General features: G+C 43.1%; 1 protein-coding gene and 1 pseudogene across 1 annotated transcript; both read left to right on the plus strand.

Annotated features, from left to right (window-relative positions):
* The first annotated feature begins 4,026 nt into the window (after positions 1–4,026).
* Positions 4,027–4,126, plus strand: LOC115897131 (annotated as a pseudogene).
* A 4,885-nt stretch (positions 4,127–9,011) lies between these two features.
* GCM1 (glial cells missing transcription factor 1) lies at positions 9,012–31,913 on the plus strand. The gene is made up of 6 exons (XM_010364016.2): positions 9,012–9,099; positions 12,002–12,212; positions 24,313–24,565; positions 26,823–26,935; positions 27,986–28,114; positions 29,944–31,913. Exons 2-6 carry the CDS (start codon positions 12,138–12,140, stop codon positions 30,682–30,684), a joined length of 1,311 nt encoding a protein of 436 aa, XP_010362318.1. The 5' UTR covers positions 9,012–9,099; positions 12,002–12,137; the 3' UTR covers positions 30,685–31,913.
* Positions 31,914–52,516: the final 20,603 nt, after the last annotated feature.

The raw sequence follows: 52,516 nt of genomic DNA on the forward strand, positions 1-52,516 counted from the left end.
GCAAAGTTCTTCAAGGCTCTCAAAGCCTTTTAAGAGTGTAAACTGATCTTAAGACCAAAAAAATTAAACACTGCTGCTATAAGGTACCATATAAATAGTACATATTTTTACTTCATACCGTTGATTTTTTTAAAAGTATCACATTATTAAAAAGAGTGCATGCTTCTTACAGAAAATTTAGAAAATTATAGAGAAATATAAAAAAGGAAATAAACATTATCTGTAATCTCATCATGCAAATAACAAGATACTTTTGTTTTTTTTTTAGATGGAGTCTTACTCTGTTGCCCAGGCTGGAGTGCAGTGGCGTAATCTCGGTTCACTGCAACCTCCGCCTCCTGGGTTCAAGCAATTCTCTTGCCTCAGCCTCCCAAGTAGCTGGGATTACAGGTGCATGCCACCACGCCCAGCTAATTTTTGTATTTTTAGTAGAGACAGGGTTTTGCCATGTTGGCCAGGCTGGTCTCGAACTCCTGATCTCAAGTGATCTGCCCACCTTGGCCTCCCAAAGTGCTGAGATTATAGGCATGAGCCACCATGCCTGGCCAAGATGCCATTTTTAAAGCATTTTTCTTAATATTCTTTAATTGTAAACACCTAACCTGTAATTTAACCAGGCTTCAGAGTTTAAATTGGGGTAGGAGTTTTAGACTGTATTTTGCTGGCTCTAGGATCCACCGTCAGGACCTCATCTCTGTTCCAGGTATTTTAAATTTTGTCTTCAGTGAATATCTCCTATGTGCTCATAAATGAGTCTTTTCAGTTACACGTGGCATCCACCCTTTTATTCTCCTACTGTTGTAGCCCTCTTTGGTGATGTTGGTTGCTAAGGTCTCAATGGCCTGGCAAAGGAGATACCTCGGTTGCCCTTGGTGATGCCATCTCCTATGGGCTGTGCTGGGCACCTCCACTGATGATCGGTAGGAGCTTGGACTATGGGAATGGTGGGGTGCTATGTCTGTTGGAATGAGTCCTGGGTGTCCCAAAGCCTTGCTGTGGTCAGGGCCTCCCTCCCATTGATAGAAATTTTGTCATATAGGTATTGATAGTGTGCAGTTTCGCTGAAAACATCTCTTTTTCCTTGTCTTCCTCCCTTTGATTCTTGTGTCTTTCTAGTCCGGAGATAGGAGCCTATGGAAGGCAGGAAATGGGGCAGTTTGCACTCAGAACACTGAATATCATCAGAAACAGCCCTCTTCTTTGATGATCAAGACTTAATATTTTGGTACTTAGAGCTGGGCACAGTGGCTCACGCCTGTAATCCTGGCACTTTGGGCAGCTGACATGTGTGGATCACTTGAGGTCAGGAGTTTGAAACCAGCCTGGCCAACATGGTGAAACCTTGTCTCTACTAAAAATACAAAAAAATTAGCTGGACGTGGTGGCGGGTGCCTGTGATCCCAACTACTTGGGAAGCTGAGGCAGGAGAATTGCTTGAACCCAGGAGGTAGAGGTTGCAGTGAGCCAAGATCTCACCACTGTACTCCAGCCTGGGCAACAGAGTGAGATTCTATCTCAAAATATATATATATATTAGTACTTAGTACTTGATAGCACCAGTTCTCAAACTTTTTCTTTTTTGGTCTCAGGACCAGTTTGTACTATTAAAAATTCATGAGGACCTCAAAAAGCTTTTACTTATATGGCTATCTCTATGTTTAGCATGTTAGAAATAAGAAAAAAAATTTTGAAGTATTAATTTATCTCAAGTAACAGTAACAACCCATTATATATATGTATATATGTATATATATGTATATTGTTTTTGTTTTGTTTTGTTTTTTGAGATGGAGTTTTGCTCTTATTGCCCAGGCTGGAGTGCAATGGCATGATCTCGGCTCACTGAAACTCTGCCCCCTGGGCTCAAGTGATTCTCCTGCCTCAACTTCCCGAGTAGCTGGTATTACAGGCACGTGCCACCATGCTCGGTTAATTTTGTATTTTTAGTAGAGATGGGGCTTCTCCATGTTGGTCAGGCTGGTCTTGAACTGCCAACCTCAGGTGATCCACCCACCTTGGCTTCCCAAAGTGCTGGGATTACAGGAGTGAGACACTGTGCCTGGCTCAACCCGTTATATTTTAGCATAAATAATATTTGTATGAAAAATAGCCAGGAATGGGTAGCTTACTGCCTCATGGAAATGGCAGGATCATATTCCAGCTTTGTTTGGTCATGGTTTTTAAGTTTTAAAAAGTTGGTGTTGATTTCCCAGTTTGTAAAAATATTTAAGAAATGGAATCAATTCTGATTTTAGCTGCATTTTTATTAACTTATAGGACACCCCATTTTTTGCCTTTTAGCACAAAACAAAAGGACAGCAAAGTATTTACAGGAAATTAGAAATCTACCACTATGAGTTTGGGAGCTTGTTTTTTATGTTTTCCTTTTTTGGGGTTGACTCTTGGGTTCATGGTTCATGATTTTGATGTTGCATATACGTATGTTAGTCATAGTTTCTATTGGTAAAACAGTTCTTAAGTCTTTTTTTTTTTTTTTTTTTTTTTTTTTTTTTTTTTTTTTTTTTGAGGCGGAGTCTCGCTCTGTCGCCCAGACTGGAGTGCAGTGGTGCAATCTCGGCTCACTGCAAGCTCCGCCTCCCGGGTTCACGCCATTCTCCTGCCTCAGCCTCCTGAGTAGCTGGGACTACAGGCGCCCGCCACCTCGCCCGGCTAGTTTTTTGTATTTTTAGAAGAGACGGGGTTTCACCATGTTAGCCAGGATGGTCTCGATCTCCTGACCTTGTGATCCGCCCGTCTCGGCCTCCCAAAGTGCTGGGATTACAGGCTTGAGCCACCGCGCCCGGCTTAAGTCTTATAATTACATATTTTAAAGTTTCACAATATTTTCCAAAGAGGACCATGACATCCAGGAACATTCCCACAATCATCTAGGGATTTTCACAGTCAACCAGGCTTGTCTTGTCTGCCCAGAGATTTAGAAAGAGAACACTTCTTGTTTCTCAGAACAGATACAGCTCAGAATCCAATTTAAGATGATACAATTGGGTCTTGAGCACTGAAGTAAATTATATAGAACTTGTGGAAACTCCACATGAGAGCCACGAATGTCTTCCAAATTGAGAAACCCTAAAGGAAAAATCCAAAGTTCAGTTTTACACAACACAGAAAAGTGATCTCTGAGTGGTACCTTGATTACCTGCTTTAGCAACTGTGCGTGCTGGGTAGGTGTAAACTGAGGCCTACAATGACTATTCCTTGTGTCCTGCACATTGATTCCAGTGAGACACTACAAGAGTTTTCCAATTTTAAGCAGTGTCAGAGAAGTCACTTTTGATGCCCACTTCACTTTCATTGAAGCATCAGTGAAAAGGAGAGTGAAATTTGAAATCTGGGTGAGATGCAGGCTTACCTAGATTAGGAGGGTGGGAAGTGTGTTAGCAGATCTCTCATAGGGGTAAGTTGAAGATACCCAATTCCAAGGAATGAAAGCATAAAAGATATTTGTTGGGTCACATAACTGGAAGAGAGAGGATTGGAGCTGGCCTCGGGCTTGGCTGTGTTCAGTGCTCCCTCCTTCCTTCCTTTTTCCATCACTCATCTCTTGTTGTCTCCATTCTCTCAGATTCTGCCATGTGCAGCAGAGATGACCATCACAAGACTGAGGTCAGGCTTACAATTTGGCATCTGAGATGAAAGAGCAATTCCTCCACCTCTAATTTGGAAAATTCCAGGGAAAGACTGAATAGGTCAGGCTCTATGTCAGAAGGGACAGAACGTTCTAATGGACAGCCTTGGGGGAAAGGCAATTTCCTAAAAAATGGTGAGGTAAGGAGGCAGGGGAATGTTGACACCAGAAGGGATCAGAATGTTAGATAGACATACTCTCCCACGAAGGAAATGACTTTTAACATCATTCTTCTCCAGTTCATATTTTTCCTTTGACTTATGTCAGTTTGCTGATGCCAAAAGTTTGGTTACACCACCTTGTAAACATCAAGCTACTTTACCTCTCTGTGCCTCAGTTTCCTTATGCTATTTTGATACTTATATAGCTTAATAATACCAGTACTCCCTTCAACACATATGCTAATTGGAATGATAGAGAAGGTTAGCATGGCTTCTGTACAAGGATGGCATGCAAGTCAGTGAAACATTCCATGTATTTCTTAATATATTCAGTAGCAGACTATGCTGACTATGGTTAATAACAATGTATTGTATGTTGCAAAATAGCTAGAAGAGAGGACTTGAAATACTCTCCAACACGTGAAACAGTAAATACTCAAGGTGAGGGACACCCCAAATATTCTGACTTGATCATTACACATACTATGCGTGTAGCCAGAATATCATATGTACCAACAAATATGTACAACAACTACAAATTTATAGTACATTTCATGAAGAGGTTGTGAGAACTTAATGTTTCGAAAGATGCCGGATACACAATAAGAGATAAATGAAAGTCCACAGTAGAACAGCTGGGCACAGTGGCTCACGCTTGTAATCTCAGCACTTTGGGAGGCTGAGGTGGGTGGATCACTTGAGGTCAGGAGTTCGAGACCAGCTTGGACAACATGGCAAAGTCCCGTCTCTATTAAACATACAAAAATTAGCTGGGCATGGTGACATACGCCTGTAGCCCCAGCTACTCAGGAGGCTGAGGCACAAGAATCGCTTGAACCGGGGAAGTGGAGGTTGCAGTGAGCCGAGATTGCGCCACTGCACTCCAGCCTGAGCGACAGAGCAAGACTCTGTCTCAAAAAAAAAAAAAAAAAAAAAAGTCCACAGTAGAAGAACTGGGCAAATGGATGAAACTAGATAGGGTAGATACCAGAAGGATAGAACTGTAGGTGTAGAAGTTCATCCATTAGGTAGAACAAGGTATCTCGTAGGCTATGAATTGGAAACCATAGGCAATAGTCTAGGCAAACTTGTCAGCCCTGAGAGTCTGGCATGGTCACCCCAAACCAAAGGCAGCACAATAATGCTCCCTCCCTGGTTCCCAAACATGTAGAAATATGAAGGTGTGGGTTATGGTTGATATTGTGACTGGGATGTGGCTGGCATCTTGCGTCTGGGAATTCTGTGCATGGGACAGTCTGACCCAAATAATTATCCTGCTTAAAATGCCTAAAGCACCACTATTGATGAAAACAACAACAACAAAAAAAAAAAACCAGAATGATCTCAATAGGCAGGCCTCAGAGTATCAGGGAATGCAAGAGTAGAGATACTGAGAAATCCAATCATTAGTGGTTGAGGTCAGTTCCCAAGTAATAGGGCCTCTAGCCACCTGGCTTAAGGCAGGATTCCTGTCTCTAGGGGAGGAGGCACAGGGTGGAAAGAGTGATGTAGAACTCAGATTTTATAGGAGTGGAGACAAAGACTCCAGATGCTGAACACGTAGGGCTCTTCATGCAGTATTGTGGTCAACAGGCATGTCTCTGAGTTCTACCCCAGCTCTGCTACTACTTACATTTCTGTGTGATATCATTTGTCTGAGTCTTGATCTCCTTCTCCACAAAAGAGGTATAAGAAGAATAGTACCTATTTGATAGGGATGCTGTATGGATCAAGGGTGATAATATAGACAGGTGCTTAAGCGTGGCGCCTGATTCATTCTAAGTGTGCAATCAAGGGAAGCTACTAAGATTATTATTATTAATAACAATGACAGTGATCCAATTAGGGAATGTGGCTAGGCAAGGTGGCTCATGCCTATAATCTCAGCACTTTGGAAGGCCGAGGCAGTGGATCACTGCATCCCAGGAGTTCGAGCCCAGCCTGGGCAACACAGTGAGACCCTGTCTCTACAAAAAGTTTTTAAAATTAGCTGGGCGTGGTAGCATGTGCCTGTGGTCCCAGCTACTTGGGAGGCTGAGGTGGGAGGATAGGTTGAGCCTGGGAGGAGGAGGCTGCAGTGAGCTGAGATTGCGCCACTGCACTCCAGTCTGGGTGACAGAGCAAGACTCTGTGTCAAACAACAAAACAAAACAAAAACAATTAGGAGAATTTGGGTAATAAGTTGGGACCTTGGCCTTAAGAAAGCAAAAATATCCTTACTAGACTGGGACATCATGTTCACAGCTCTATCAGAGTGTGGAGCCAGAGCTTCTCAGCGCCCTCCTGTGTCCAAGCAGGGTTGGTGCTTGGAACAAGGATGGCTGTGATGCTGCAGCTGGAAACCCAGTAGGTCTTTCTATGAGAAGAGGGAAAGTGGAATATCCCAACTTGGCCGTGAAGGAACTAGCAGCCTCGCTGGGGAGCCAGAATCAACACTCATCAACAATGAAAAGCATAGCCCGATGTGGTGGCGGGCACCTGGAGTCCCAGCTGCTTGGGAGGCTGAGAGGGGAAAATGACTTGAACCCAGGAGTTTGAGTCTACCCTGGGCCACGCAGGGAAATCCTATCTCCAAAAAAAGCAAAACAAAACCAATCAACCGAACAAATAAAACAAAACAACTAAAAGCAATAGCATGTAAAATAGGATTGCAAATAAAAATAATATCTTTTTGTTCTATATGGGAACAAAAAGATATGGGAAAACAAAAGTCTGAAAGGACATGCCCAATATGTTAACAGTGGAACCCTATGGAGATGAAAATATGAGTTTTTTAAAAATTTATTTTGTAAATTTTTATTTTGTAACTTAAAAACACTGTTAGTTCCAAGTGATACAAGACAGCATATAATTCAGAGTTAAGAGTTCAACATGGCCGGGCACCGTGGCTCATACCTGTAGTTCCAGTACTTGGGAGGCCAAGGCAGGCGATTTCTTGAGCCTAGGAGTTCAAGACCAGCCTAGGAAACATGGTGAAACCCCATCTCTACAAAAAATACAAAAATTAGCAGGATAGCGGGATGTGGTCGTGTGCACCTGTAGTACCAGCTACTTGGGAGACTGAGGTGGGAGGATCGCTTGAGCCCAGGAAAGCAAGACGATAGTGAGCCATAATCACACCACTGTACTCCAGCCTGGGTGGCAGAGTGAGATCCCGTCTCAAAGAAGAAACAAAAGATTTCTACAGCATCACAGAAATAAGAAATCATGTGTTCTAGAATAGTGTGGGAAGCTCTCATAAGGAGCTCCCATGAGGATTTATTGCCTGTTGACACTAAATCTACTCTTTCCTCTGCTTTGTGATTCTGGTGCTAGACCCTGTAGACATCCTCTTTCACCAGCTGGCATAATTTTAGGTTTTGTCCTCATACAATGTATCTGAGGGATGGAGAAATGTCCTCCTGACCAACAAAGGGATTACAGAAAGGAGACCAAGACTGGCCAGATAAAGTACAATAAGATCAAGCAGTATTGGCCAGGCGTGGTGGCTAACGCCTGTAATCCCAGCACTTTGGGAGGCCGAGGCGGGTGGATCACCTGAGGTCGGGAGTTCAAGACCAGCCTGACCAACATGGAGAAACCCTATCTCTACTAAAAATACAAAATTAGCCAAACTTGGTGGTGCATGCCTGTAATCCCAGCTACTCGGGAGGCTGAGGCAGGAGAATCACCTGAACTCGGGAGGCAGAGGTTGTGGTAAGCCAAGATAGCACAATTGCATTCCAGCCTAGGCAACAAGATAGAAAATTCGTTTGAAAAAAAAAAAAAAATGAAGCAGGGTCTTAAACTTCAGGCAGGAAAGGAATTTGTTCATGAACTGAAAGACGAATGGGAACTCTATTAGGGGCCGCTGAATGCAACTATGAGGCTTTCCAAGCCTTTTGCCTTCTGGTCTTCTCATCTCTGCCTCCTAATCCTCATCCTTGAGAGTCTGGACCTTCCTGACAGGTACTGATCCCTCATCATGTTGTTCAAGATATTGTCACTCCCCTAAACACCCTCTTCCAGTCCTTCGTGCCTTAATAAATATCTGTTTGTCCTTCAAAAGGCTCATCGAGCATCATTTTGGTGGGTTTCTCTGGTTCTCCTCCCTCCAGCTTAATAGCCTTCTCATTTATATTACTTCTATTCTATACATCAATTTTAAATGGCCTTATTTAGTAGCTTTGTTCATCTTTTCTAGTAGAATGAACTTCTTAATGGCTTTCATTCTCTCTTGTGTTGCCAAGGCCTAACAGACTACCTAGAGCAAAACAGATGAACTGAACTGATTTAGGCTCTACTGCGGATGTCTCTGAAAGGAAGAATAGCACTGAGGATATCTCTAGAAGAAAGAATTGGTTTTTTGTTTGTTTGTTTGTTTGTTTGTTTGTTTGTTTGAGATGGAGCCTTACTCTGTCATCCAGGCTGGAGTGCAGTGACGCGATCTCAGCTCACTGCAACCTCCGCTTCCTGGGTACAAGCAGTTCTCTGCCTCAGTCTCCCAGGTAGCTGGGATTACAGGCGTGTGCCACCACACCCGGCGAATTTTTGTATTTCTAGTAGAGACGGGGTTTCACCATCTTGGCCAGGCCGGTATTGAACTCCTAATCTCATGATTCGCCGACATCAGTCTCCCAAAGTGCTAGGACTACAGGCGTGAGTCACCACACCCGGCCAAGAATTGTGTATTTTTAGGGGATCAGAACACTCAGAATTAGTGGGACATTATTGCTAGGGTTAAGATAGCATTTCAGTATTTCTGGTAGAGAGGATGTTGGCTGTCCACTGCCTATTCCAGTAAATTTCCTCACCATAATATCTCTCTCTCTGTGTCTGTCTGTCTTCTCTCTCTTGCACACACGAGACAGAACTATTACCTGCCGGGTAAACAGTGGGAGAATTAGGACCTACTGTGAATCGTCTGCCTGGGGCCCAACCTGTAACATCACGATAAGAAAAACATCTGTGCTTCCTCATGAGGTTCTTTCCAATGTCCATTTTAGTTCGAATGTCCTCCTAACATAAAGGGAGGGGGAAGTTCAGAGATACATCATAGAATATTCATCACATTGCTGGCATTCTGAGAAGAATCAGGCTGGTTAAGTGACTCCCAGGCTGCTCTTACCTATCCAAAGCCCAGAACATCTAGATTTTGATTGGACCATCGCCAGAACTCATTAGCATAGTGTACCCTGACCTGGAGTAGGGAACAGCGTCTGCTCAGAAAATGACCAGAGCCTGCTGGGACTTGAACCAGCAGTAAGATTTTCACGACACAGTTCTGTCTGCTTCTCCGTAAGAAGTTAGAAGGTAAGGAAGCCAGAAATCCCATGGAGAGGCAAATATAAGGGATGCGGTAACGACCACTCCATTCCTACAGGGTTTCATTTGTTCTAGTTCATTTTTCTGTAGAAATGATGAAAATTGAATATAGTTTGCGCAAGTTGCTTTTAAAAAAGTAGTCTTGACAAGTGTAGTTTTTCAGTCCTAGAAGAGGAAAACAGAGTTTACTTAAGGGCTGTAAAATGGTTTTTTCTTCTTTCCTATGTTTTGTTCTTAACTTTTAGGAAATATTAAATTAATGCTCATTCGCTTAGCAAATGTTAATATCGGGAGAAAATCCAAAAAATAACATAGTTGTTCTGTAATAAAATTTGCTGTATTATTCTCCCCTTAATTTAAAAACAAAAGAATTATGTCTATATTGCCTAGGCTTTATAACAATGTTTTTGATTTTTGAAAATATGAATCTTATTTCCCAAGGTTTTTAAAAAGTAGATCTATTCCAATTAGTTATAACAAAATTTGCAGCATCAGAGACGATATCGTTACTGTTCGGGGTAAGTACATGGAACTGCTGCTTAATATCTGCTTCTTCTATACCTGTTATTTAAGTCCTTTGAATTAGAATCAGTTTGCGGCAGCATTTCTTCAGTAACACAATGTTTGTTTCCTAAACATAGAATTTTACTTAAAATCCATGAGGATTTAGTCTTGAAAATCAACAGTCAGTTGGGGAACAGAAACTTCATGCTCTGCAACCACTAGGTTGTAGCTCAGTTTGGGTATGTGGAACAGACAGGAAGAGACTCTGATTAGTTTGTCATTTAATGGTCAAGAATTTCATTTATAAAGACTACACTTTCAAGGATCATTTCTATAGCTTGTTACTAGAGAAATTTCTCTGGACATCTAGAGCACACACATAAAAGAAAAAAAAAAGAACTTCATTTTCATGTTCAGGTCAACAGTCTTCTATTTACACACACTTTCCCTTGGTAGAGTTCAGTGATTGACAAGTACTAGGATCATATAACGCTAAATAACTAAAGAACAGGCCAGGCACGGTGGCTCATGCCTGTAATCCCAGCACATTGGGAGACAGAGACGGGTGGATCACCTGAGGAAAGGAGTTCAAGACCAGCGTGGTCGACATGGTGAAACCCTGTCTCTACTAAAAATACAAAAATTAGCTGGGTGTGGTGGTGCTCGCCTGTAATCCCAGCTACTTGGGAGGCTGAGGTAAGAGAATCGCTGGAACCCCAGAGGTGGAGGCTGCAGTGAGCTGAGATCGTGCCACTGTACTCCAGCCTGGGTGATAAGAATGAGACTCCATTTCAAAAACAAAAACAATAAAAACTAAAGAACAGAGTTCATGGATCTTGCCAAAGCTTAGGCTATTAATCTACCTTGCAGTTTGAGTTCACTATTAAATAGTTCTACATAGCATCATTATGTCTCTTGTTTTTATAAGAGTACCAATAAATGAAATGTTACACATGTGAACATGTTTCACTTCATATCCTACTAACAAGTACCTTTCATCTGCAAAATTATTCATTTTTTTCCTCAGGGTAGAACATTTCAAATTTTCTTTCTTTCTTCTTTTTTTTCTTTGTAAATCTCCTTTAACCAATTATAGTTAGAAATTAGAGCAGTATTTCTCATGAGGGAAGAAATGCAATTTGAACAAACTTTTACTTATTCATTCATTTATTTACTTATTTTTTGAGACAAGGTCTCACTCTGTCACCCAGGCTGGCTTGCAGTGACACAATCTTGACTCACTGTAGCCTCAACCTCCTGGGCTCAGGTAATCCTCCCACCTCAGCCTCCCAAAGTAACTAGGACTACAGTCACGCACCACCATGCCCAGCTAGTGTTTTGTACTTCTTGTACAAACAGGGTTTCTCCATGTTTCCCAGGCTGGTCTTGAACTCCTAGACTTAAGTGATCCATCTGTGTTGGCCTCCCAAAGTGTTGGGATTACAAGTTGCTAGCACCTAATGGGTAGAGAACAGGGATGCTGCCAAACAGTTTACAACATGCAAAAAGCTCCCAACAACAAAGAATTATCTGGTCCAAAATGTCAATAGTGCCAAGGTTAAGTAACCCTGTTTCAGATGAATCAGATATAAGCATATTAGTTGATAATATTTGAAGATATATAGTGCACACAGGATTTATTGCAGAGACCAAAACTAATCTTTATGGTGATTTGGATTTTCAAATATATTTTTTTCTGGCCAGGTGCGGGGGCTCATGCCTGTAATCCCAACACTTTGGGAGGCTGAGGTGGGTGGATCACTTGAGGTCAGGAGTTCGAGATCAGGCTGGCCAAGAGGGTGAAACCCCGTCTCTACTAAAAATACAAAAATCAGCTGTGTGTGGTGGCACATGCCTGTAATCCCAGCTACTGGGGAGGATGAGGCAGGAGAGTTGCTTGAATCCATGAGGCGGAGGTTGCAGTGAGCCGAGATCACACCATTGCACTCCAGCCTGGGTGAATAAGTGAGATTCTGTCTCAAAATGATAAATTCTATATGATGTTCCCCTCTTGCAGCTTCAACCACGCATTAGCTAATTTATGAAGGCATTTCTGTGGAAACAACTCCAAGCTAGTATCCTCCTGCGCTAGCAGGAGAAGGTCCTAGCCATTGTTTACAGATGACAACTGTCTCTGCTAAGGCCTTCACAACCTGGATCTTGCAATGAGAAGGCAAGCCCAAACCCAAGGGTGAAAGCAATGATCACATGCTTGTAATTCCCGATGGCCAAGTTTTAAGTAAAATCACTAATGGCTCCTATGTTTTGTTTTTTATTAGTATGTTGGTACTTGCAAAAATATCAGTGAAACAGGTTTTTCTGGCAGAGGAGCACTGATTTTTTTAAATCTCTTTAATGGCCAATACTAATATAATTTATTTTTTAGCCCTAGAAAACAATCTCCTGGTCTAAGGTGCTTGAGTGGGCCGATCCAGCTATATCAAGAATCTTTGAGAACAAAATTCTCAAGCACTTCTGAGGGGAGTCGAATAGGTGAAAACCTTGGCTGGCCTGACCTTATCATGGAACCTGATGACTTTGATTCTGAAGACAAAGAGATATTAAGCTGGGATATTAATGATGTGAAACTGCCACAGGTACGTACTTGCTATAAAAATCTGCCTTCAACATTGGGCTATGAAGTCTTGACTATTAACATGCGGAGACCTGGAAGGCAATTGGTGAGGGTTCGCTGGGTAAATTCCTCTCCCCCAGAGCTTCAGCTGGACAGCTGACTGAGGGATTTTAAGAAGAGACGGCAAGACCTATGATTTGAGTGGGTCTTTACTTACCAGACACCCATACTTAGAGACTGATGCAAAGAAATTTCTACTTCCATTCTCTTTAAAAGTTGGCTTGACTCAGGTTGCCCTCGCTCTGGCTAGATGGTATGATAAAATCCATGATAATTTATTTGGCCATAAATTGACTCTTTTTATATACAAGTCCTCATACAACCTTATTTGCTGTAGTGATAGTTTTAACTCAGATTCATGTCTAACTGGAATGTACTGGAATCCAGATGATATTGTTCTCTTATGGAATGCAGCATGCTCTTCTTCCTTTTTTCTTTTTCCTCTTCTTTCTTTCTTCCCTTTCCTTTGCCTTGCCTTGCCTTCTTGTCTTCTTCCTTTTCTTTCCTCTTTCTTTCTTTCTTTCTTTCTTTCTTTCTTTCTTTCTTTCTTTCTTTCTTTCTTTCTTTCTTCTTTCTTTTCTTTTCTTTTCTTTCTTTCTCCACTTTTTCTTTTCTTTTTTTTTTGAGGCAGGGTCTGGCTCTGTCAACTAGGTTGGAGTGCAGTAATGCGATCTCAGCTCACTACAGCCTCAGCCTCCCGAGTTCAAGTGATTGTCCCACCTCAACCTCCCAAGTAGCTGGGACCACAGGCGCATGCCAACACACCTGGCTAATTTTTGTATTTTTTGTAGAGATGGGGTTTTGCCGTGTTGCCCAGGCTGGTCTTGAACTCCTGGGCTCAAGTGATCCCCCTGCCTACCTGGGACCACAAGCACACCAAGCTAATTTTTGTATTTGTGTGTGTGTGTGTGTGTGTGTATGTAGAGACAGGGCTTCGCTGTGTTGCCCAGGCTGGTCCCGAACTCCTGGGCTCAAGCAATCCACTCGCTTCTGCCTCCCAAAGTGCTGGGATTACAGGTGTAAACAGCCTAGCCTCTTCTCCTCCTATTTTGTAAATATCATACATGCACTGAAAATAGAGAGACTTCATTCCACATTTTCTTTGGCAACTGACTTTTTTTTTTTTTTTTTTTTTAAGATGGGATTTGCCTGGTCTCCCGGGCTGGAGTGCAGTGGTACCATCATAGCTCACTGCAGTTTCAATCTCCTGGGCTCAGGTGATCCTCCTGCGTCAGCCTCCTGAGAAGCTGAGACCACAGGCATGTGTCATCACTCCTGGCTAATTGAAAAAAAAAAAAAAGTTTTTTGAGAGGAGGGTTTCACAATGTTACCCAGGTTGGTCTCAAACTACTGGCCTCAAACAACCCTTCTGTCTCAGCTTCTCAAGTAGCTGGAATTATAGGCACACATTACTTGTTTAATACTGATTTTCCATATGTATCATTGTTTACTTCCTTGTCTTCCTTTATTAACATTTAAGATATTTTCACTAGAACTTGTTTGAAAAGGTGGCTAGACCAGTACCAAGTCATGAAAAAGTCAATCCCGTCTGCCTGATTCTGGGTAATAAGGAATCTGAGTTATCAGAAGCAGAGGAGAGGGAATAGAGATTCCCCTATCTTTGTAACTGATCCAGAATTTCTAACGAAGACTTCCATTTGTTTCTCTTTACACTTTTCCTTAACTTCCAACCTCACCCCCTCTACTCCTTCCACCACCCCCGACCCCACATCTATATCCTCTCTTGGTAGGTCTTGGGACAGAGCTGGAGAACAAAAGTGTGCCCCACTTTCCATCCATGGTTCTAGACACCACAGTTGAATCATATGCAAATATCTATTTTAGGGATTTGTGTTTGTTGTTGCTCTTAATTAGTATTACAATTATTGTCACTGTTGTGGGGATACTTTAAAGTAAACCTTAATTACTCTTGGCTCCAGGACCCATATTTTCACCTATTTCTAACTTCATGATTGCAACACCCAAATAGAAGTTGGACAGACACGAAATCAAGAGTTGAAGTAAACAGATACATAGAAGACTTTACAGTGTCACATTCTATAGCAAGAGTTTTAGTGAGTTTGAGAACCCCATGAAATGGTGGGTGACACTGTGTCTTAACAGGCATTTTTTTCTGGGACACAATTCCTCATCAGATCCATAAACAAGAGATGAAGACCTCTTTCCTATAGGGAAACCTGAGGCTCATAAAAGTTAATGTTCCAACATGGATTTCCAAAAATGAAAGTATTTGCAGCTACCTAGGACATTAAACTGAGAAATTTATAGCAAAAAATGCACATTTGGTTTTAGAAATGTATTTATAGTTCATTAAAAAGTACTAAGATTGCTCATGGAAATAGCTAAGTATCTTCCAATTTGTTAAATATGTCAGGGAAATGATTTAAAATGCAAATATTCCTTAGTATTTTCTGAGTAGAGAGAATACCATCCTCATCTGGGTTTATGCTAGCTTTATCATAGGATCAAGAAACACTTGAGCTCTTGGAAAGATTTCCAGGCATTAGATTTTATATGGTGTGAGCATATCTGGAGACAGAGGGGTGTACTATGAAAAGTACAGGACTTGGAGACAAATGCCCTAGATTTGAATTCTAGTTCCACCTCCCTTTTTTTTGAGTTGTTTACTTTTTCTGAAACTTCCTTTCCTCTCTGAAAATGAGGGGGTTGCGCCAAATGGTCTGGTATGTACCTATTAGTTCTAATAGCCTAGAATTCTAGAAATGTGAGCCTTGTGCCTAGCACAGTGCCTGACGTGTATGAAACAACAAATGTTGAATATGGAATTCGTTAATAAATGGCTCCATTGTTTAGAATCTGTGTGAGACTGGAGAAATTGATTTTCTTAAGTCTTAGCTACCTTCTGTAGAATGAAAATAGTAATTCTCCACATATCCTGCCTCAGTCTCTAAGATCTTTAGAATACCGTTCCCTAAATATATTCTGTAGGGTACAAGTTACATGGAATTTTAATAGGTACTGTGAAGAAAGAAAAAGAGCAATACGAGGTTCAACAAGGTTAAATAGATTTCTTGACTGCAGGCGTGGAGTCTTTTTCACCATCTTGTGCATTGGTGATTCTCCCAAGGAGACTGTGTTAGGCAGTGTTAACTCAACTTATTTTTGACCATGAAATGTTTTTCCTGAAGCCCTTCAGGAGTTGGTGTTCGCCAGACTACATTTTTGGCATTTAACAAATGTGGTTTAAAGGATCAAATGTAATGGCTTATGATGATTATAAATTTCTCTAATTCCACTCTCTGTCCCATCGATCCAAATCATTTATAGTTTATATTTCATAATTTTATATTCTTGCCAGAATTATTAGTTATAAAACACGTAGGAGAATTCCTTTTCTGTTTATCCTTTCACATGCTTCAAGTTTCAAGTTTCTTTCCCTCCCTTCCTTCCTTCCTTCCTTCCTTCCTTCCTTCCTTCCTTCCTTCCTTCCGTCCTTCCTTCCTTTCTTTCTTTCAGACGGAGTCTCGTTCTGTTGCCCAGGCTGGAGTGCAGGGGCGCAATCATAGCTCACCACAGCCTTGAATTCCCAGCTCAGGTGATTCTCCCAATCTAGCCTCTAGAATAGTGGGGACTAGAGGCATGCACCACCATACATGCTAATTATTTGTATTTTTAGTAGAGATAGGGTTTTGCCATGTTGCCCAGGCTGGTCTCGAACTCCGGGACTCAAGAGTTCTGTCCACCTCGGCCTCCCAAAATACTAAGATTACAGGCATGAACCATTGCACCCAGCCTTCAAGTTTCTTTTTTTTTTTTTTTTTTTTTTTTTTTTTGAGACAGAGTCTCGTTCTGTTGCCCAGGCTGGAGTGCAGTGGCGCTGTCTAGGTTCCCTGCAAGCTCCACCTCCCAGGTTCACGCCATTCTCCTGCCTCAGCCTCACAAGTAGCTGAGACTACAGGCGCCTGACACCACGCCAGGCTAATTTTTTGTATTTTTAGTAGAGACGGGGTTTCACCATGTTAGCCAGGATGGTCTCGGTCTCCTGACCTCCTGATCCACCCACCTCGGCCTCCCAAAGTGCTGGGATTACAGGTGTGAGCCACCGCGCCTGGCCCCTCAAGTTTCAAAATGATTACCAGTTGCATCTTCTGATCTGAGAAACTCCATGTGTCTTTAAATAGTTCAGATACATCAAGGTTTATGGGTTAATTTTTACAACAGTGAGCAGTAATGTCCTCACTAAGATATCATACATTTTTGAGAAACTGAAATGTGGGAGACACTGCAGTAGACTCAGAGATACTGGGGCCATTAAGCTATGTTAACTTCCTTGGAAATGCTCATGATCTTCTGGGCTAGTGGAACAAGATTACTGCTTAAATAGAGAATCAATGCCTTGTAGAAAAATGCTAGAGGAGTTTGAAAGAAGGAGTGTGTAATTCAACATGACCCTGGCATGGGGAACAAGGCCAGAAGAGTTTGTGTAAGGTTAGAGAAAAAAAAAATTAAATCAATCATCTATTACTTATGTCAATAACTACAGCAACAGTCTGAATTTAGGAAACATGCTGGCCTGGACAACAGGAAAGAAACATAATGTAATGAGTTGCACTACTTTCTGCTTGATACTACACAAGCCATTTCCACATAACCATCCTAGCCGGGGCATTGACTTTCAAGGTCCTTGTAGGGAACCAGGGTCTGAAGACTCAAATGTTCACATTTTAGAGAGTTGTACACAAGTGTTCAGCATGAAGATTTTGGGGACTACTGGTGGTTTGGAAGCAGGCCATCCTAAGAGGACTCTGTTGTTTTACTGGTAGTAGAAAGCCGTTAATCTTGGGCTGGAAAGTGTCAAGATCAGATCCTAGGGCTTAGAAAGTCCTCAATTCTTCCAACTTCACTTGTCCTTAGTAAATCTTTCCTCTCTTGTATTTGTTTCCTGTATGTTGCCTCCTTTATGTTGTGTCTTTACAAATTCTCGTTTCACTTTTTTCTGGCCATTCCTCTATTTTGATTCCATTTCTCTTCAATATAACCTGTGGGAAACCAGCCCAGAAATGCAAGCACTTGACTTAAATCTTTTTTTTTTCTCTTGGAGACAAGAGTCTCTCTTTTTGCCTGGGCTGGAGTGTGGAGTGGTGTGATCTTGGCTCACTGCAACCTATCTGTCTCCCGGGTTCAAGCAATTCTCATGCCTCAGCCTACCATGTAGGCACACACCACCACGCCTGGCTAATTTTTATGTATATGTATTTTTTTAGTAGAGATGCAGTTTCTGGTCTCTAGCTCCTGGCCTCAAGTGATCTGCCTGCCTCAGCCTCCTGAAGTGCTAGAATTACAGGCATGAGCCACTGTGCCCGGCTAACTTAAACCATTATTAATAAAAGTGTCTTTATTTCAAGCCAATTTGCTTTCCCTTCCTATTCCCCTTAAATTACATTTGCACCTAGAAAGTTCAAATCTAATTGCTTTAAGGTTTGCTTGATCCAAGCAGCAAATGTCTGGTGTTGATTTAGTCTTGATTTAAAATGTGGATTACATGGTCCTGGAGAGTGTCACACTCTTATTAGTACTGATTGTAATACTTTAGAGAACTTTGAATCTCTACGAATTATTTTCTTCTGGTTGAAAATTGGGAAGAAATTCAGTTTCTTTTTCTCTTAAATAGTACCCATGTCACTAGTGAGAGGAGAACACCCACTCTGTTTCAAATACCAGCCAGTTTCTCTCAGTTCAGGTTGTGCCAATAGCACTACAGCCAACAAACACCCTGGATCATTTTGTTCCTACCCACTGAGCAGTTTGCAGATTAAACCTATGGCCAAAGCCACCCCAAGCCATTAACTCACAAAATTACAAGGTTTAAGTACTTTTTTTTTGTAGAGAGAACATTCTGTAGTATAGAATAGTAAAGTCAACTGCAAAGGGGCCACAGTTCTGATTAGTTCATTCCTGGACTATGATTTTAGCCAGCTAAATCTGAGTACTACAACTGGCTTGTTCTGATTACATGTGGCCACATGGATTCACAGAGAGAGCTCAAATATTCATGTTTGCTTACAATTTTGGGCTTGTCTTTTGCAGAGACAAACTTCCTTTGTGGCATGCAGTGCAGTGGCATGATCTTGGCTCACTGCAATCTCTGCCTCCCAGGTTCAAGCAATTCTTTTGCCTCAACCTCCTGAGTAGCTGGGATTACAGGCATGCGCCACCATGCCTGGCTAATTTTTGTATTTTTGATAGACAAACTTCCTTTGTCTCTGTCTTTGACCTCAAGGGTCATTTGAACTTCCCTGAGACAGCTCTACCTATATGGGCTCCCATGATCACTGGGGCCTCTGCAATTTGGACCAGAATTCTTCTGCCACTTTGTGCTTCTGGTGTGATGTAAATAGGAGCATTACCTGCAGCAGGTCCCTTGCTTAGCTGGGTGGAGTGGAAAAGGGAAGCGAAAAGAGAATACAGACAGGGTTTGAAAGCTGGGGTAACTTGGCCTAGCTTAGTGTTTTTAGAGTAAATAAGGAACTTTGTCCTGAGTCTTTTTTTTTTTTTCAGACAGAGTCTCGCTCTGTCACCCAGGCTGGAGTGCAGTGGTGTGATACCAGCTCACTGCAACCTCTGCCTCCCGGGTTCAAGCGATTCTTCTGCCTCAGCCTCCCGAGTAGCTGGGACTACAGGTGCCCACCACCATGCCTGGCTAATTTTTTGTATTTTTAGTAGAGACGGGGTTTCACCGTGTTAGCCAGGATGCTGTTGATCTCCTGACCTTGTGATCCACCCACCTCAGCCTCCCAAAGTGCTGGGATTACAGGCCTGAGCCACTGCACCTGGCCTGGGCTAAGTCTTGATCTCTTGACTAAGAAATACCAGGATTAGTCTAAAGAGTAATCAGTAATTTATTTATTATTTATTTATTTATTTATTTATTTATTTTGAGACAGGGGTCTTACTATCTTGCCTAGTCTGGTCTTGAACTCTTGAGCTCAAGCAACCTTCTGCCTTAGCCTACTGGGTAGACATTCCCCACCATGCCTGCCCTAAGGAGTAATTCTTGAACAAGCATAGAAGCATTTTGTTGGATTGAATTTCTTTCCTTGGTAACACTTCAAGTTTTATTTCCAGTTGGCCCAGAAGAGATAAGTTCTTGAAAGGTTGTGTGTAAATCAAAACGTTGGTTGAAGGTTTTTTTTTCTGTTTTCCATAATATCTGATTTTTGTACTTCTGTATAATTTGCTTTAAAGTATGTTTGTTTGCTATTCCTGTTCTACTTGGAAACATTTATTTATAAGTAATGAATAAGCTATATAATTAATGAAAATCTGGAAGATAATTACTTCATACAAGTGCAGACTATATTCCAAATGAAAATCAATTTCGTAATATGATCATATGATAATGTAGATATTTTTGATACTTTATTTCAGAATTTGTATTTTACTTTATTAGTTTTATATAACAATACTTAATTTCTTCAGGTAACCTCTTAAAACTTCAAGTAGTTGAATAAATTAGAATGAGGTGAGGATGAAGCGTCTTCTGGGAGTGCATAGAGCTACAAAGATTTTGATTGAGTTAGAGGATTAAATCCGTTAGTAAAAAATTATACCCAGAAGTCATCGAAATATCAGTTAACCCCCCAATGATGTTACCCAGGAGATTATAAAATATAAATTAGTTAAGTCTACATGTTGGAAACCTTAGAAATATTCCCTTTCAATTATAAACTTCTTAACTAAGAGGAAAAACAAAGAGTTACTCATGAAAAGTTAGAAATTAAAACAAACAAAGGCTCTAAAAAGAAGAAAGTATTTTGTGGGGATTTGCTAAACATGAAGAAATGATTATTGTTTCTTATTAAATTTTACCTCTCTGAGACCTTGGTTTAACAGGTTTCAGAAATCACAATCATCCACCTGACACTTGAGTTCCTTTGCATTATTGAGAGCTGGGTTTTCTCTTAATTTCAGTGTAAAAAGACATCAAAGACCCCACTAAACGTCCAGGTCAAAGACCAGGCATGAATAAATGGCCCAGAGACTAGCTTGATGTGAGTACATTTACTCCTAGTAATGTTCTCAATCCATACGTTGTCCAAATTATTACTGCTTTTTTTTTTTTTTTTTTTTTTTTTTGAGACAAAGCACTCTGTCACCCAGGCTGGAGTGCAGTGGCATGATCTTGGCTCACTGCAATCTCTGCCTCCTAGGTTCAAGCAATTCTTTTGCCTCAACCTCCTGAGTAGCTGGGATTACAGGCATGCGCCACCATGCCTGGCTAATTTTTGTATTTTTGATAGAGATGGGGTTTCACCATGTTGGCCAGTCTGGTCTCGAACTCCTGGCTTCAAGTGATCCACCCACCTTGGCCTCCCAAAGTGCTGGGATTAAAGGGGTGAGTCACTGCACCTGGCTATTACTGCATTATTAATAGAACTGGAAAACTAACGTACCAGTGGAGGGACTGTCAGAGAAAAGCTTAAAGGATGGTAGAGACCATTTCTTCCTCTACAGGCAAGGAGTCTTTGCTTTAATCAGAACATCTGAGATGTTCTCACAAATACATTCCACTCCTTCTGGTTCATGGGGTCTATGGCTCTGACCAACCTAAAGAGGCCACTTACCTTTAAAGCATGAAAATCTCAGCTTTCCTCTAAGTCCACCTTGCCCTCATCTCTGCTATCCTGACAACTGTGCTTTATGTTGGAATAATTCAAGTGCACCAGTAGTTTTTTACAGTTCAATATTAGAGGAAAGTACACTCAGAAAAAAAAATCTATTTTTAGGGGAGACAGTCTCACTGTGTTGCCCAGGCTGGTCTTGAACTCCTGGGCTTAAGAGATTCTCCAGCCTTGGCCTCCCAAAGTGCTGGGATTACAGGTGTGAGCCACTATTCCTGGCTAAAAGTACACATTTTAATGTTTTAACCTACATTATTATTTCAAAAGATAAGATACTCTATTATGCTTTCTACGGCATTACTGTGACAGAAAACAAGAGAGCATTGTTTGCAGCTTTGGGTCAGAAAAAGGAAGGAAGGAAGGGAAGATAAGGTGGGTGGAGTGAGCAGGAGGCATGCTGCCTGGGGAGCTTCTCTCACCCCGGGCATTGAGTCTCAGCAAGCCCAAAATTACTAGGGAACTGGGGAGGAGAGGGGACAGTCTGGAAAAAGCAAATGGTCCAACCAGCATTCTGGCCTGGCCATCTGGGAATCTCTGCTGCAACTGCCTAAAGGACCACAGGGAACTTCTCCAAATGTGACCCTCCTAGTATTTATACCCTTCCGCCTTCCCAAACCGCAGTAGTTACAGCACAGCACACAAAGGGCCAGCCACTGTCATGCCCTGAGAAGGAAGGTTGTGGAACAAGAAGTGTACCAATTAAGCTTTTATTTTATAGGGACTTGGACTCTTTTATTATTATTATTTTTTATTGAGACAGAGGTTCACTCTTGTTGCCCAGGCTGGAGTGCAATGGCACGATCTTGGCTCACTGCAACATCCACCTCCCAGATTCAAATGATTCTCCTGCCTTGGACTCCCAAGAAGCAGGGATTACCGGCGCCCACCACCACGCCTGGATAATTTTTTGTATTTTTAGTAGAGACGGGGTTTCACCATGTTGGGCAGGCTGGTCTCGAACTCCTGACCTCAGGTGATCCACCCATCTCAGCCTCCCAAAGTGCAAGGATTACAAGCATGAGCCACCATGCCCAGCCGGGACTTGGACTCTTATCTTGCATTCGGCTTGGCAAGGTTTAAAGCATGAAGTGACCTCTACTGGGTCTTCGCTCTCCCGAAAGTCAGTGACTCTTAAAACTGCATTGACTGGCTGAGGGCAGTTCCAGATCTGGTAGAATAACAGTTAATATTGAGGAGGAAACTGCTGTATGCGAGGCACTGTTTTAAGTGCATCGTGTATGTTAATTCAGTAAGTCCTCAAAACCTCCCTATGGGGACTCATGTAACCCCATTTTACAGAGCTGGAAACAGAGGCACTGAGAAGAAAATAACTTGCTTAAGACTTATGCCCAGAAAGACAGTGTACCTCCAGAGTCCAAGCTTGCAGCCAGGAATCTCAGACTCTTTGTGAAGGGTCAGATAGTAAATATGGCAGTCTTTGTGGACCATAGAGTCTCTGCTGCGGTGGTGTAAAAACATCCATAGGCGACACTTAAGTGAATGAACATAAATGAGTTCCTATAAAACTTTATTTACAAAAACCGGCAATGGGCAGAATTTGGCCTATGGGCCCTAGTTTGCTCACTGCAGCTCTTAACCACCAAATAGTACTACCCTGCATGTATCTAAAACCTCTCATTTATATTTCCTCAGACCACCTCAGGCCCTGTGACATTCCATTCAACAAGTATAGTTATATGGAATCTATAGTTTACAACACATCTGCTCTTCACAGCACTTTTGTGAGGCAGGTTTAATCAATGTTCCAGTTTTAGAGTAGAGCAAAACAGGCTTTAAAGACAAAGTTACTTGGCCAGAGTCTCAAGTTACAAAGTTCTTTGGCACGTTTTAAATTTGAATTCTAACTCAATAAATGCCCATCAATCCTGACACTTTTACTTTTTTCTTCTAAAATTTGTCTTGTTTTATATTGTGGGCTATGCTTTCTGGTTGGGAAAGCAAAGAAGAAGCAACCTAGTCTCTTCTTCTGGACCTTCTAGAATCTTCTATTTTGACCTTTTAGAACCTTCTAGATGAAAAATGTTCTTATACCATGCTAAGTCTCTGAAAGCCATAGGGCATGGACACAGCCTAAGTTTGACTGCTGACACTGCTTGCTGATTCTCATTCTAAGAACAAGGGAGGGTCTGTCAAATGCAGCATCTGTGCACCAATGTAGGGCCTAGGAATATGAGCCACAGCATCAGTGACTAACAATTATTTAGAGCTTACAGCATGCTAGGTGCTGTGCTAAGTATTTAATATATATAAAATCGTATTTAATCTTCAGAACAACTCTTCAGGCAGGCAGGTCTCATTATCCCTATATTACAGATGAAGGAACAGAGGCACAGAGAGCAAAATAATGTGTGCTATAAGGACTGAGTGTCCTGTGTCCCTGGCCTTTCTTAAATTATTATTTTATTTTGGTCAAAAACACAACTTAAAATTTACCATCTTAACCATGTTTAAGTGCATAGTACAGTCGTGGTAATTATATGTACACTGTTGTACAAAGGAGCTCTAGAACCTTTTCATCTTGCAAATGGAAACTTTGTCCATTGAATGACAACTCTCCTTGTCTCTGATGTTTTAAAGGAGAATTTAGTCAAATGTTCATACGCAGGGCATAGCGCCAATCCTGGGCAATAACAGAGACGCTTTCAGTCAAAACAAGCTCTTTCTTACTCTCCGTCATGTTTGAGGCACATGAGTGTAGGGTTAAAGATAAAGGAAGAAAATCTCTGGGGAAGAAAGTGGCTCTTTGATCTCTCTGAACCAGGGCTTTTCATCCCTCCCACTGCTTATCTCTGGTGATATTGCATAAACCTGTGTGACTCCCAGCAAGGTAACCACAGCGTGGTACGAGACATTATCTCACTATCCCACCACAGTGTTTTCCACAGTTTATTTTGAGTTTTTAGAGAAGGGGTCTTGCTACATTGCCCACACTGGTCTTGAACCCCTGGCCTCAAGTCATCCTCCCACCTCAGCCTCCTGAGTTGCTAGGACTACAGGCACACCCCACCACACAGGGCCCTGTTTTCCACAGTTATTGTGTAAGAGCATAGCATTACTTAACCTTCAAAAATTCCTACTGAGAAATGGTCATTACTTGTGTCACTGAGGGCTAGGGAAGTGTCAATCAGATAGAATTCACAGGGGCTACCATTTATTTTGATCCAGCGGCTGAATGCCTGACAGACACAGCGTTCAGTTGCCATGTTGTGCTGGGCTCACTGATCCCACTGTCAGAATTAAATGTAGGGAGACTTTTGCCAAAGGTCTCTTGCCCAGCTCCTGAGTGCCAAAACATCCTTCCCATCTACTCCCTCCACAGTGGGTGACAGCTGTGTTTTCTAGCTTAAACTATAGTCGTATCTTTTGTGTTTCTATCAGAATGTGAAAAAGACTGACTGGTTCCAGGAGTGGCCAGATTCCTATGCCAAACACATCTACAGCTCGGAGGACAAGAATGCGCAGCGGCACCTGAGCAGCTGGGCCATGCGCAACACCAACAACCACAACTCCCGCATCCTCAAGAAGTCCTGCCTGGGTGTGGTGGTGTGCGGCCGCGACTGCCTCGCAGAGGAGGGACGCAAGATCTACCTGAGACCTGCCATCTGTGACAAGGCCCGGCAGAAGCAGCAGCGTGAGTGGCATCAGCAGAAAAGCTGGCATCCCTCAGATGCCCCTACAGGATGGGTCACTATGTCCCAGCACCGTCCAAGGGTACAACTCTCACCCTGGAGTGTAGTGGCAGCCAAGGCTGTTCTGATATGGAGCATATGGAGGGGAACCAACCAGACCCCTTGTGCTCCAGCAAGGACCCCCCGTATCTGCCATACCCAGAGCACCCACCATCAAAAATGCCCCCTTTGGTTAAGGCAGTGAACTGAAGTCTTCTGTTAAAGGGAAGATGGCAGGCGTGGTGGCTCACACCTGTAATCTCAGCACTTTGGGAGGCCAAGATGAGAGGATAAATTGAGCCCAGGTGTTCCATACCAGCTGGGGCAACATAAGGAGACCCCAAGCCATACAAAAAATTGAAAAATTAGTCGGGTGTGGTTGCACATGCCTGTGGTCACAGCTACTCCGGAGGCTGAAGCATAAGGATTGCTTGAGCCTGGAAAGTCAAGGCTGCAGTGAACCATAATGGAGCCATTGCACTCCAGGCCGAGCCACAGAGTGAGATCCTGTCTCCAAAAAAAAAAGGAAAAATGGCCAGGCGCAGTGGCTCACGCCTGCAATCCCAGCACTTTGGGAGGCCGAGGTAGGCAGATCAGCTGAGGTCAGGAGTTCGAGACCAGCCTGGCCAACAAGGCAGAACCCCATCTCTACCAAACACACACACACACACACACACACACACACACACAAATTTGCCAGGTGTGGTGGCGTGCACCTGTAATCCCAGCTACTCGGGAGGCTGAGGTAGGAGAATCGCTCGAACCCAGAAGGCAGAGGTTGCAGTGAGCCAAGGGTGTACCACTTGCACTCCAGCCTGGGTGACAGACTCCATCCAAAAATAAAAGGAAAAATCTATCACTTAAGGGGTTAATGTTAATTCATCAATGACCCACGTAAAATTTAGAAGAAAGTAGCTTATTGGACTTTCCACTGGACCTCTTGTGGGTCCCTGAGTGATCTCAATGTGTGCATTAATGTGGAATGCCAGCTGTGAAAGGTTAGACTCAATTCCGTTCATTTAGGTTCACATCATAATCACGTGCTGAGATATTTGTTCATTTTCTTAAACACATTCACTGGATTATGAAATAGATACATTCAGCCGGGCGCGGTGGCTCAAGCCTGTAATCCCAGCACTTTGGGAGGCCGAGACGGGCGGATCACGAGGTCAGGAGATTGAGACCATCCTGGCTAACACGGTGAAACCCCGTCTCTACTAAAAAATACAAAAAAAGCCGGGCGAGGTGGCGGGCGCCTGTAGTCCCAGCTACTCGGGAGGCTGAAGGCAGGAGAATGGCATGAACCCGGGAGGCGGAGCTTGCAGTGAGCTGAGATCTGGCCACTGCACTCCAGCCTGGGCGACGAGCGAGACTCTGTCTCAACAACAACAACAACAACAAAAAGAAATAGATACATTCAGCGTGGCCTGTACCTTGCCCACTTCAAACCTCAAGTTACCTTATATTTTTCTCAGTAGTTTGTCTTCCAAACTTGCTCTTAGATCAGGACCTGGCATCAGTCATTTACACCTCTGTGAAAATGTAGTAGCTGCATTTACTCTCCCATGTAGCTTGGCCCCTTGACCCTTAGTTCTAATTGTGAGTTGAAAGAACTTCTCTTTTTTATTTTTTGAGACAGAGTCTCACTCTGTCACCCAGGCTGGAGTGCAGTGGTGCGATCTCAGCTCACTGCCACCTCCACCTCCCAGGTTCAAGCGATTCTCCTGCCTCAGCCTCCCGAGTAGCTGGGACTACAGTTGTACACCACCACGGCCGGCTAATTTTTGTATTTTTAGTAGAGATGGGATTTCACCACATTGGCCAGGCTAGTCTCGAGCTTCTGGCCTCAAGTGGATCCGCCTGCCTTGGCCTCCCAAAGTGCTGGGGTTACGAGTGTGAACCACCGTGCCTGGTCAAAATTTGAAATATCACTAAATAAGTAGGGAGGGATTTTCTGCTCAGAAGAGCTCCTCCCTGACCTGTGAAATATCCTACTTGGTAGGCAACCACTTCCCATATGCCTATGTGAGACCCATCTGGGCCATTTTGGTGGCCAGGCTTCCGAGGGTCAGTGGTAATATCTAGTGGATGGGAGTCCATGAGACTCTGTCCAGATTTATCCTCTGCCATCCTGCAGTCAGGGCTAAAATCTTCAAGGCGCCCAGGAGTCAACCAACACGGTTCAGCCAGGTGTAGTCATTTTCCTCTGCTCTTTTGTAGGGAAACGCTGTCCCAACTGTGACGGGCCTCTGAAGCTCATCCCTTGCCGAGGTCATGGGGGCTTCCCGGTCACCAACTTCTGGAGGCACGATGGACGCTTTATATTTTTCCAGGTTGGATTTTTGAGTTAGTTACATGAGAGTTTCGTTACTGAGGAGTTTCACCAGAGGCTAGAGATACACTGGTGAATGAGATCCTGCACCATCCCCAAAGGGCTCACACTCTGAGAGAGCAAGCTTGCCTGTCCCCTGCACTTCTAATAGATGTTTGAAGTGCTGGGGAGCTCTAGAAGGGGAGCAGGCTGTCTCTGCTTCCACTCCTCAGGAGAAGTGGCAGCTAATCTAGTCACATTGAGGTTAGCACAGTGCTTCTAAGCATGCCACATGCCACTGGTAGCCTTCAGCAAATCTGAGTTCAAACACCAGATCTGACTTTTTACTCGCTCTGTAAACCCGAGCAGGTGACTTTCCTCTTCCACATCCCAGTTTTCTGTAGAATGTGTAAGAGTACTAATGGGGCAGTGGCACCAACAGTGGTGAAGAATGGACCCTGACTCAGACTGCCTGGGTTTGAATTAGTGGGATGCTGATAAACCAGCTCTCCAAAAAGAAAATGTCCTGATTTGTAGCATTTGCCAACTTCGGTAATGGAAATATTCCCACGGTGGCTGATTTCAAGCCTGCAGTCATTTTTAACAATCAGCCTAGAAAATTCCTGAATGTTTAACTATTGACTCTCAGCTTTGGCCAGCTCCAGGTAGGGAAATCCTATCTCCCTCACTTCTAGAGGAGGTTACCCAGCTGGCATAATCACTCCATGCCTCAGTTTCCTGTTCTGTAAACTGGGGGTGATAATAATAGTATGTACCTCAAGGGTTGTGCTGAAGACAAAATGAGATATAAGGTACACAGGGTGTTTATTAGTGTCCGGCACATACCACAGGAAGCATTTAATAAGTGTTACTTAGCACTGTGATTATGGCTTTGCTGGGTGGGTGAGAGGCAGGCAGGCAGGAGCGTGGTGGGCTTGGGAGCGTCTTCAGAGGTTCATCCAGTCTTGTTACCATAGGCGACTGCAACACCACCCCGGGGGCAGGACACAGAGTGAAGCACAGTCTAGTTAGTGTTATATCGTTTCTTTTCTACTTCCTTGTCTCTTTTCAGTCAAAGGGAGAGCATGATCATCCAAAACCAGAAACCAAGCTGGAGGCGGAGGCAAGAAGAGCCATGAAGAAAGTGCATACAGCACCTTCCTCCGTCTCCTTGAGCCTGAAGGGGAGCACAGAGACCAGGGTAATCCTTCATTATGTATATTCAACACATGCAGTACCTTGCCATGCCTGTGCTGGGAGCGGTTTCCTGGGTTCCTTGAAATCCAGAAATCATGGATTATCAGGCTCATCTGCAAACAAGCATGTGCCAAAGAAATTAAATCCGAGGCTTTACTCTTACTTTCTACCATCTTTGTAGCATGCTCTGAACCATAAAGTCCATGTAGTTGGAGAATCATCTTCCCTACTACAATTACAAAGAGAAACTTGAATTAGCACTTAACTTATATTTGACAAGAATCAAAAACAATTGAAATGATCTCCACAAAATAGTAACCTCATGCATTTCACCGCCCAACCCCTTCCCGCCCTCCTGAATTTCCATACATCCCCAAACAGATTGTTTTCTTAGCATATTCTATCAAGATGAAATAAGCAAGCAGTTTCTGAAAATGATGGCTGTCCTAGGCAATAGTGGAGTGGAGGCTGTTCCCCACAGACAAACTGTGATGTGAAGTCCACTGCTTTATGGGCGGCAGAGCATAGGTTTTCTTGCATTTGTTTAATATTGATAGTAGTTCCTATACTTTTTCTACTGTTCAAAGTTGCACATGTCTTTTTGGGAGAACAGAGATGGAGCTGGTCCATCCCTAGAGGCTCTAAATGTACTTTATTTAAACAAAAATTGTAATGTGGGTCTGTTGTAGGGAAATGCGAGCCCCCCAAACCCAAATGGCTATTTCCTCATCCTTTCTCCCAGCCATGGGACAAGTCAAGTGGCATTTCAGTCTCTCATCCAATCTACCTGGTCACAGCCCTTTTTCTCTACCCCCTAAAAATATCCCCTTAACAGCAAGTAGTTTTACCTAAACAAGAGCATAACTTAATTCTCAACCAGATCCTTTTTTTTTTTAATGATTAACTAAAGAAAAATATACTTCTTCCATTTAGAAAAATAAATGAATGTACCACTCATGTTCTAGAGGTCTGATTTATGGTTCAACAAAATTCCCATGAATTCACAGAAAAATCTCTTTAGGAAAGGAAAAAGAAAAACACAACAGCAACCATGGTCTCTCACACTCCAGCCAGCACTAAGAAACAGAAAAGCCAAGGGAGGAAATGATGAGAGCGAGAGACCCCTGAGAGTTGTGCTGAGTATAATATAAATCTTTGAAGTTATACTTTGATATTTTGTGAATAGTTCCTTATAAGTCTCTCAAAAAGGCAATTAGAGGCCAGGCGCTGTGGCTTATGCCTGTAATCCCAGCACTTTGGGAGCCCAAGGCGGGCGGCTCACTTGAGGTCAGGAGTTCGAGACCAGCCTGGCCAACATGGCGAAACCCCATCTCTACTGAAATTACAAAAATTAGCTGGGCGTGGTGGCAGGCGCCTGTAATCCCTGCTATTAGGAGGCTGAGACACGAGAATCGCTTGAACCCGGGAGGTGGAGGTTGCAGTGAGCTGAGATCGCACCACTGCACTCCAGCCTGGCTAGGCAACAGAGCAAGACTCCATCTCAAAAAAAGAAAAAAAAAGGCAATTAGGATATCAGATTTGTGTTTGAGTGTGAAACATCCTAAACACACTCATGTCTCCACAGAATGTAGGGAAATGTGGCTCTTACTGGTTAGTAAGCTTTAACATGGAAACAGAGGCAGCCTTTGCCTTTTTCAATGTGTCGTGATTGTGGTCAAGCTGCTGCATGTGTTTATGCGTCAAGTATTAATGTGTAAGGAATGAGGAAAATCTGACGGAGCTCTTATTTGTACAGAGTAACTCATGGATGCCTATGGTAGTGGTTTGGATTTGCTTAACTTATTAACACGAGCATTTCACTTTCCTTTCCAGTCTCTTCCAGGTGAAACACAAAGTCAGGGGAGTTTACCTTTAACTTGGTCTTTCCAGGAAGGCGTCCAACTGCCTGGTAGTTACAGTGGACATTTAATAGCTAACACTTCTCAGCAGAACTCACTAAATGATTGCTTTTCCTTCTCCAAGAGTTATGGTCTGGGAGGAATCACAGATCTGACTGACCAGACTTCCACTGTGGACCCCACGAAGCTCTATGAAAAGCGCAAATTGTCCAGTAGCAGAACCTACAGTAGTGGAGACCTGCTTCCTCCTTCTGCCTCCGGAGTCTACTCTGAGCACGGCGATCTGCAAACGTGGAGTAAAAATGCTGCTTTGGGGAGAAATCATCTTAATGACAACTGTTACTCCAATTATCCTTTTCCTCTGACCAGCTGGCCTTGCAGCTTCTCTCCTTCCCAAAACTCTTCAGAACCCTTTTACCAGCAGATTCCATTGGAGCCACCTGCAGCCAAAACTGGCTGTCCCCCATTATGGCCAAATCCAGGGGGGAATCTTTATGAAGAGAAAGTACATGTGGATTTTAACAGCTATGTCCAGTCCCCTGCATACCATTCACCTCAGGAAGACCCCTTTCTCTTCACCTACGCCTCTCATCCTCATCAGCAATATTCACTGCCAAGCAAGAGCAGCAAATGGGATTTTGAGGAAGAAATGACATACTTGGGTTTGGATCACTGCAACAGTGAGATGCTTCTGAACCTGTGTCCTTTGAGATGACCTGAATCTTTCACTATGTGCACCTCTGCCCCTCAAAAATTGGGAAGGGCTGAAAGAATTTCCATAGGAAATAATTTTAAAAACATAACCATAGATAAATGAGAATCACGATAAGCAGTAGACAAGGCTTTTTTTCCTTTTCTTTTTCTTTCTTTCTTTCTTTTTTTTTTTTTTTTGAGACAGAGTCTCACTCTTTTGCCCAGGCTGGAATGCAGTGGTGCGATCTCGGCTCACTGCAACCTCTGCCTCCCGGGTTCGAGTGATTCTCCTGCCTCAGCCTCCCGAGTAACTGGGGTTACAGGTGCCTGCCACTGCGCCTGGCTAATTTTTCTATTTTTAGTAGAGACAGGGTTTCATCATGTTGGCCAGGCTGCTCTCGAACTCCTGATCTCAAGTGATCCACCCACCTCAGCATCCCAAAGTGCTGGGATTACAGGCGTGAACCACTGTGCCTGGCTGACAAGACTTTTTTTTTCATATGAGTAATTTTTTTGGCTCCTTCTCCTCCAATCTAGTACTTCCACCCTCAGTAAGGAATGGAAACCTGTCCCGTCTGGGATGTGAAATGCCCTCTGCTTTTTCCGCCACATTGTTTGGGGCTCCCAGCACCTCAGCCACATTGCATGCTGGATTTTCATTGTCATTGTTGCAAATGAAATGGAGCAGACATGTGACATGCCCACCTATGCAGGACCTGATCTATGCCTTCCTGGAAACTGAGAATGAAGAAATAGAAGTAGATGGTAGAAGAACTGCCTAAGGTGTGAAAAGCTGAAGATTCTACCACTGAAGTACTGAATATGTTATCTAGTTGTGAGATTAGTGTGTAAAATACATGTTTTCTAGATGATTTCTAAGACTTGTGATGACAAGGAACCTGACCTAACCCCATTATTCATAAAGACAAAGAACAGCAATGTTAAATTGCCATACGAAGAGAAATACTAGTGATGTGCATGGTCTCCTTGCCTCTCACTGACTTCCCCTTGCACAGGGGCTTCTGTTTTGTCCCATTTATTATTTCTGGCACCTATATCAATGTGGGGTTTGTAATAGGTGAGAAATGTTTGCTTAGAGAAGCTCTTGGGCAATTAGCCTGGCAGTGATTGGCCAGCCATGTTTGAATGCCAGTTTCTTTTCTTTGCTGAAGTACTTTATAATAAATAAAAGTAAGCCTAGACACAAAATCTGGAGAGAACCATGCAATAAACAAGTATTTTTAAAATAAATGATTCCTTCTCCTTTATTAGAATAGTAACAGATGCACATGATACAAAATTCAAAAGTGAAAAAGAAGAAGTCTCCTATTTCTGGTCTCCTCTCTGTAACACTGACAAGTTTCTTGTCTATTATTCCAGATATTAGAGATGTTCTCTGCATATATATAATTATATGTAATGTGTATGAAATACATTACATAAAATACATACACATAAAATATGTTTATATACATATATATGAGAGAGAGATGACGTAAGTGGTATCATATCAGATTCATTTCTAACATGGTTTTTGTCGTTTTAGGACCCAATGTGAGCATTAGGTTCTTATAAGCATATAGGATCACAGCTGCTTCATTTTTAATAGTGCATTATGCATTACATGACTATTATAATTAAATAGTCCCTATTGATAAACATTTAGATTTGTTCAAATCTTCTAAATTCCTTTGTTTAAGTGGCAAGACTATATATAAAACTTCTATATTGGCCAGGCATGGTGGCTCACACGTGTAACCCAGCACTTTGGGAGGCCAAGGTGGGTGGATCACTTGAGCCCAGGAGTTCAAGACCAATCTGGGCAACATAGCGGGACCCCCATCTCTACAAAAAATTAAAAATTAGCTGGATGTCATCATGCATACCTGTAGTCTCAGCTACTTGGGAGGTGGGAGGATCACTTGAGTCAGGGAGGTCGATGCTTATCAAATCAGTGAGCCATGATTGTGCCACTGTATTCCAGCCTGGATGACAGAGTCTCAATCAATCAATCAATCAATCGATAAAAACCTTATATATTCAGTTTAGCAGAAAGTAAAGCGAATGCTTTTGTAAACACTATCTGGACCAAGAAATAGGATCTACTGGCACTGCAGATGTTCCCCTTATTGTGGATTTCAGTCCCACCCACTGTTGATCACAACCCTCTCCCTGTATCCCAAAGGTGATCACTAGACTGGCTGTTTACATTTTTACTACCTTTGTATGTATTCCTAAACTATAGTTTGGTTTGGTCTTTTTGGGGAGCCTAAGAAATAGAATCATATGGTATACTTTAAAGAATTAATTGAAGTATAATGTGCCTATAGAAGAGTGCATAGGTCATAGCATAGAGCTCAACTGTTGTAAGAACACACCAGTCTAGCCATCATCTAGTTAGTGTACATTTTTTTATGATCTTGCCTTTTCTGGTCAACATTGTATCCATAAGAGGGTAGCTGTAATTTGTTATTTTCATTGCTGTAATACATTTCTTTATTCTCACCCAAAATGAAATGAAAGAGCTAAAGAAACAGTAACTGTCTGAAGGAAACTTTAGCTCCTGTTGGTCCAAGGCTTTCTGGGTATTGCAAACATTTTGCCTCCACCAGACTAGGCATCCTGTTATTCCAAACCGTTTCTCATTTTCAAAAACTATAATCTTGGCCAGGCACGATGGCTCATGCCTGTAATTCCAGCACCTTGGGAGACTGGGGTGTGAGGATCGCTTGAGCCTAGGAGTTTGAGACTAGCCTGGGTAACATAGCAAGACTCTAAAAAATATTTTTAAAATTAGCTGGGCAGGGTGGTGTGCACTTATAGTCCCAGCTACTTGGGAGACTGAAGCAAGAGGATTGCTTTAGCCCAGGAGGTTGAGGCTGCAGTGAGCCGTGATTGTGCCACTGCATTCCAGTCTGTGCGACAGAGCCAGATCCTGTCTCAAAAATAAATGAATAAACAAAATCCAAAAAACTATTCTATTGATATTTATCAAAGTGAGAACATATACATAGCTCAAAGGTCAGCTGGCATCACAAAGCTTACTATGAACAACAGCTGTCTCTGCTCCCAAGTCCTATTCCCACCCCTCCAAGAGGTCTCCACTTTTTAACTCGTTGAGTTATTTCTAGTACTTACTTCTGTATTATTAGAGAATGTGCTTACACCTCTTTTAGTTTTATATGTCTATTGTTTTCTGACTATAGGATTTAGGACATATGCACCACTCCCTGCCTAGATCATGCATTCTTCCAGCAAATTACAAAGATCAGTTGTATTGAAAAACAGTTTACGTACAATGAAACTCAACTTGGCCAGCACGCTGGCTCACGCCTGTAATCCCAGCAATTTGGGAGGCTGAGGCAGGCAGATCACCTGAGGTTGGCAGCTCAAGACCAGCCTGACCAACATGGAGAAAACCCGTCTCTACTAAAAATACAAAATTAGCCATGCGTGGTGGTACATGCCTGTAATCCCAGCTAATCAGGAGGCTGAGGCAGGAGAATCGCTTGAACCCCGGAGGTGGAGGTTCAATCTTGCGGTGAGCCAAGATTGCGCCATTGCACTCCAGCCTGGGCAACAAGAGCGAAACTCTGTCTCAAAACAAAAAAACAACAAAAAAACTCAACTCATTTTACAGAGTTTTGAACACTGTACACGTGGTCATTGTATACAATGAAACCTCACCAAAATCAAGATATGGCAGTTCCCCTGAAAAGTCCTGCTGTGCCTTTTGCAGTTAATTCCCTCTGGGATCCCCAGCCCCCAGCAACTCCTGGAGTCTTTTATCTCTGAACAAGTGTGGGCAGGCTGCTCTGTGATCCTGCTGCTCCTTCGTCTTTGGGCTTACTTTCCTCTCCTCTCGATCAGGTTCGTGTCTTTCTCATTCTGGGTGTATTCCATCATTTTGGTAGAGCACACACCCCACTAGTTCTCTAAGAAAAGTTGCATTGGAGATACATTTTTGAAGCACTTGAATGTCTGGATATGTCTTAATCATATACTTGGTTTTTGTTTTTGTTCTTTTACTTGACACAGAGTTTACTTGAGATTAGAAGTGCAGGTTGAAAGTAGTTTTCATTCAAAATGGCCAGGTGTGGTGGCTCATGCCTGTAATCCCAGCACTTTGGGAGGGCAAGGTGGGCAGATCACCTGAGGTCAGGAGTTCGATACCAGCCTGGCCAACATGGTGAAACCCCCCCATCTCTACTAAAAATACACACAAAAAAAGCCCGGTGTAGTGGCGCATGCTTGCAGGCCCAGCTACTGGGGAGGCTGAGGGGAGAGAATCGCTCGAACCTGGGAGGCGGAGGTTGCAGTGAGCCAAGATCGCTCCATTGCACTCAAGCCTGGGGGACAAGGCAAAACTCTGTCTCAAAAAAAAAAAAAAAAAAAGCCGGGCATGGCGGCTCATGCCTGCATGTAATCCCAGTACTTTGGGAGGCCGAGGCAGGCGAATCACGAGGTCAGGAGTTCAAGACCAGCCTGGCCAATATGGTCAAACACCGTCTCTACTAAAAATAATAAAAAAAAAATTAGCTGGGTGTGGTGGCCCATGCCTGTAGTCCCAGCTACTCAGGAGGCTGAGGCAAAAGAATTGCTTGAACCCGGGAGGCAGAGGTTGCAGTGAGCTGAGATCGTGCCACTGCACTCCAGCCTAGGCAACAGAGCGAGACTCCTTCTCAAAAAAAAAAAAAAAATCATTCAAAAGTCTGAAGTTACTGCTCCACTGTCCTCTAGTATTCAGAGCTGCTGTTGAGAAATCTGGATATCATTTAGATTTCTGGTCCTTTGAGCATGGCGTACTTTTTCTCTCGAGGAGCTTTCAGATAGTTTTATTATTTCTTGTTACTTGAAATTTCATGACAATAAGCCTTGAGATAGGCCTTTTCATTTCTCATTCATTGTATTAGGCCCTGAGGCTTTTAATATAATCATTCATATTTTTTAGTACTTGGATATGTTCTTGTATTTTTCAAAAAATATTTTTTTCTTTCTTTTTTCTGGTTGTCTTTTTGGAACTTTTCGCAGAAGAGTATTGCATTCAACAAATTTTCATGGAGCACCTAAGAATGCTGTCATCCTGGGCACTGTGCTTTTGTGGGCTGCTCTGCCAGGTAAAACTGCATCTGCTCTGTTTAGTGAGCATTGACTGAGGGCAAGAACCACACTTGGGCCTAGAAAATGTTACAGGATATTACACCTGACTGTAAGGATTCAAACCTGTTACGGTTAAGATAAAATACAAACAGAAAAATATAATAGGGACCAGGCATGGTGGCTCACGCCTGTGATCCCAGCACTTTGGGAAGCTGAGGTGGGCGCCTCACCTGAGGTCAGGGGTTTGAGACCAGCCTGGCCAATGTGGTAAAACCCCATCTCTACTAAAAAGACAAAAATTAGCCAGGCATGGTGGCTCATGCCTGTAATCCCAGCTACTTGGGAGGCTGAAGCAGGAGAATTGATTGAACCCGGGAGGTGGAGATTGTAGCCGAGATCGTGCCACTGCACTCCAGCCTAGGCAACAGATCGAGACTCCGTCTCAAAAAAAAAGGAAAGGAAAGAAAAAATATGACAGGTAAATAAAATGGGAACGTGGATGTTACTACAGCACTAAAATGTATTATATTTGATACTGTCTTGATATGTATGTGTAAATCATTTCCTGTTTAGCACCTGGCTCAATGCCAGGCTCCTAGGGATGCTCAGTGTGCATAACTGTCTCAGAATGGACCAAATGTAAAGAATTATCAAAGGCCAATCAAAAGCAACTGTTGGACTGGGCGCAGTGGCTCACACCTGTGATTCCAGCACTTTGGGAGGCCGAGGCGGGCTGATCACTTGAGGTCAGGAGTTTGAGACCAACCTGGCCAACATGGAGAAACCCCGTCTCTACTGAAAATGCAAAAATTAGCTGGGAGTAGTGGTGTACACCTGTAATACCAGCTACTTGGGAGGCTGAGGAAGGACAATCGCTTGAACCCAGGAGGTGGAGGAGGTTGCAGTGAGGTGAGATTGTGCCACTGCACTCCAGCAAGCCTGGGTGACAGAGCAAGACTCCGTCTCAAACAACAACAACAGCAAACCACCTTTGGGACTATTACTCTGATCTTAATAAAAATGTAGTATGAATAAAATATCCAAAGTAGGGACTTGTTTCACTGCCTATTTCGTATAAAAAGTCATTTATTATTTAGCTTAAGGTAGCAGACCAAATGTATGCCTTTGCTGGAAATCCTAATTGTCAATAATGAGGCATGAAAAAATGAACCAAGAGAACATAACGGGGATAATAAGTGCATCAGAAACGTTGACAAAATTTTGGAAAATGGAAATGGATGGAGTATATGGACCTATAATGAGGAGTCACAAAGAAGTGAAATGGAAAGGCAGGACCCTGGAAAGGCTGTGGACTGATGTCACTGAGCTGAAGGGTAGGAATGAGGAGAGATGGGCACGGGAAACAGGACCAATACTTAAAAGTCTTTCTGCAGATCAACTGCTACTAGTCAGGACTTCACCCAAACATGCATCCCAGAGAATACAGTTAAAAATAATAAAAATACAATAAAAATAAAAGTAAGACTTGTCTTGAGAGAAATTGAATTAACTATTCTAGGGGAACTGAGGCTTCTACTTGGGTACTTATTCCTGAGAATAAAGCACTTTGTATTGTTGCATTTTGGAAGTGAAGGTCTAAAGGCACCCTGAAGTGAAGTCTGTCTGACATTTGATCTTGATGCTGGAATCTTTAAAGCCACAGATAAGAAAAAATGGCCCTTGCTACTATGTAGCTGTGTCCTAAGCTACTTGCATAGACACAATTAATGGGTTCCAACTTTTTAATTAACTGCAGATGAAATACAGAAGACCCCATAATAGTTCCAGCACAGAATGTTACTGTGGTAAAGGTATAGTTGACAGAGGCAAAAGAGAAAAAAAAGTGGAAGAAGATATGGGTAGGGTCAACACATCTGTGTGTGCTGGCTAAGGATGGAAGAATAAACAGTGATTTAATGTTACTTTAAGTTGCAAAGATATCTAGTAGAGGCATGCAGAATAATCATACAACAGCATATGACTGCAAAAAGTCAAGAAGAAGAGGATAGAGACAGGAAAAGGAGCAAAAACACAAGTGAGGAAAACCCCATTTTTCATCCTGGGCAATCACTAGAGATCCAGATTTGATACATTAAGAAACGGAGGAATGAGCATGTGATTTAGAATGATGAGGGTTACCTCAGAAAAACCAAAGTTAGAAAAGGTTCAAATTTGCTTTGTCTTGGGGAGCATTGGGGGAGGGGCAGTACTTTTTAGTATAAACTCTGTGTGTACTATCGTATTTCTTTACTATGTACAAATGTTTTTGATCCAAAAATGAAATAAAAATCACTAGATGAACTTATCTTAATGTGAATTTGTCGCACATATTTTTAATGGCTTCTGTTGTTAGTTGCATATGATTAGTATATTTGTGAAGGTTGTTTTGTTTTGTTTTGGTAGAAACAAGGTTCTCCCGTACTGCTCAGGCTGGTCTCGAACTCCTGGGCTCAAGGGAGCCTTCAGCCTTAGCCTTCCAAAGCACTGGGATTACAGGCATGAGTCACCACACCCGGCCAACATTTGTGTTTATATGCAAGTAGTAACAGCTGTGCTACTACTCAGTATTTTTCTATGAACTACTGACATATTAGCTGATCCCAAGGGCACTAATGGCCCTCCATTTAGGGGAGTGCTTTGCTGTTCACTTGTGGGTACTATTTAATTAGGAAATGGGTAAGTGGAGAGGACTAAGCTCAGCGAGGCAAGGGAGAAGATATTCCTGGCCTTGTCAATGGGGTAGGATGGGGGTGAAGGCAATTGGCTGAGGTGCTGCCAGACTGTATGTGGCCTTGACCCCAGATGGCACCTTAACAGTCATTGCTTTTGTCCACCTGCCTCTGCCATGGAGTCTACCAGGAGGGATCAAAGCTAAGCTGGACTTGGACATCTGGGCTGGGTCGGTAGGTGGAAATGCTATCTTGGTGGCCAAATGGGTCCTTCCAAGCTCCTGGGATGAGTGAGAGAGAGAGACCTTCAAAAGTAGGGAGAGGGGAGGACTGGGGAAGACAGAGTGGAAGCTAAACAATTGTATGTTGCGATGAAGGGGAAAAAAATGGGACAAATTTTAAAACTAGAACCAACTCCTAAAGTTTAATTCTGATGTTCACAACAGAAAGAATAAAGTTCAAATTCTGGCTAGAATCCCTCCCTTAAATTTAGAGCATTGTCCTGGGAAGAGAGAACGTGTCAGGCCCTGGGTGATTTCAGCAGTTTATTTGCTCATTCTGCAAATATTTACATAGAGGCCACTTCCACAACAGTCTTTTTTTCTGGCCAGGAGTGAAGACACATCCCCATAGCATTCTTTTCCTAGCTATTTTTTGCCTTGCCAGGAAAAAGTGATTTTGGAATCTAAACACTCCCTTTTAAGCCTTGGGATTTTTGATTTGTCACAGAGCACCTGTGTTCCTTTTGGTTTCAAATAAAATGATAATTGGATTGTAACCTAGAGACATAAGGTTTTGTGGGCTGATGGATGGTAAGATTTAAAAGCCTGGGTGTTCTTGTTTCTTCACCTTCCCTTTGTGAGACTTCATGCCAGCATTTTTCTCTTTGTGCGTACAACAAAAACAGAATTGTTATCCTCTTCTCTGAGGATAGTAAATCGCTTGTATCTAGTTCCCTGTCAGTCCAGGGTCTTCACATGTCCACATGTCCACAGGATTGTTTTTCTCCAGGCTGTTTGGACCCATTGGTATTTGCTCTGAACATAAGAGAGATGGAGAACATTAATTTGGGGAACTCAAGTCCCCGAGCTGTTGAAACTCTGTTTTGAGATGCTGAAAGCTTTCTGTGGAGGTTGGGACAGGAGGTTAAGTATTCTAATACTTTTTTATTGAGAGTGTGGAGTGTGGCAGACATTGTGCCAAATGCTTTATATAATTATTTAATGCTCATCATGATGACGAAGAACACGTTGTTTTCCTCACTTAACAAACAAGGAAACTGAGCTGTGAGATACAAGGAGGTAACTTACAAGGATGCCTGAGAGATAGTATAAGTAATGGTTAGTGAAGAGTATAAGCCTTCAAACCAGGCAATACTGCCTCGTGTGTGTATGTGTTTGAGTGGGTAGATGGGGTACCCAGACACCTTTCTTTTCAATTTTGGGAAGAATGTTCAAGGCAGTCTTTGCCTGAAGAGGAAATGGCAGGGGTATTTGCTGCTGCAAGTAACTGTGCTCAAGGCTAGCCTGGAGGCCAGGCACAGTGGCTCACACCTATAATTTCAGCACTTTGGGAGGTCAGGCAGGAGAATTGCCTGAGGACAGCAGTTAGAGACCAGCCCGGGCAACATAGGAGGACCCCTTCTCTACAAAAAATCAAAAAGTAGCCTGGTGTGGCGGCACACTAGGTGAAGGATGGCTTGAGCTCAAGAGTCCGAGGCTGCAGTGAGCTATGATTGTGTCACTAAACTTTAGCCTGGGCAATAGACCAGTACCTGGGCAATAGAGCATATATATATACATATAAAATACAGCATATAATATATATAAAGAATATATGAAAAATATATATTCTTTATATATATAAAAGAATATATATAAAATAATCTTATATATAGATATACAATCTTATATAGATATAAAAGAATCTTAATGTAGTTTTCCTTTGCATTTCTGTGATTATAAGGTTGAATATCCTGAAAAGAGTTCAAAAGGGATACTGAAGTAGGATATCAAAAATAAACTTGTGTGATTCACACAAATCTATTCCAGGCTAGCCTTTTATATAGAGATATATATATTTAATATATATAATAAATAAATATATATTTAATATATATAAAGGGCTATATATATTTTTTATCTATCTATCTATCTATCTATCTATCTATCTATCTATCTATCTATAAAGGGCTAGCCTGGAATAGATTTGTGATTCACACAAGTTTATTTTTGATATCCTATTTCAGTATCCTTTTTGAACTCTTTTCAGGATATTCAACCTTATAATCACAGAAATGCAAAGGAAAGCTGCATTAAGATTCTTTTTTCACCTCCCAGATTAGCAACAATCCAAGATTTTGACCATACAGCCTGGTGGCCAGGTACTCTGATATACATTGATGGTGAGGGGATTCATTGGTACAACCACCGGTCTCCTATCTTCTTTCACAATTTTTTCACGGCCGGTCACGGTGGCTCACACCTGTAATCCCACCACTTTGGGAGACTGAGGAAGGAAGATCACTCGAGGCCAGGAACTCGAAACCAGCCTGGCCAACATGGCAAAACCTCATCTCTACTAAAAAAAAAAAAAAAAAAAAAAAAAAAGTAGCCAGGCATGGTGGCATGCGCCTGCAGTCCCAGCTACTGGGGAGGCTGAGGCAGAAGAATCACTTAAGCCCAGGGGGCAGAGGTTTCAGTGAGCCAAGGTCACGCCACTGCATCCCACCCTGGGTGACAGAGCAAGACTCCGTCTCAAAAAATAAAAATAAAAAATTCTTTTCACAAGCACAGTCCCCATCTGTGCTTCCTTGGAGCCAGTCTGGGTGTGTCCTTTCCTTAGGACCCAGGAACCTTCCCCACAGGGTTGTGTGAGAACTACCCTCCACTTCTGTGAAAACTATCCTCTTTGTTCAGTTTTCTGCCAAAGGTCATAACTGAGTTACCCTTGCAAGATTTAATGACTGCATGCTAGTAGGGGCCCTCGTGGGTCAACAATTTGGGCCTGGAGGGACTTGGATGAAAAGTCTACCTTAGCAGGATGCTGAGACATGCTAGCACCGAGGGGTGCTTTATAGGTACTCCTCAAAACGCACTGCATCACGTTGGCCCTGCTTATTTTCTAACTAGTGGTTCACATTTACTAAGCATCTACCACATGCCAGGTTCTGTTTTAAGGACTGTATATTCATTTACCCAGTTAAGATTTACAGGAACACTGTGAGGCTAGTGCAAGTATCATCACTCCCATTGTATAAGTGATAAACTGTGGCTCAGAAAGAACTAATATTCCCAGGAGCATTTAGTTCACAGTTTGACAAAGCCAGGATTTGGACCCAGGTAGTTGTGTTCAAAGCTGACGTTCCCTCAAAGCTCAGTGATGTCCAAAACCTTTGGAACGAGGAGGAATTGCTCAGGGTAAAGGAGAAGTGCATACGTCCAACAATTGCTCTGACACCATTAGGGTATAAAGCATCAGCACTTGGCTACCTCACCACCTGCTCCTAGTCACCAGTACTCAGCAATCTCTCCTAGAATAGGGGCAGACCCTCTCCTTTTCACACATAACTTTTCCCAGGGAAGTCCCACTGCAGAGATGCTTGGGCTGGAAGGCCCAAGTCAGTGGTGGCAGTGGTGTCTGGGGTATGCTGCCTTCAGAGTTTCTTTGAGGATCTGGGTCTTGGTGCTGAAACTGGCCTTTCTGCCACACTCCTTAGCAGTCATGGAGTTTTCCTAGAATCCCCACTCTTCCTCCTTATAGCCTCACTTCCTGCAAGCCTCCCCCACCCTTCTCAAGTCCCTCATTCATACTTGTACACACCTTTATCCTAGCCATGGAAGGATTTTATTCCACTCTGACCACCTGCAGGGCTCCCTGGCTCAAGAAGCAGAAGAAAGATGGACTGCTACATAGCAGGTGGCGTAGACTTCAGGGTAACTACCAAGTGACCAACTGTAACTGACATTCAAGCAGGTAAGCCTGAGGCATACCTGGGTTACACCTGTCACACAGTGCTTAGGGACTCAGACACTGTGGCCAGGTGGGTGCTCACAACATCCAGTGACACTTACCTAGGTCCCACCATTAGGGCCCAGCAAAGCCCCGTCTGTAATACTTGGAAATAAGAATTCTTTACATTCCGTGGTGTCCCTAAGGTTCCAATAAATACATACATTTGCATATCAGTTGTCACTCCATCTCCCTCAGCCTGTTTAACCTACTAGTGTTGTGGTATCTCTGGCTGGATTTTATTGCTTCTGTAGTAGCAGAAGGCGCCAGGGCTTAGGATGGAGACATGGCACACTGGGCTGAGGTAAAGAATTCTGGGCCTAGATGTGGAAACATGCTTTGCATGAGCAGAGGTCAAAAGCTGACTTTAAATGATAGCTTTCATAGAAATGCTTGCCATTTCTTAGAAACCATCAAAGCTTGGCATTGTTTGTGTCATGAAGAAGTTGTAAACAAAACACAATTTGAACCTGTCTCTCTCTCTGGCTTCTGGTTTCCCTTGGCTGGGCCACACCATCACAATATTGATGAGATATGGGCTGCAGCTTGCTTTGGGCTACTGACGCTGAAAGATGCTGCCAAGAAACCTACAAAATGCTGGCCATGAAAACTGAGATCTCAAGCCTCACCTCACAAAATAAAGCCCATTTAGGAAGGCAGACAGAGTGGTGAGAAGGTCAGGTTTGGGTAAAAGGAGCACATGAGGATTAAGAATGGAACAATCTGGTAAATGTCATTCACTGCTGACTCAGGAGTGTGGTATCAACATCATGAAGTAGAAAGGGCAAAAGTTTAAGTGCCAGGGGATTTTGTAGGGGAGGGGATAAAGCTTTTTTCTCTATCCTTTTCAATTCTGCAGGTGTGGCCCTGGAAATTCAATTGACAAAAGCCATAATTACGGGAGAAAAAAAGCGTATTTCACGTGCACATAAGGTACCTCAGAGAAACGAAATGAAAATCCCAAAGACATGATCAGACTTGGAGGTATATACACCATTTTAACAAATTCCTGCGATCAATTTCTGGAGAACTAACAAGACAAATAAAGAGGCAGTTGAGCTTCTAGAGGCAGGAAGCTGTGAGAGGGTAAATATATGGGGAAGCTAATGGAAGGTAAGTGTTATTTTAGTAGGGTTTGTGTTGTAGATTCCTTTTGGTGTCATGTTTGGGATGAAAAGAATCTAGAGTTATCTCTGGTAACAAAGACTTATTCTGCCTTTCCTGGTATGAGAGAGGGAAGGGGGACACCTTCACAAAGAAAAATACATGCCCTGCTTTTAAGCAAATAGGGGAAAGTAGAGAGCCTTTCTGCAGTCTGCTCTTCCCCAGTTGCCTTCAGCTCAAAACAATCCTTCTACGAAGGTGATACACTCTGATCCCTCTCAATTTTATGTAATTTATTGACAGTCTCTTTCCTGCTAGGCTGGAGGCACTTTGAAGGCAGGAACTTTGTCTATTTCACTCACCTTTGTATCTGCAGAACCTAGCACAGTGCCTGGCCCATTTATTTGACTAAAAATTAACAGATGAATGATTTTGAACATCACTTTGAGTACAACTACCTGGGTCCAAATCCTGGCTTTGTCAAGCTATGAACTAAATGCTTCTGGGAATGTTAGTTCTTTCTGAGCCATAGTTTATCACTTGTACAATGGGAGTGATGATACCAGCACTAGCCTCATGGTGTTACTGTAAGTCTTAACTGGGTGAATAAATATACAGTCCTTAAAACAGAACCTGGCACATAGTACGTGCTTAGTTTGAGTTGCCCTGAGTCTCAGTTTCCTTATCTGTAAAATGAAGGTAATGATCTTGTCTTCGTACTTCAACAGCTGCCTTCCTCCGTTGACTTACTCTTCAGCAGATATTCCCATGATGGCACAAGAACAAACAATAATCTCTTATTTTGAAAAAGTAGTGTAAGTGTAAACTATCTTTTCTTTTTTTTCTCTCTCCCTTTTTTCTTAAACCAGGCAGCCCCTGACCCAGAATAGGTTTAGAGAGGCTCCCAAAACATCTTTTCTTGACTTTCATGGCAGCTATTCCTCATTTGAATATTCCCAGGGAAATATGGCAACTGTGGGAGACCAGAATATACCTCCTCAAATTATGGGGATTGTTGACCCGAAGATAATTAAGATGCTGGGGAGCTCTGTGTCTTCCCTTTGCTTGCCTAAAAGCGGGACAAAGATTTACAGAGACAAAAGGTCTTTTTATCCTCCCTGTCTCTTTTCTTACCTAAAGATAAGATGTACATTCTTCGTTACTGGAGACAACCTTGATCAGCTCAGAGATGGTGCCAGAGAGACCTGTGAGCAGACTTTACTCCACTAGTGTTTGCCCATATATTACCTTCCCATAGCTTCCCATCTTTGGAAGCCCAGGACTACTTTCCTTTGCCTTGTCACTTTTCTGAAATTTACTGTTCTTTATTAGACATGATATATATGCCAGACTTGTAAACACCGCCTTGAGTTAACTCTTCACTGAGGTTTCTCCCACGTGATGTGCCCTGTACGTGTTGATAAGCTGGACTGTTCTCTTGTTAATCTGTCCTTTGTTGCAGAAGTCTGTCCCAACTACAAACGTAGGAAGGTTGAGAAAGAGAACAGACCAAGAGACATTGCAGCAAACTACCAGTGATTATTTTCTCATTTTGTCTACTTCTGTGACACGTTCTCCGGGGAGTTTGAAAAGTAGAGACAAGCACACAGACACATACCACGCATCTTCCTAAGCTAAGGAAATTACACTGAGATCAGAAGTGGCTGGAGCAGCAAATGTCACGCTCCAAATGCCACATTCACAGAAGCAGAAAGGGCAAAAAAAATCGGCAGCCCATTTTTGCACAGCTGTGAGATGGAGTGTCTGAAAAATGTAGTCTTGAGATATCTCACTTGTGTTTTTATCAGAACACTTCAAATGATAGCAGCAAAACTTTCGTTTAGTGGAAAAAAGTCTCCAGAGTTGGAGTTAGATGTCCTGGATCCTATCTAGAGTTCACCCTTATCTTGACCTCGGGCAAATCATGCTTCTCTGGGTTTCAGTTTCCTCCTTCAGTCTAAATGGCTATATGGCCTCTCATGGCCCTAACACTGTGAGACGATAATAGTGGTATTAATTTGGATTAGTCAAACAAGGGATAGCTCCCTCAGGGCATAACTTTCTGCTTCCAGGTGATGCTGGCATCCCTCTACCAGCACCTGGATCCACTTTCCCAGGAGGAGGAGGGTGTGATTTGTGCATCCAGCTCTCCTAGCCTGAGACCTTGAGTGACCCAGGATGCAGCTAAGAGATGCTGGCCATGCCCACGAAGAGAGCAGAGGGGCTGAGAAGGGGCTGCAGAGAGATGGGAGAGTTTTGCTCTGCTTGCAGCAAGCCCAAGAACTTAATTTAAACCTAGTGAGTTAATCAGCTGCAGTCTTCCAGTTTAATCCCTTAGAGCCAAAGCTTTCAAGAAGCCTTGACAGTCTTCTGGGACCTATGAGACACTGTCCTGGATCTTGGTGGTGGTGGGAGGAGCTGGAGCGAGGAGCTGGCAGTGGGGGGTGTTCTGCAGACAAGTTGCTTATGATTTAGTAAGAGAAGTGACACAAGCCAATTAGTCACAATTTTTCTCTGAAGCCTTCTGAGGTGTGGCACAGGCCAGGATGTGGTAGAAAGTAAACACAGGTGAAACAGAGCTCTTTGAGAGTGCCCTGGAGGCCCAGGGGGAGTAGATTGTGTGTAATTACTTAATCATTCATTGGCTGGAGTTAAACTGTGAAAAGCCTCCAGGAAGAATAGTAGTACTTCCAGGAGGAGCTGGAGGGTGGGGAAGGTGAGAGAAAGAGCATTCCAGATGCCAGCAGAGCAAAGGGGCAGGGGTAGGGAGGGGCCGTGGGTGTCCTGGGAACCAGAACCACTCTTGGCTAGCAGCAGACCTGAAGGAGGAGCAGGAGGTGAGCTGGAAAGGTAAGTCAGTGTCAAACCCGTACAGACCTAGAATGCAAAGTTTATGATTTGGGCTTTAACCTGCATACAAAGGGTCAAACATTGGCCGATTCCACTCATCCTGCAGATGGCTTTTGTTTGATCTGTATGGTGTTTTGTTTTGTTTTTTTTTTTTAATTTGAGTTTGCTTAAACATACAACGTTTCTCATACAACACAGATTTCCAGCTTCTCTTTAAAAATGGGAAGGCCAGGCCTTATAGAGAATCTTTGAACAAAAGCTGAGTAGCTGCTTCCCTTTCAGATGAGAGACACAGGGTCTGGCTTGCCACTGTCTGCATATCTGGTCCACCTCACTCACTTGTGGTGCCCTCTGGACCTTCATAGTTGTTTAAGTACATCACCCTTGCCAGAGAGAGCAGGCTGTAGAAAGTTTGGAAGGTCACAACTTGCGGATAACAGAGGAAGGTTGTGCCTCAGTTAGACTAACCTGAGGTCAGCGTTTTGATTGGGCAATGGCGAGAGTAGAGGCAGAATATCTGATAGGAAACTGTTTTATAGGTTCAAGCCAGAGGTGGTGAGGTCCTGACCCAGGCAGTGGCAGTGAATGAAAATACAGAGGTGGCCTTATATGCAGAAGGAACAGGGGCTCTCCAGTGCTGTGCTTTGAGGGCCAACAAGTTCTCTGTCTCAGATTCATGCTCAACAAGCTTGAAGCCCATGCTCTAATAAGAATACTACCTCAGCTAGATCAAGGCTGCAGTGAGATATGATCGCACCACTGCACTCCAGACTAGGTGACAGAGTGAGACCCTGTCTCAACAAAAAGAAAACAAATGACCTTAGCTCTAGGTAGTGAATAACACTTTAACACTTTTATCCAATGAGATCAGGAATGTCATTCCCCACCAGAACCTTGTGAGCGTGGTATTGTGACTGTCATCTTCGTCCTGCAGATAAAGAAATTGAGACTCAGAGATGATCTATTATTTGTCTACGACCATTCAGCCAGCAAAATGGCAGAACCAAAACAAACCTTCACTCCCAGTCTGAATCCATCTCCCTTGGGCAGGGTGTACTCCTCTGCATGACACAAAGCATCACTCTCTGTGCTCTTTAAAACTGCAAATACATCTAGGAAGGTAGGAGAAAGCACTTCACCTCCCAGCGATGGTCTGAATATTATCACTGGATCTGTATTTGTCTAGAGGCACGCTAGCATTGGGGACAGAGTGTAGGCTCTGGAGCCAGCACATCTAGATGTGAATCCCATCATAACCACTCACTGGGAAAGTTACTAAATATCTCTGTGCCTTAGTTTCCTCACTTTTAAGAAAAGGTGATAACACCCACTTTACAGGGATGCTGCAAGGATTCAATGAGTTAACTGTGAATAATGCATTTAGCACATAGAAAATGCTGTGTGTTTGCACATTATTTTATTTTTGAGACAGAATCTTGCTCTTTCACTCAAAGGCTGGAGTGTAATGGTGTGATCACTACTCACTGCCGCTTCAACCCCCTGGGCTCAAGTGATCCTCTCATCTTGACCTCCTGAGTAGCTGGGACTACAGGTGGGCATCACCGCGGCCAGCTAATTTTTGCATTTTTTGTACAGTGTTTTGCTATGTTGCCCAGGCTGGTTTTGAACTCCTAGGCTCCAGTGATCCGCCCACCTCGACCTCCCAGAGTGCTGGGATTATAGGCATAAGCCACCACCCATCTGTTTGCACATTATTATCCACATTTTTCATAAGCCAGTCTGCAGTCCCAGGTGTCTTGTGATGAGGAGAGAATTGGAGGGAGTTGCAGAGGAGTTAGGAGAGACATAGCATGGATGTGGCAAGAGAATTGGCACAACTCACTCCCCATGGTGTTTGCCAACAGCAAGACACACCACTGCATCCACCTGGGTTGTTATCTGTGGTGAAAAGTGAGGGGAAGGGATAAAATGGGGGTGGACCTTTCTTTAGCCCTCCCTACCAGAGGGTCAAGCACAGTGCTATGTATTTCTGAGCCAGCCAGAGGAAAGGGATTGGGAGCTGATGGAAGTGCCAAAATGCAAATGTCTACAGGCGCCTGAAGGAAAACTAGATATCAGCCAAACTGCTGGTATTGTGCTAAGGCTAATATTAATACCTATTCTAGTGACACCATCTTCTAAAAACTCTGAGCTCATGACCTGTGTCCAGATCCCTAGAAGTGGAGGCATAGAGTGTGAGCAGTGTTGCTATAGCCCAGGAAGTCATGGCTATGGTAGGCAGAATGATGGTCCCTCAAAGATGTCCACATCCCAACCCCTGGAACCTGTGACAAAACCTTACGTGGCAGAAAGGACTTTATAGATGTGATTACAGTTGAGGACCTTCAGATGGGAAGGCTAGCCCAGATGATCCAGGTGGGCCCAATCTCATCACATGGGTCCTATTGTTCCTGGTGAGTCCTGAGGAAGACACCCTGCTCCTCTGACTCCTCATTGAGAGGCAGCGACCCCTCAATTCAGTCCTCTGAGTCCTGAAAGTCTTGTGGTCAGTTTTTCTGCACACAGGTAGATGCAACCACAACTCAGGCATTTATGAATGGCAGTTACCTGGGTAACTGAAAGGAGATAGTTTTAATTTTGAATAGTCACTAATTGCAAAGGGGCCATCTTTCTAGAAAACACCTCCTTATCTTTTTGGTGAGTGTATCTACTGTTTCTTCCGCAGTGTTTGCACCATTCTGGCAATTATCCCCTTGACGACATCTTCCTAGGACTGAGCAGAGAATTCCAAAGACTGTTCCAATGATCAGGAACTAGAGCTAATCTTAGAACAGCATCTAATGAGTCTTTCTCCCTCTGTATTCCCCCATCACCTCTACCAATCCAGGTAAATCGGGCAGTTACTGCCTAACTAGAGAAACGTGGCCTGGTAGAGGGGTGGGACCCAAGGTTGAGATTTAAAGGCACTATCAGCAAAATCTCATTGTGTCTTCTGTGTCCCATAAACGGATTTGAAACAATTACTTCATTTCTAGGTTGCAGGGAACTTTGCACAATTGATCTGGTGTAAACAAAGGTCTTGAGGAGTGAAGAAATTAGGCCTTGAAAGATGTTTCTCAAACTGTGAAATACTTCTTCACCTGCCAGAACACATCAGAGAAGACTAATTGTCACCAAATTATTCCTCCATTCAACCATTTGTGTTGCCACATCTATAAGCATAATGCGTTAAATTTACATCATGCTCACAAATACTTTCCATTCCGCCCCCCAACTTTTCAGCATTGTAGTGATCACTGTTTTTGTCCGCTTCTTCTGTCCTCCCCCATCCTGAACCCTGCCAGTACTGCTCCTGGTGAGAAAGTGGCCAGGAGACACTAAGAACCCCTTCCTAACATACCAACATCCCACAGCACGTATGGAGAAGGATGACCCGGGTACCCATTAGTCAATTATATATACTAAGCCAGTGAATGTAAACAGTGGTTATCTCTGATGGTAAGTTTATGGGCAATTCCTAATTTCTTTTAATGCCTCTCTGCATTTGCCAGAATTGATATATTAATGTTTGCCAAAAAGTTTGAAAATGTCACAGATACTTCCCAGTCTGCTGTGCCACTGGAAAATGTAGGAAGAAAAGACAAAAGAATATTGGCTGTCTCAGAACTACTTCAGTAGGAATGGTACCAAAATTAAAAAGATTTACAAAAAAAAAAAAAAAAGAAGAAGAAAGATTGGGGGAGAGATGTACCACGCCCCTCCATGCAGCTCACCCTCGGGGTACAAGCAACAAAGTGGCCACATGAGCAGCTGTCCTCACGTCAAGAGAAACCTGCTTAATGACAGTCTTGGTAGGAGAAGAAGAGCCTGTTCCAAAACTTGTTCTTTCTTAAAGTTAAGGCTCTTGATCTTTACTTTTCTCCTGACTCTTCAAGTTCTTCAGGATTATTTTTCCTAACTCAGAAGGTCTGCTTCAAATGCTGCTATTCCTTGTTGAGTTGGGGCAGGGGGCACGCAGGGCTAGGAATAGGAATTTGCTATTTATAATCTCCATGACCTCTATAAAGGTCATCTTTTCTACTCTGTCATTAAGAAAGAAACAGGCTGTACTTTTTCTTACTCAATTCTGCTCAAGATTAGAGCTCTCAAAACAGATGTATTGAGACGTCATTCAGCAATTACAGGAAGGCCATTAGATTTTTGGAAGGAGCATTACTTTGTGGGGCATTTAAGGCTTTCTTGCTCGCGACCATTTTGGTTGTTTCCAAGCTAGTGCTTTTTTTTTTTTTTTTGAGATGGAGTTTCATTCTTGTTGCCCAGGTATGATCTCGGCTCACTGCAACCTCTGCCTTCCAGGTTCAAGCCATTCTCCTGCCTTAGCCTCCCACGTTGTTGGGATTACAAGCATGTGCCACCACACCAGCTAATTTTATTTTTTAGTAGAGACGGGGTTTCACCAGGTTGGCCAGGCCGGTTTCGAACTCTTGGCCTCAGGTGATCCACCAGTCTCGGCCTAACGTGCTGGGATTATAGGCGTGAGCCACTGCTCCCAGCCCAAGCTACTGCTTCTTAATTGAATGTTTCCAAAGACAAGGTTGGGCATTTGCTTTAATTTTACCTTATACTCTGTTGCTCTTCCCATCTCCTCCTGCACTTTAACTCACGCTCTGTGGACTGACTTAGGATTTCCCAATATTCAGAATTTTCTCTTGGCTCTCAGAGGCAATTGCTCAGGCCCTTTTGACTACCCTTGTGGGGCTGCCCCGGGTAGAGTTAGGAAATCACTGAACTTTGCCTACATACTATCAAGATTTCCCATGATCTTCCAAACCTTCCTATTTGCATCAGTCTTTGGTGCATCACTACCTTTCATTTATTTCCCCTAAGCTACCCAAAGCTTGAGTGCTGTTCTAGACTTGCAAATTCTTCCCTGTATTAAGAGCAGTCTCATCTGCTGGTGGGTGAGGAACACAGGGTAACTATGTGGTATGCTTACTTCTGCTTCCCAATCCTGTGCCCAGAGCAGGCATCGCTGATCAGTCAGCCACGGCACGCGTCCCCACTGAGCTGACTCAGCAGCAGAGTATTTCTTAACCAGCACTTCAGACAACCACTACCAATGAATCAAGCCCAGCCATTGATTTAAGTTGAAGCTTAACTTGCTGTAGTGTAAAGGGATTTCTCCTATAAACTACATAGTTGAAATGGCTCACAAGTACAGTCTTAGGGTTGTTGTTTTGAGATTTATGATTTTAGAGTCTTCTTTCTGGCATCTCCCAGTCATTGGTTCCTTTTTAGTACAGAGCTATTTTCTCAAGTGACCCTAAGTGTTACTGTCCTTTTAAATAATAATATATTCCATATGGAGAGTCTATTATGTGCTGGAACCTAACATCTGTAGTATTTTGTTGCCATAGCAACCCTGCAGGTAGTTTTCATTATCCCCAGTTTACAAATGAGGCTCCAGGTGTTAAGTGACTTTGATTAAGTAGATGCTGGTAAGGGTAGGTGTTCAAACTCAGGGCTGGCCGGGCATAGTGGCTCATGCCTGTAATCCCAGCACTTTGGGAGGCTGAGACAGGCAGATTACCTGAGGTCAGGAGTTCAAGACCAGCCTGGCCAATATGGTGAAACTGCGTCTCTACTAAAAACACACAAAAAAATTAGCTGGGCATGGTGTCCCTGTAGTCCCAGCTACTCAGGAGGCTGAGGCAGGAGAGTCCCTTCAATTCAGGAGGTCACACCAGCTGCATTACAGCCTGGGAGACAGGGCAAGACTACATCTCCAAAAAAAACAAACAAAAACAACAACTAAAAACTCAGGGCTATCTAACCCCAAAGTCCTGATTCTGTCCACTGTTTTATGATACTTCCTTACTTCTCCTGTCAAATTCTGAGTTAGAGGAAGGCCTAACTTTTTCATGTCTGGGTAGAATATGATCGTTTCTTATTCAGGTCCCCAGAGACCTAAAGGAATCATGTTTAAGATTTAAAGGATCCATAGCTGAAAGATCCTTGATCTGTAGAGGCCTCAGTGTTGGTAGTTCTCACTTGCTCTGGATGGTCCTAGCATCTACTAGGTTTGAACTGGGGGGCACCCAGGCAAAGAACTCTTCTGACACAGTGTTGGTAGAGGCCACAGAAGTCTCCCCTCCACTG

Source organism: Rhinopithecus roxellana, chromosome 4, assembly GCF_007565055.1.
Source record: "Rhinopithecus roxellana isolate Shanxi Qingling chromosome 4, ASM756505v1, whole genome shotgun sequence".
In the NCBI taxonomy this organism is placed as follows: Eukaryota; Metazoa; Chordata; class Mammalia; order Primates; family Cercopithecidae; genus Rhinopithecus; species Rhinopithecus roxellana.

Excerpts from the sequence above, each read along its gene's own strand:
- GCM1 (XM_010364016.2), top strand. The coding sequence starts at position 12,138 with ATGGAACCTGATGACTTTGATTCTGAAGACAAAGAGATATTAAGCTGG. Across the intron at positions 12,213-24,312 it reads ATGATGTGAAACTGCCACAG|AATGTGAAAAAGACTGACTG; the intron begins GTACGTACTTGC and ends TGTTTCTATCAG. Across the intron at positions 28,115-29,943 it reads AGGGGAGCACAGAGACCAGG|TCTCTTCCAGGTGAAACACA; the intron begins GTAATCCTTCAT and ends TTTCCTTTCCAG.